The sequence below is a fragment of the Molothrus aeneus genome, unplaced genomic scaffold, assembly GCF_037042795.1.
Source record: "Molothrus aeneus isolate 106 unplaced genomic scaffold, BPBGC_Maene_1.0 scaffold_30, whole genome shotgun sequence".
NCBI classification, from domain to species: Eukaryota; Metazoa; Chordata; class Aves; order Passeriformes; family Icteridae; genus Molothrus; species Molothrus aeneus.
This window is the reverse complement of record NW_027098964.1, coordinates 495,540-564,413: the sequence shown is the minus strand read 5'-3', so window position 1 is coordinate 564,413 and position 68,874 is coordinate 495,540. Positions and strand designations below refer to the sequence as shown.

Here is a 68,874-nt window from a genome sequence, read left to right as displayed (position 1 = left end):
CTGGGAGGCCAAACTGGGAGCACTGGGAGCCCAAACTGGTTTTTACTGGTTTTTATTGGTTCCTTACTGGGAGGGCACTGAGACCACTGGGGGTTACTGGGAACCCAAACTGGTTTTCACTGGGAGCCCAAACTGGTTTTCACTGGTTTTTATTGGTTCCTTACTGGGAGGGGACTGGGAGCCCAAACTGGGAGCACTGGGAGCACTGGGGGGGGTTACTGGGGGTTACTGGGAACCCAAACTGGGAGTTCTGGGAGCCCAAACTGGGAGCACTGGGAGCCCTGGGAGCCCAAACTGGTTTTCACTGGGAGCCCAAACTGGTTTTCACTGGTTTTTATTGGTTCCTTACTGGGAGGGCACTGGGAGCACTGGGAGGGGACTGGGAGCCCAAACTGGGAGCACTGGGAGCCCAAACTGGTGTTACTGGTTTTTATTGGTTCCTTACTGGGAGGGCACTGGGAGCACTGGGAGGAACTGGGAGGCCAAACTGGGAGCACTGGGAGCCCAAACTGGGAGCCCAGACTGGGAGCCCAAACTGGTGTCACTGGTTTTTTTTGGGTTCCTTACTGGGAGGGCACTGGGAGCACTGGGAGGGGACTGGGAGCCCAAACTGGGAGCACTGGGAGCACTGGGAGCCCAAACTGGTTTTCACTGGTTTTTATTGGTTCCTTACTGGGAGGGCACTGGGAGTGCTGAGGGTTACTGGGGGTTACTGGGAGCCCAAACTGGTGTTACTGGGAGCACTGGGAGCCCAAACTGGTTTTCACTGGGAGCCCAAACTGGTTTGCACTGGTTTTTATTGGTTCCTTACTGGGAGGAGCCCCCGGACACCCCCGGAGTGGGGACGGGGGGAGCTGGGGGGGGAGTTTGGGGGAATTTGGGGAAATTTGGGATAAATTTGGGGAATTTTGGGGACATTTTGGAGAATTTGGGGAGGATTTGGGGGAATTTCGGGATCGTTTGGGGATTTTGAGGGACATTTGGGGGATTTTGGGGACATTTCGGGGACATTTTGGGGTCCATTTTGGGGTCCATTTTGGGGACATTTCGGGGTTCATTTTGGGGACATTTTGGGGATTTTTGGGGACATTTTGGGGATATTTTGGGGTTCATTTTGGGGACATTTCAGGGTTCATTTTGGGGATATTTTGGGGGGTTTTGGGGACATTTCGAGGACCATTTTGGGGGATTTTGGGGACATTTCGGGGTTCATTTTGGGGACATTTTGGGGTTCATTGTGGGGATATTTCGGGGTTCATTTTGGGGTTCATTTTGGGGATATTTTGGGGACATTTCCGGGGATATTTTGGGGCATTTTGGGGACATTTCAGGGCTCATTTTGGGGAAATTTTGGGGTTCATTTTGGGGTATTTTGGGGACATTTCAGGGTCCATTTTGGGGACATTTCGGGGTTCATTTTGGGGAAATTTCGGGGTTCATTTTGGGGGATTTTGGGGACATTTTGGGGTCCATTTTGGGGACATTTTGAGGGATTTTGGGGAGATTTTGGGGTTCATTTTGGGTTAATTCAGGAACATTTTGCGGGATAATTTTGGGATATTTTGGGAAGAATTTGGAGATAATTTGGGGATATTTGGGGTTGATTTCAGGGTATTTTGGGGTTCATTTCAGGGATATTTTGGGGGATACTTCGGGGTGTCTCAGGGTCCATTTTGGGGATATTTTGGGGACATTTTGGTGATAATTTCAGGGGTAATTTTGGGATATTTTTGGGGATATTTTGGGTCCATTTCGGGGTCTGTTCCGGGTCCATTTTGGGTCCATTTTGAGCGGTTTTGGGTCCATTTTAGGGGATAATTTCGGGATACTTTGGGGATATTTTGGGTTCATTTCCGGGGTCAATTTTGGGTCCATTTCTGGCCATTTCGGGGTTCAGTTTGGGGATATTATGGGATATTTTGGGGATAATGTCGGGACATTTTGGGGGATAATTTCGGGATAATTTCAGGGATATTTGGGGCCGTTTCGGGGATATTTTGGGAGATATTTTGGGTCCATTTTGGGCCATTTCAGAGTTCATTTTGAGGGATAATTTCGGGATATTTTGGGGATGTCTTCGTTTCGGGGCTCATTTTGGGGACATTTCAGGGATAATTTTGGGGATCCTTCGGGGATAATTTGGGGATATTTCGGGATAATTTCAGGTCGGTTTTGGGTCCATTTTAGGGGATAATTTCGGGATATTTTTGGGATATTTTGGGGAATATTTCACAATAATTTCGGGATACTTTGGGGATATTTTGGGGATATTTTGGGTTCATTTCCGGGGTTGATTTTGGGTCCATTTCTGGCCTTTTCGGGGTTCAGTTTGGGGATATTATGGGATATTTTGGGGGATAGTGTCGGGATATTTTGGGGACGTTTTGGGGCCATTTTGGGGCCTATTTCGGGATAATTTGGGGATGATTTCGGGTCCGTTCCGGGTCCGTTCGGGTCCCTCTCACACGTACTCGTTCCGCCCGTATTTGTCCCCCAGCGGCGGTGGGGGAGGGGCCGCGGCCGCGCGGGGCGGGGCGGGGCTGGGGGGAGGGGCGGATCAGGAGGGGGGGAGGGGCGAACCAGAGCCCCGCCCCCACCGCGAGACCCGCGACGGGGAGGGGCTTCAAGGAAGGGGAGGGGCTTGGGGAGAGGGGAGGGGGAGGGGCTTGAGGGGGTCCTGAGGGTGGGGGAGGGGCTTGAGGAAGGGTCAACAGGAGGTGGGAGGGGCTTAAGAGGGGGAGGGGTTTAAAGGGGAGGGGCTTAAAGAGGGGGAGGAGCTTGAAGGTGTCCCCAGGGTGGGGGAGGGGCCTCCAGGAGGGGCTCCCCAGAGGGGGGGAAGGGCTTAAATGGGGGTGGGGCTTAAGGAGGGCGAGCGGCTTAAGGAGGGGAGGGGCCAACAGGGTGGGGGAGGGGCTTAAGTGAGGAAGGGGAGGGGCTTGGGGAGGGGGCGGAGCTTTAAGGGGAGGGGTCTGGGGTGGGGGAGGGGCTTAAAGAGGGGGGAGGGGCGCGGTTCTCACCCGGCTCGCGCCATCCAGAGCAGCGCCCCTCCCCCCACGGCCTGCAGCGCCCCTCCCCCACCCGCCTGCATCACCGCGGGGCCGGGCTCGAACCTGGGGGGGGAGGGGAGGGGGGAGGGGAGGGGGCGTCACCACAAAACCCCCCCCAAAAAAAACCCCAAAAAACCAACCCAGGGACCCCCAAATCCTCCAAAATCCCCTCAAAAAATCATCCTCCCCAAAAAAAACCACCCCAAAATCACCCGAAACCCCCCCAAAAAATCCCCCCCAAAATCACCCCAAAATTACCCCCAAAATTCAACTCCAGGGACCCCCAAATTCTCTCCAAATCCCCCCAAGAATTCCCCCAAAACCAGCCCAGGGACCCCCAAACCCCCCCAAAATCTTCCCCAAATTTCCCCCAAAGCCCCCCCAAAATCCAGGGACCCTCAAATCCCCCAAAATCCCCCCCGGGATCCCCAAATCTCCCCCCAAAAAAATCCCAAATCCCCCCAAAATCCACCCCAAAAAATCCCAAATCCACCCCAAAATCCACCCCAAACTTCCCCTTCCCCACCCCCCCAAAAAACGCCCCCAGGACCCCCCAAATTCCCAAGAATTCCCCCCAAAATCCACCCCAGGGACCCCAAAATCTTCCCCAAATTCAACCCCAGACCCCCCCCCAAATGCCCCGCCCCCCAATGCCCCGCCCCCCAATGCCCCGCCCCCCAATGCCCCGCCCCCAATGCCCCGCCCCCAATGCCCCTCCCCCCAATGCCCCTCCCCCAATGCCCCTCCCCCCAATGCCCCGCCCCCCAATGCCCCGCCCCCCAATGCCCCGCCCCCCAATGCCCCGCCCCCAATGCCCCTCCCCCCAATGCCCCTCCCCCAATGCCCCTCCCCCCAATGCCCCGCCCCCCAATGCCCCTCCCCCACCTGGTTCCCAGCACGGAGGCGTCGAAAAATTCCTGAGCGGAGCCGAAGCCGAACCAGAGCGCGGAGCCCGCGGAGCACAGGCCTGGGAGGGGCAGGAACGGGAGAAAACCACCCGAAAATGGGAAAAATCCACCCAGAAATGGGAAAAAACCACCCGAAAATGGGAAAAATCCACCCAGAAATGGGAAAAAAACACCCGAAAATGGGGAAAATCCACCCAGAAATGGGAAAAAAACACCCGAAAATGGGGAAAATCCACCCAGAAATGGGAAAAAAACCCCCCGAAAATGGGAAAAATCCACCCAGAAATGGGAAAAATCCAACCGAAAATGGGAAAAATCCACCCAGAAATGGGAAAAAAAAACCCCGAAAATAGGAAAAATTCACCCAAAAATTGACCCGAAAATGGGAAAAATCCAACCGAAAATGGGAAAACTTCACCCGAAAATGGGGAAAAAACACCCGAAAATGGCAGAAATCCACACAAAAATGGGAAAAATCCACCCAGAAATGGGAAAAAAACCCCGAAAATGGAAAAAATCCACCCAAAAATCGACCTGAAAATGGGAAAAATCCAACCGAAAATGGGAAAACTTCACCCGAAAATGGGGAAAAAATACCCGAAAATGGCAGAAATCCACACAAAAATGGGAAAAATCCACCCGAAAATTGAAAAAAGACACCCAAAAATGGGAAAAATCCATCAAAAAATGGCAAAACCACACAGAAATGGCGGCAAAAAAACACACAAAAATGGGAAAAATCGACCCAAAAATGGCAGAAATCCACCCGAAAATGGGAAAAAAACACACAAAAATGGGAAAAATCGACCCGAAAATGGCAGAAATCGACACAAAAATGGAAAAAATCCACCCAGAAATGGCAAAAATCCACCCGAAAATGGGAACAATCGACCCGAAAATGGCAGAAATCCACACAAAAACGGCAACAATCGACCCAAAAGTGGCAGAAATCCACCCAAAAATGGAAAAAATCCAACCAGAAATGGGAAAAGTTCACCCGAAAATGGCAAAAGCCAACATAAAATTCACCCAAAAATGGCAAAAATCCACCCAATGAATGGCAAAAAACCACCCAAAAATGGGGAAAATCCACCCAAAAATTGGAAAAATCCACCCCAAAATGGGAAAAAACCACCCAAAAATGGCAGAAATCCACCCAAAAACGGGGAAAATCCACTCAAAAATGGAAAAAATCCACCCAGAAATCAGCCCCAAAATCCTCCCCGTTGCCCCTCCCCCACCCCCAAATCCCCCCAAATCGCCCCCTGCCCCTCCCCCAACCCCTAAAAATCCTCCCCACCCCCAAATCCCCCCAAATCCTCCCCCCTTTAGCCCCTCCCCCACCCCAAACCCCTCCCCCTTTTAGCCCCTCCCCCTTTAGCCCCGCCCCCTTTGGCCCCTCCCCCTTTAGCCCCTCCCCCACCCCTTTAACCCCTCCCCTTTATCCCCCCCTTTTAGCCCTCCATTAGCCCCCGTTAGCCCCTCCCCCTTTTAGCCCCGCCCCATTTAGCCCCGCCCCCTTAGGCCCCGCCCCCACCTGCCAGCAGCAGCAGCGCCCCCCCCGCTGCCCGGGGGCCCCTCCGGGGTCCCGCGAACGCCCCCAGGAGCCCCCCCAGGGCCCCCAGGGCCGCCCCCAGCACCGCCAGGGCCCGGCTGCCGTGCAGGTACCCTGGGGACAGCAGGAAAATGGGGTTAGGGGCACCAAAACCGCCCCAAATCACCCCAAAAACCGCCCCAAAACCGCCCCAAAACCGCCCCAAAACCGCCCCAAAATAGCCCTAAAAATAGACCTAAAATAACCTAAAATAATCCAAAATAATCCAAAATAATTCAAAATATCCCCAGGGCCCGGCTGCCGTGCAGGTACCCTGGGGACAGCAGGAAAATGGGGTTAGGGGCACCAAAACCGCCCCAAATCACCCCAAAAACCGCCCCAAAACCGCCCCAAAATAGCCCCAAAATATCCCTAAAAATAGACCTAAAATAATCCAAAATAATCCAAAATAATCCAAAATAATTCAAAATATCCCCAGGGCCCGGCTGCCGTGCAGGTACCCTGGGGAGAGCAGGGGAAAATGGGGTTAGGGGCACCAAAACCGCCCCAAATCACCCCAAAAACCGCCCCAAAATATCCCTAAAAATAGACCTAAGATATTCCTAAACCAGCCCCAAAATATCCCTAAAATTATCCATAAAATATCTCTAAACTATCCCAAAATTATCCCTAAATAGCCCTAAAAATATCCCCAAAATATCCTAAAAATCTGCCCAAAAGTATCCCCAAAATACCCTAAAAACAGCCCCCAGAATATCCCCAAAATATCCCAAAAATATCCCAAAAATCTGCTCCAAAATAACCCAAAATATCCCCAAAATATCCCAAAAAACAGCCCCAAAATTACTCAAAATAACCCAAAATAACCCCAAAAATAACCCCAAAAACCCCTAAAATATCCCAAAAATATCCCGAAAAACAGCCCCAAAATAACCCAAAATATCTCAAAATTATCCCAAAATTATCCCAAAAATCTGCTCCAAAATAACCCCAAAAATCCCCCCAAAAATCTCCCCCAAATCCCCCTAAAAATGCCCCAAATTCCCCCCAACCCCCCCCCCCCCAAGTCACCCCTCAATGTCACCCCAAGGTCACCCCAATGTCCCCAATGTCCCCCCCAGTGTCACCCCAATGTCCCCAATGTCCCCAAGGTCATCCCAAGGTCACCCCAATGTCCCCAATGTCCCACACCCCCCAATGTCCCCAATGTCCCCCAAGGTCACCCCAAGGTCACCCCAAGGTCACCCCAAGGTCACCCTGCAGTCCCCAATGTCCATCCAGTGTCCCCAATGTCCCCCAAGGTCACCTCAAGGTCACCCCCATGTCCCCAATGTCCCCCCAATGTCCCCAATGTCCCACACCCCCCAATGTCCCCCCAATGTCCCCAATGTCCCACACCCCCCAATGTCACCCCGATGTCCCCAATGTCCCCCCAAGGTCACCCCCATGTCCCCACTGTCCCCCATGCCCCCGTTGTCTCCAATGTCCCCAATGTCCCACCCCCTCTTTGTCCCCAATGTCCCCCCTTCAAGGTCACCCCAAGGTCACCTCAATGTCCCCAATGTCCCCCCTCCAATGTCACCCCCAAGGTCACCCCAAGGTCACCTCAGTGTCCCCAATGTCCCCCACGCCCCCCTTGTCTCTGATGTCCCCCCGATGTCCCCCCCCCGTCCCCAACGCCCCCAATGTCCCCCCAATGTCCCCCCTTGTCCCCAATGTCCCCCCACTGTCCCGAATGTCCCCAATGTCCCCGATGTCCCCCACTGTCCCCCCGAAGTCCCCCCTTGTCCCCAATGTCCCCGATGTCCCCGATGTCCCCCACTGTCCCCGATGTCCCCCACTGTCCCCAATGTCCCCCCACTGTCCCCCCGAAGTCCCCCCAATGTCCCCCCCCTGTGTCCCCCCTCCCCCCAATGTCCCCGTGTCCCTCGCTGTCCCCTCCCTGTCCCTTCCTGTCCCCATCCCTGTCCCCTCACTGACGTCCTGATGTCCCCAATGTCCCCCTGTCCTTCCTGTCCCCCCCGCTCCTGGCCCTGTCCCCATCCTGCTGCTGACGTCCCCTTGTCCCCAATGTCCCCAATGTCCCCAATGTCCCCTCCCCGTCCCGTCCTGGGCTCGGCTCTCTGCCCCCGCCTGATGTCCCCAATGTCCCCAATGTCCCCCCTGTCCTCCCCCCCGTCCCTTGCTCTCTGTCCCCTCCCTGATGTCCCAATGTCCCCAACCCCCTCAATGTCCCCGATGTCCCCAACCCCCCCAATGTCCCCAACCTCCCTAATCCCCCAATGTCCCCAATGTCCCCGACCCCATAATGTCCCCAATGTCACCGTGTCCCCTCCTGTCCTCTGCTCTTTGTCCCCTCCCTGATGTCCCCAATCCCCCCAATCCTCCCACTGTCCATAATGTCCCCAATCCCCCAATGTCCCCCCTGTCCCCAATGTCCCCAAATATCTTAATGTCCCCCCTGTCCTCCCCCCCGTCCCTTGCTCTCTGTCCCCTCCCTGATGTCCCAATGTCCCCAAACCCCCTCAATGTCCCCGATGTCCCCAACCTCCCCAATGTCCCCAATGTCCCCAAACCCCCCAATCCCCCCCAGTCCTCCCACTGTCCCCAATGTCCCCAATGTCCCCAACCTCCCCCAACCCCCCAATGTCCCCCACCCCCCCCAATGTCCCCAATGTCCCCAACCCCCCCAATGTCCCCAGTGTCCCCGTACCGGGCAGGGTGACCAGTGACAGCAGTGGCACGCAGGACATGACCCCCCTGTCCCCCATGTCCCCAGTGTCCCCAATGTCCCCAATCCCCCCCAACCCCCCCAATGTCCCCAACCCCCCCAATGTCCCCAATGTCCCCAACGTCCCCAATGTCCCCAATGCCCCCAGTCCTCCCACTGTCCCTAATGTCCCCAATGTCCCCAATGTCCCCAACCCCCCAACCTCCCCAACCCCCCCAATGTCCCCAATGTCCCCCGCTGTCCCCAGTGTCCCCGTACCGGGCAGGGTGACCAGTGACAGCAGTGGCACGCAGGACATGACCCCGCTGGCGTCGGTGCCGCAGTCGGCCCAGAGCCCGCGGGTGACGATGACAGCGGTGACAGCGCTGGTCTGGCCCCCGCCCATGCCCCACACCCCCGCGGCCACCGCGGCCACCAGGAGCCCCCAGCCGGCCACCGCCAGGGCCACCGCGGCCAGCGCGGCCACCGGGGCCTGGGGACAGCCCCCGGGTGCCATCGGGGACGCCGCGGACACCGGGGACACCGGGGACACCGGGGACACTGGTGGTGATGGTCACTGGTCACTGATGGTCACTGGTGGTCACTGGTGGTGATGAGCACTGGTGGTCACTGGGGGTCACTGGTCACTGATGGTGATGGTCACTGGTGGCACTGGTGGCACTGGTGGTGATGGTCACTGGTCACTGGTGGCGATGGTCACTGGTCACTGGTGGGCACTGGTGGCACTGATGGTCACTGGTGGCGATGGTCACTGGTGGTCACTGGTGGTGATGGTCACTGGGCACTGGTGGCACTGGTGGTCACTGGTGGTCACTGGTCAGTGGTGGCACTGGTGGTGATGGTCATTGGTGGTCACTGGGAGTCACTGGTGGCTCTGGTGGTCACTGGTGGTCACCGGTGGTCACTGGTGGTGATGGTCACTGAACACTGGTGGCACTGATGGCACTGGTGGCGATGGGCACTGGTGGTGATGGTCACTGATGGTCACTGGTGGCACTGGTGGCACTGGTCACCGGTTGTCACTGGTGGCACTGGTGGCACTGGTGGTGATGGTCACCGGTGGTCACTGGTCAGTGTTGGCAATGGGAACACTGGTCACCGGTGGTCACTGGGAGCACTGGTGGTCACTGGTCACTGGTGGCACTGGGAGTGCTGGGTGTGCTGGTCACTGGTGGTGATGGTTGCTGGTGGTCACTGGTGGCGCTGGTCACTGATGGTGACGGTCACTGCTGTCACAGGTGGTCACTGGGCACTGGTGGCACTGGTGGCACTGGTGGCACTGGTGGCGCTGGTCACCGCTTGTCACTGGTGTCCCCGCTGTCCAGCGCTGGTTTCACTGGTCTGTACTGGTCTGTACTGGTCTGTACTGGTCTGTACTGGTGTCCGGTGCTGGTTTAACTGGTCTGTACTGGTTTAACTGGTCTGTACTGGTTTCACTGGTCTGTACTGGTCTGTACTGGTTTCACTGGTCTGTACTGGTTTCACTGGTCTGGTTTAACTGGTCTGTACTGGTTTAACTGGTCTGTGCTGCTGTCCGGCGCTGGTCACTCGGGCCGGGGCGGGGCCGGGGTTTGGGGGCTGCCCCCTCCCCTCCCCCCCCGCCCCTCCCCCCCGGAAGGAACCAGGTGTGTCCGGGCCGCCCCTCCCCCCTTCCTGCCCCTCCCCCACACCCCCCCCGCGCCGCCCCTCCCCCACCCCCGGGCCCCTTCCTGTGACGCAAAACAGGGGGGGGGGGGGGGAAGGACCCCAAAAACCGCGGGGGGGCCCTGGGGGGGCTCTGGGGACACTGGGGGGGGCTCAAGTGACATTTGGGGACACTTGGGGGGGCCCTGAGGGGGCTCAGGTGACACTGGGGGGGCTCTGGGGACACTGGGGGGGCTCTGGGGACACTTGGAGGGGTCTAGGTGACATTTGGAGGGGCTCAAGTGACATTTGGGGACACTTGGGGGGCTCTGGGGACACTTGGGGACACTTAGGGGCGCTCTGGGGGGGCTCAGGTGGTATTTGGGGGGGTTCAAGTGACACTTGGGGACACTTGGAGGGGTCTCAGTGACATTTGGGGGGCCCAGGTGACACCTGGGGACACTTAGGGGGCTCAGGTGACATTGGGGGTGCCCAGGTGACATTGGGGGGGTTCAGGTGACATTGGGGGTGCCCAGGTGACACCTGGGGTCCCTCGGGGATCCCAGCCCCGCCCCCCTCAGTGACGTCACTCTCGGAGCCCAATCAGGTTTATTTACATCGGGGGGGGGGGGGGGGGGGAGGGGAGGGGTCGGTGCGGGGTGGGGGAGGGGCTGGGGGACACCCGGGGGGGTCCCCAAGGCACTGGGGGAGGGTGGGGGAGGGGGGGAAGGGGGGCGGTGTCTCTGACGTCACTGCGAGTCATGACGTCATCCCGCAGCACCCTGACGTAATCTCCGCGGCGTCACCGCGCAGGCCCCGCCCCTTCTCCCCGGGGGGGGGTGGGGGGTGGTGTGTGGGCGTGGTCAGTGCCGGGCGCGCGCGATGGCCACGCCCACCAGCCCGGCCACGCCCATGACCACGCCCCCAACGATGGCCGCGCCCACCAGCCCGTCTGGGAGGGGGGACAGAGGGGGGACCATGGGGACAATGGGGGGGGGGGACAGAGGGACAATGTCAGCACCTGGGGGGGCTTTGGCACCTCCCCAGTGTCCCCACAATGTCCCCAATGTCCCCAGTGTCCCCAGTGTCCCCACTCTCCCCTTGCTGTCCCTGCGGTCCCCAATGTCCTCCCCATGCCCCAAATGTCCCCAATGTCCCCCTGTCCCTCCCATGTCCTTGTGTCCCCAGAGCCTCCTACACCCCCAATGTCCCCAATGTCCCACCCATGCCCCCAGCGTCCCTCCATGACCCCCATCCCCCCCATTGACCCCAATGTCCCCCTGCTGTCCCCAATGTCCCCCCACGGACCTCCCACCCCCCCAACCCCCTCAATGTCCCCAGATGTGTCCCCAATACTCCCAATGTCCCCACAATGTCCCCACCACCCCCAATCCTCCCAATGTCCCCAACACCCCCAATCCTCCCAATGTCCCCAATGTCCCAAATCAGTCCAATGTCCACAATGTCCCACAATGTCCCCACAATGTCCCCAACACCCCCAATGTCCCCAATCCCCCCGTGTCCTCAATGTCCCCCCACTGTCCCCAATGTCCCCCACACCTCCCATGCCACCAATGTCCCCTCAATGTCCCAAACATCCCCAATGCCCCCAATGTCCCCCCAATGTCCCCAACCCCCCCAGTGTCCCCAATGCCCCCAATGTCCCCAACCCCCCCAATGTCCCCAGTGTCCCCCCTGTCCCCTCACCCCTCCTCAGGCGGCTCCGGACGCGGCTCCGCAGCCTCAGCACCTGCGCGTTCTGCGGCTCGGCCGCCAGGAGGCGCTCCAGGTGCTCCAGGGCGCGCTCGTACTCCTGGGGGGACACCTGAGGGTCACCTGTGCCACCTGTGTCACCTGGGTGTCACCTGTGTCACCTCCCTGTCCCCCCCCCTCCCATTCCAGGTGTGCCAGGAGCTCTCTCACCCCCGTGGGGACATTGGGGACAGACCCTGTGCCACCCCCCATGACCCATCTGTGTCCCCAGTGTCCCCAACGGACCCAAAATCCCCCAAAACCACCACAATGTTCCCCCAATGTCCCCTCAGTGTCCCAATGTCCCCAATCCCCCAATGTCTCCCCAATGTCCCCAATGTCCCCAATCCCCCCAATGTCCCCAATCCACCCAATGTCCCCAGCGTCCCCTCAGTGTCCCCAATGCCCCCAATGTCCCAATGTCCTCAATGTCCCCAATGTCCCCAATGTCCCCAGTCCCATTTTTCCCAATTTTTCCCATTGTTCCCCATTTTCCCCCAATGTCCCCTCAGTGTCCCCAATCCTCCCAGTGTCCCCTCAGTGTCGCCAATCCCCCCAATGTCCCCAAATCCCCCAAAATCCCCCAAAACCTCCCCAATGTTCCCCCAATGTCCCCAGTCCCATTTTTCCCAATTTCTCCCATTTTTCCCCAATCCCCCCAATGTCCCCTCAGTGTCCCCAATGTCCCCAGTCCCATTTTTCCCAATTTCTCCCATTGTTCCCCATTTTCCCCCAGTGTCCCCAATGTCCCCTCAGTGTCCCCGTGTCCCACCTTGAGCCGGTAGTAGCCCAGGGCCAGGTAGAAGAGGACGTCTCGCTGCTCCTCCGGGGGGGTCTCGGGCAGCAGCTCTGGGGACCCCAAAACCACAAAGAGTCACCCCAAAATTACAAAGAATCACCCCAAATCTGCCCCCAGGGACACCAAAATCACAAAGAGTCACCCCAAAACTGCCCCCAGGGACACCAAATCTGCCCCCAGGGACACCAAAATCACAAAGAGTCACCCCAAAACTGCCCCCAGGGACCCCGAAACCACAAAGAGTCACCCCAAAACTGCCCCCAGGGACACCAAAACTGCCCCAGGGACCCCCAAAAATTCCTCCCAGCCACAACCACGCCCCTTGCTTTAGCCACGCCCATAACCGCGCCCTCCAAAGCGGGTAAGCCCCGCCCACCCCGCGGGCCGTGTCCTCCCGGTACCGGAGCAGGCCCCGCCCCCTGTTTCAGGTCCCGCCCCTCACCGGAGAGCAGCGCCACCCCTCGGGCCGTGTCCCCCGGTACCGGAGCAGGCCCCGCCCCCTGTGTTGGCCCCGCCCCTCACCGGAGAGCAGCGCCACCCCTCGGGCCGTGTCCTCCCGGTACCGGAGCAGGCCCCGCCCCCTGTTTCAGGTCCCGCCCCTCACCGGAGAGCAGCGCCACCCCTCGGGCCGTGTCCCCCGGTACCGGAGCAGGCCCCGCCCCCTGTTTCAGGCCCCGCCCCTCACCGGAGAGCAGCGCCACCCCTCGGGCCGTGTCCCCCGGTACCGGAGCAGGCCCCGCCCCCTGTTTCAGGCCCCGCCCCTCACCGGAGAGCAGCGCCACCCCTCGGGCCGTGTCCTCCCGGTAGCGGCTCCGCACCAGGCCCCAGCCGTACTCGAAGCGGCACTGCCGGGACAGCGCCCCCTGCTGGCGCTCGGCCGCGTAGCGGCGCTCCAGAGCCTGCGCACAGGGCAAAGGGCAAAGGGCAAAGGGCAAAGGGCAAAGGGGGGCACTGGGAGCACTGGGAATACTGGGAGGGCACTGGACCCGTACTGGGAGCACTGGGTTGAGTCACTGAGGGTTACTGGGAGAGCACTGGGAATGGCACTGGAAGGGCACTGAGAGTGACTGGGAGGGTACTGGGAGAGCACTGGGAACACTGGGAGGGTACTGGGAGCACTGGGAACACTGGGAGGGTACTGGGAGCACTGAGAATACTGGGAATACTGGGAGGGTACTGGGCCCGTACTGGGAGCACTGGGTTGAGTCACTGGGGGTTACTGGGAGAGCACTGAGAGCACTGGGCCCTTACTGGGAGGGTATTGGGAGCACTGGGAATGGCACTGGAAGGGCACTGGGAGTGACTGGGAGGGTACTGGGAGAGCACTGGTAACACTGGTAGGGTACAGGGGGCACTGGGAGCACTGGGAATGGCACTGGGAAGGTACTGGGCCCTTACTGGGAGCACTGGGTTGATTCACTGGGGGTTACTGGGAGAGCACTGGGAAGGTACTGGGAGCACTGGGCCCTTACTGGGAGGGTACTGGGAGCACTGGGCCCTTACTGGGAGGGTACTGGGAAGGTACTGAGGGGTTACTGGGAGAGCACTGGGAACACTGGGAGGGTACTGGGAGCACTGGGAATGGCACTGGGAAGGTACTGGGCCCTTACTGGGAGCACTGGGTTGATTCACTGGGGGTTACTGGGAGAGCACTGGGAAGGTACTGGGAGCACTGGGCCCTTACTGGGAGGGTACTGGGAAGGTACTGAGGGGTTACTGGGAGGGTACTGGGAGCACTGGGATGAGTCACTGGGTGCTACTGGGAGCACTGGGAATGGCATTGCAAGGGCCCTGGGAGTACGGGGAGGATACTGGGAGGGGACTGGGAACATTGGGAGGGGACTGGGAGGGCACTGGGAGCATTGGGAGGGGACTGGGCCCTTACTGGAAGCACTGGGAGGGCACTGAGAGCACTGGGGAGGTACTGAGGGGTTACTGGGAGTGACTGGGAGAGCACTGGGAGGGCACTTGGAGGGTACTGGGAGCACTGGGAGGGTACTGGGTGATACTGGGAGCACTGGGATGAGTCACTGGGGGTTACTGGGAGCACTGGGATGAGTCACTGGGTGTTGCTGGGAGCACTGGTGGTTACTGGGAGCACTGGGATGAGTCACTGGGGGTTACTGGGAGCACTGGTGGTTACTGGGAGCACTGGGATAAGTCCCTGAGGCTTACTGGGAGCACTGGTGGTTACTGGGAAGGCACTGGGACGAGTCCCTAGGGGTTACTGGGAGCGGGCTCGTGGGCGTGGCTTATCAGAAGGGCGTGATCACAAATGGGCGTGGCCAAAAAGGGCGGAGTCCTCCAGCCAAGACCCCCGAGGGTCCCAGAGGGGGCGTGGCCAACCCAGATGGGGCGTGGCCACCCAGCCAAAAGGGGCGTGGTCACTCAGAGGGCATGGTACGTGAGGGCGAGTGGGCGTGGCCATCCCGGGCGGTTTCGGGGGCCTCAAAAGGGGCGTGGCCGGGGGGACTCGCGGCACTCGGGGGGTCCACAGGGAGTGGGCGCGGCTGCCAAAAAAGGGGGCGTGTCCATTCGCGGAGGGGGGCGTGGCCTCACCATCAGATCCTCCACCGCCACCACATCGTCGAACTCAGGGTCCATCGCACCCGGAAGCGCCGCCGGAAGTGAAGGCGGAAGTGACGCTTTGACCCCGCCCATTCCACCTGATCTTCGTCGCGATTGGCCGAGCTTCGACGCGCCGCGCCGCGATTGGCCGGGCGGTGCGTGAGCCCCGCCGCCATTGGCTCCGCCTCCCGTCAATCACCGTGAGGGGGCGAACCGCCACTACCATGGCCACGTACCGGGTGCGGGTCCGCACCGGGACCGCTCCCGGCGCCGGCACCAGCGACGCCATCGCCGTGACGCTGGTGGGGAGCCGCGGCAGCAGCGCCAGGACCGCGCTGGATCGCTGGGGACCCGACTTCCATTGCGGGGCGGTGAGAGACAGCGGAGGGGGCGGCTGAGGGCAGGGGGCGGCTGAGGGGAGGGGGGGGGTTTGGGGACATTTCGGGGGTTTGGGGACATTTCGGGGGTTGGGGGGCGATTTGGAGGGGATTTGAGGACATTTCGGGGGTGTTTGGGGACATTTGGGGGGGTTGGGGACATTTCGGGGGTGTTTGGGGACATTTCGGGGGTTTGGGGGGCGATTTGGAGGGGATTTGGGGACATTTCGGGGGTGTTTGGGGACATTTGGGGGGGTTGGGGACATTTCGGGGGTGTTTGGGGACATTTCGGGGGTTTGGGGGGCGATTTGGAGGGGATTTGGGGACATTTCGGGGGTGTTTGGGGACATTTGGGGGCGATTCAGGGACATTTTGGGGGGGTTGGGGGCGATTCGGGGGCACTTTGGAGGGTTTAGGGACATTTGGGGGGATTTGGGGACATTTGGGGGCGATTCAGGGACATTTTGGGGGGGGTGGGGACATTTGGGGGCGATTCAGAGACATTTGGGGGGATTTGGGGACATTTGGGGGGATTTGGGGACATTTTGGGGGGTTTGGGGACATTTGGGGGAGACTCGAGGGGAATTTATGGGGATTGGGGAGGATTTGGGGACCTTTTGGGGCGATTTGGGGACACTTGGGGGGAGTTGGGGACATTTTGTGGGTCTTGGGGACCTTTGGGGGGATTTGGGGAGGGGATTTGAGGTCGATTGGGAACATTTGAGGGGATTTGGGGACAATTTGGGACACTTGAGGGGGATTTGGGGACATTTGGGGTCCATTTGGGGACATTTGGGGGTGATTGGGGGGAATTTTGGGACATTTGAGGGCGTCTTGGGTCACATTTGGGGGGATCTGGGGACATTTGTGGGGGAGTTGGGGACATTTGGGGGGGGATTTGGGGACATTTGTGGGGGGCTGTGTGTCTCAACCTGGCCCCCAAGTCACCCAGGTGTCCCCAAATGTCCCCAAAAAGGGGCTGGGGGGGGGAAGGGGGCACTTGGTGACACAGCAGAGGTGGCACCTGGGCGTGGCCAGGCCAGGTGACACTGTGTGGGTGGCCCTGGGGACACGATGGGGACACACAGGATGGTGGCGCCATCGCTGGGCGGGGCAGGGGACAACGGGGACACGGCGGGGGTGGCAGCGGTGACGCAACGGAGGGGACAAAATGGTGACACAGTGACGGTGACAATGGGGACACGGTGACAATGGGGACACGGCAGGGGTGGCAGCGGTGACGCAACGGAGGGGACAAAATGGTGACACAGTGACGGTGACAATGGGGACACGGCAGGGGTGGCAGAGGTGACGCAATGGAGGGGACGATGGTGATACTGTGGTGGTGACAATGGTGGCACAATGGAGGGGACAATGGTGACACAATGGAGGGGACGTAATGGAGGTGACAATGGTGACAGTGGTGGCACAGTGGCAGTGACAATGGTGGCACGGTGGCAGTGGTGACACGATGGAGGTGACAATGGTGGCAATGGTGACACAGTTACGGTGACAATGGTGACAGAGGTTACACAGTTACGGTGACAATGGTGACACAATGGAGGTGACAGTGATGGTGACAACGGTGACACAATGGAGGTGACAACAGTGACGATGGTTACACGACAATGGTGACACAGTGAGGTGACAATGGTGACACGATGGTGACAATGGTGACACAGTGATGGTGACAATGGTGACACAATGGAGGTGACAGTGATGTGACAATGGTGACACAGTGATGATGACAATGGTGACACAATGGGGGTGACAATAGTGACAATGGTGACACAATGATGGTGACAATGGTGACACAGTGACAATGGTGACAATGGTGACACAGTGGAGGTGATAATGGTGACATTGCGATGGTGACAGTGGCGACACAAGGGAGGTGATAATGGTGACACGGTGGTGACAATGGAAGGGACACTGTGGAGGTGACAATGGTGACAATGGTGACAATGGAGAGGAGAGTGGTGACACAATGATGGTGACAATGGCGACAATGGTGACATAGTGGAGGTAACAATGGTGGCACAGTGATGGTGACAATGATGACACAGTGATGTGACAATGGTGACACAATGGAGAGGACAATGATGACACAGTGACAATGGTGGCACAGTGATGGTGACAATGGTGACAATGGTGACACAGCAATGGTGACAATGGTGGCACAGTGACAATGGTGACAATGGTGACAATGGTGACACAGTGACAATGGAGAGGACAATGGTGGCACAGTGATGGTGACAATGGTGACAATGGTGACAATGGTGCCGTTGTTCCCCAGAGGTGGCGGTGGTGGCAGTGGCACGGTGGTGGCGGTGGCACGGCGAGGTGACGGCGCTGGCGCAATGGTGACGGTGGCCCGGTGGTGGTGGCAGCGGTGGTGGCAGTGACACAGCGAAGGTGGCAGCGGTGACACTGCCGTGGTGGCACAGCCAGGGTGACAACAACGGCCTGGTGATGGTGACAGTGACGGTGACAACGGTGACACAGCCATGGTGACAACGGTGACCCAGCCATGGTGCCAATGGTGGCACAGCCACGGTGACAGCAGTGACACAGCCATGGTGACAGCGGTGACACAGCCACGGTGACAATGGTGGCACAGCCGTGGTGACAACTGTGGGACAATGGTGGTGGCAGAGGCGCGGTGACAATGGTGGCATTGTCATGGTGACAACAGCGACACAGCCACGGTGGCACAGCAGTGGTGACACAGCCATGGTGACAACGGTGGCACAGCCATGGTGACACAGCCATGGTGACACAGCCATGGTGGCAATGGTGACACTGCAGTGGCAGTGGCTGCACAGCAAGGTGACAGTGACACGGTGACAGTGACACGGTGACAGTGACACAGTGATGTCCCCAGCGTCCCCATACAGGTGACTGAGTTTGGTGACAATGTCCCCAATGCCCTCAGTGGTGTCCCACCATAGAGGTGACACAGCACAAGGTGTGACAGTGACACAGGTGACACAGTGACACAGATCACACAGTGACAGTGACATGGTGACACGGGTGACACAGGTGACACGGTGCCTCTGACAGTGTCCCTGTTGGTGTCCCCTCACAGGTGACAGTGACACAGGTGACACAGGTGACACACAGTGTCAGTGACAGTGACACAGGTGACACAGTGACAGTGTCCCCGTTGCTGTCCCCTCACCGGTGACAGTGACACAGGTGACACAGTGACAGTGACACAGGTGACACAGTGACACAGTGACACAGGTGACAGAGTGACACAGTGACAGTGTCCCCGTTGCTGTCCCCTCCCAGGTGACACAGGTGACACAGTGACACAGTGACAGTGACCGTGTCCCCGTTGTTGTCCCCTCCCAGGTGACACAGTGACAGTGACACAGGTGACACAGTGACACAATGACACAGTGACACAGGTGACACAGGTGTCACAGTGACCCTGTCCCCGTTGCTGTCCCCTCCCAGGTGACAGTGACATAGTGACACAATGACACAGTGACACAGGTGACACTGTGACCGTATCCCTGTTGCTGTCCCCTCCCAGGTGACAGTGACACAGGTGACAGTGACACAATGACACAGTGACACAGGTGACACAGTGACCGTGACCGTGTCCCCATTGCTATCCCCTCCAGGTGACACAGTGACAGTGACACAGGTGACACAGTGACAGTGACACAGTGACACAGGTGACACAGTGACACAGTGACCCTGTCCCCGTTGCTGTCCCCCGCAGGTGACAGTGACACAGTGACACAGTGACAGTGACACAGTGACACAGGTGACACAGTGACACAATGACACAGGTGACACAGGTGACCCTGTCCCCATTGCTGTGCCCCGCAGGTGACAGTGACACAGTGACAGTAATACAGTGACACAGGTGACACCGTGACCGTGTCCCCGTTGCTGTCCCCTCCCAGGTGACAGTGACACAGATGACAGTGACACAGTGACACAGTGACCGTGACCATGTCCCCGTTGCTGTCCCCTCCCAGGTGACACAGGTGACACAGGTGACACAGTGACACAGTGACTGTCCCCGTTGCTGTCCCCTCCCAGGTGACACAGGTGACACAGGTGACACAGTGACACAGTGACTGTCCCCGTTGCTGTCCCCTCCCAGGTGACACAGGTGACACAGGTGACACAGTGACACAGTGACTGTCCCCGTTGCTGTCCCCTCCCAGGTGACACAGGTGACACAGTGACACAGGTGACAATGTCCCCGTTGCTGTCCCCTCCCAGGTGACACGGGTGACACAGGTGACACAGTGACACAGGTGACAATGTCCCCGTTGCTGTCCCCGCAGGTCACCGAGTACCAGGTGCGCGTCCCCCGTCCCCTCGGGCGCCTCCTCCTGCTCCAGGTGCACAAGGGGCCCTGCGGGGGCCTCCCCGAGAGCTCCTGGTACCTGGAGAGCGTCAGCGTCTGGGGACAGCGCGGGGACATTGGGGACACACCCGGGGGGGACACATCCGGGGGGGACACACCTGGGGACATTGGGGACACACCTGGGGACACCTCGGACAGCGAGGACAGCGCTGGGGACAGCGAGGAGGAGGAGGAGGAGGAGGAGGAGGAGGATGAGGAAGGTGACAGCGAGGAGGAGGTGACAGACGAGGAGCAGGGGACAGGTGACAGTGAGGGCACAGGTGACAGCGAGGGGACAGGTGACAGCCAGGAGGAGGAGCCAGAGGAGGAGGAGCCAGAGGAGGAGGAGGAGCCGCTGGAGGATGGCGAAGGTGACGCAGGTGACATCGGCGCTGACAGCACAGGTGAGGGCACGGTGACACCTGTGACAGTGCAGGTGACACCTGTGGTGGCATGGGAGGTGTCACCCCTACAGGTGACACTGATGGTACAGGTGATGTCACCCCTACAGGTGACATTATGATGGCACAGGGGGTGTCACCCCTACAGGTGACACCTGTGATGGCACAGGGGGTGTCACCCCTACAGGTGACACTGATGGCACAGGTGATGTCACCCCTACAGGTGACACTGTGATGGCACAGGGGGTGTCACCCCTACAGGTGACACTGATGGCACAGGTGAGGTCACCGCTACAGGTGACACCTGTGACAGTGCAGGTGACACTGTGATGGCACGGGGGGTGTCACCCGTACAGGTGACACTGATGGTACAGGTGATGTCACCCCTACAGGTGACACTGTCATGGCACAGGGGGTGTCACCCCTACAGGTGACATTGTGACGGTACAGGTGATGTCACCTCTACAGGTGACACTGATGGCACAGGTGATGTCACCTCTACAGGTGACAGCTGTGATGGCACAGGTGATGTCACCTCTACAGGTGACACTGATGGCACAGGTGAGGTCACCCCTACAGGTGACACCTGTGACAGTGCAGGTGACACTGTGATGGCACAGGGGGTGTCACCCCTACAGGTGACACTGATGGTACAGGTGATGTCACCCCTACAGGTGACACTGTGATGGCACAGGGGGTGTCACCCCTACAGGTGACACCTGTGACAGTGCAGGTGACACTGTGATGCCATGGGGGGTGTCACCCGTACAGGTGACAGCTGTGATGGCACAGGTGATGTCACTCTTACAGGTGACACCTGTGACAGCACAGGTGACATCACCCCCAGGTGACACCTGTGCCTGTACAGGTGATGTCACCACCTGTGAAAGTGACACCTGTGCCAGTACAGGTGACTTTAGCCCCACAGGTGACACTGATGGCACAGTGACACTGTGATGGCACAGGTGACATCACCGCCAGGTGACAGCCGTGTCCCCGCAGGTGACCCCGATGACGTCGCTCACCTGGGCCCCTTCCACTTCCCGTGCTATCGCTGGCTGGAGGGGTTTGGGACCTGGGAGCTGCCCGAGGGCACAGGTGGGGACACCTGGGGACACACCTGGGGACACACCTGGGACATGTGGGACACACCTGGGGGCACACCTGGGGACACACCTGGGGACATTTGGGACACCTGGGACATACCTGGGGACAGCTGGGACATACCTGGAGACAGCTGGGACACACCTGGGGACACACCTGGGGACATTGGGGACACCTGGGGACAGCTGGGACACACCTGGGGACACACCTGGGGACATTGGGGACACCTGGGGACAGCTGGGACACACCTGGGGACACATCTGGGGACACACCTGGGGACACTGGGGGCATTGGGGACAGTTGGGCACACACCTGGGGACAGTTGGGCACACACCTGTGCCACACCGGGTGACACACCTATGGCACACCTGTGCCACACCTGTGACACCTGTGCCACACCTGTGCTGCGGTGTCCCCGCAGCCACCACGCCGGCCATGGAGCGACACCCGCGGCTGCAGAGACAGCGCCGGAGACACCTGGTGCAGCAACGGCGGCGCTACAGGTGAGGGACAGGTGACACTGCCACACCTGGAGTGTGTGACAGGTACAGGTGAGTGTGTGTGTGACAGGTACAGGTGTGTGTGTGTGTGTGACACCTGGTGCAGCAACGGCGGCGCTACAGGTGAGGGACAGGTGACACTGCCACACCTGGGGGGGTGTGACAGGTACAGGTGTGTGGGTGACACCCCCAGGTGTGTCCCAGGTGTGTCCCCACCTGTCCCAGGTGTGTCTGTGTGTCCCAGCTGTGTCCCAGCTGTGTCCAGGTGTGTCCCCAGATGTGTCCCAGGTGTGTCCCAGGTGTGTCCCAGGTGTGTCCCCAGGTGTGTCCCAGGTGTGTCCCAGGTGTGTCCCAGATGTGTCCCAGGTGTGTCCCAGGTGTGTCCCAGCTGTGTCCCAGCTGTGTCCAGGTGTGTCCCAGGTGTGTCCCAGGTGTGTCCCAGATGTGTCCCAGGTGTGTCCCAGGTGTGTCCCAGATGTGTCCCAGCTGTGTCCCAGCTGTGTCCAGGTGTGTCCCAGGTGTGTCCCAGGTGTGTCTCACCTGTGTCCCTGTCCCAGGCTGGCTCCCTTTGCCCCTGGCCTGCCCTGGGCGCTGCCCCTGGGGACGCCGCTGGACCCCGACCTGAGCTACAGCTGGGCCAAGGCCTCGGCCTTCTACCTGCGGGGGAGCGCGGCGTGAGTGACCCCTGACCCCTGAGTGACCCCGAGTGACCCCGAGTGACCACTGACCCCTGAGTGACCCCGAGTGACCACTGAGTGACCCGAGTGACCCCTGACCCCTGAGTGACCCCGAGTGACCCTGAGTGACCCCTGACCATCCCTGACCCCTGAGTGACCCCGAGTGACCCTGAGTGACCCCTGACCCCTGAGTGACCCCTGACCCCTGAGTGACCAGTGACCACCACTGACCATCCCTGACCATCCCTGACCATCCCTGACCCCTGAGTGACCCCTGACCCCTGAGTGACCCCTGACTGCTGACCCTCCCCTCACTGACCCCACACCCCAAACCTCGCCCTGCCCACACCGCACCCCAATCCCCCAATGTCCCCAATCCCCCAATGTCCCCAGTGTCCCCCAATGTCCCCAATGTCCCCAGTCCCTCCTTAGTCCCCAATGTCCCCAACCCCCCCAATGTCCCCAATCCCCCAATGTCCCCAATGTCCCCCAATGTCCCCAATGTCCCCAATCCCCTCAGTCCCCAATCCCCCAATGTCCCCAATGTCCCCAGTGTCCCCACTGTCCCCCACTGTCCCCCACTGTCCCCACAATGTCCCCAATGTCCCCAATGTCCCCAGGAACCCCCCCAATGTCCCCAATCCCCCAATGTCCCCAATCCCCCAATGTCCCCAATGTCCCCCAATGTCCCCAAATTCCCGCCAGTGTCCCCAGTGTCCCCCTTAGTCCCCAATGTCCCCAATGTCCCCAGTCCCTCCTTAGTCCCCAATGTCCCCAACCCCCCCAATGTCCCCAATGTCCCCAATCCCCTCAGTCCCCCCTCAGTCCCCCCAATGTCCCCAATGTCCCCAATGTCCCCAGGAACCTGGAGGCCAAGCTCCGGGGGTTCCTGGCCAGGCCCTGCTCGTGGCCCAGCGTGGAGGCCATGACCCGAGTGTTCCGCTGCTTCCACACGCCCGTCACCGGTGGGGACACTGGGGGGACATTGGGGACACCGGGGACACTGGGGACATTGGGGACATTGGGGACACTGAGGAACATTGGGGACATTGGGGACACTGAGGAACATTGGGGACATTGGGGAATGTGGGGACATTGGGGACATTGGGGACACTGAGGGACATTGGGGACATTGGTGGATTGAGGGAAATCAGGGACATCAGGGACACTGGGACATTGGGGGACATTGGGGACACTGAGGGGGTTGGGGACATTGGGGACACTGAGGACATCGGGGACAAGAGGTGGATTTGGGATATTGAGGGACATTGAGGGACATTGTAGGATTGGGGACGTTGGGGGTGTTGGGGACACTGGGGACGTTGGCGGGGATTTGGGGACATTGGGGAGACATTGGGGGCATGGGGGACATTGGGGGGACATTGGGGGGATTTGGGACACTGGGGACATTGGGGACATTGGGGACATTGGGGACATGGAAACAGGCGCATGGATGTGATTGGGGACATTGAGGAGATTGGGGACATTGGGGACATTGGGGACTTTGAGAGGACACAGGGACCCTGGGGGGACATCAAGGACACTGGGGGGACTGGGGACACCCCAATGGAATTGGGGACATCGGGGGGGGACACTTGGGACATTGTGGGGATTGGGAACATGGGAGGGCCAGGAGGTTTTGGGGACACTGGGGACATTGGGGGCAATTGGGGACACTGGGGACATTGTGGGGTGCACTGGGGACATGCAGGGGGGCTGGAGGTTTCGGGGATTCGAGGGACACGAGGGGGACATTGGGGGGCACGAGGGGGACATTGGGGGGCACGAGGGGGACATTGAAGGGACACTGGGGGTGACACAGGGGACAGTGATCTCAGGAATTTGGGGGGATCCCAGAGGGGCCACGAGGCCGTTTCAGGGATCCCAAACCTTTGGGGTTCCTGGGGGTGTCCCAGCAGCTGGGGGGGTGTCCCCAAGTGTCCCCAATGTCCCCAATGGTGTCCCCAGAGTACGTGGTGCGGCACTGGCAGTCGGACGCGTTTTTCGGGGAGCAGTTCCTGAGCGGGGTGAACCCCGTCCTGCTGCGCCGCTGCCCCCGCCTGCCCCCCAACTTCCCGGTGACCGAGGCCGTGGTGGCCCCGAGCCTGGGCACAGGGACCTCGCTGCAGCGGGAGATGGAGGTGAGGGACCCTACAAATACCCCAAAATACCCCAAAAACTGCCCCAAAAACTGCCCCAAAAACTGCCCCAAAACCCCAAACAAACAGCCCAAAATACCCCAAACAAACCCCGAGGCCGTGGTGGCCCCGAGCCTGGGCACAGGGACCTCGCTGCAGCGGGAGATGGAGGTGAGGGACCCTACAAATACCCCAAAATACCCCAAAAACTGCCCCAAAAACTGCCCCAAAATACCCCAAAAACTGCCCCAAAAACTGCCCCAAAAACTGCCCCAAAAACTGCCCCAAAACCCCAAACAAACAGCCCAAAATACCCCAAACAAACCCCGAGGCCGTGGTGGCCCCGAGCCTGGGCACAGGGACCTCGCTGCAGCGGGAGATGGAGGTGAGGGACCCTACAAATACCCCAAAATACCCCAAAAACTGCCCCAAAAACTGCCCCAAAATACCCCAAAACCCCCCAAAAAACCACCCCAAAATCAACAGAACCCCATAAACACCCCAAAAACCCCAAAACCACCCCAAACAAACCCCGAGGCCATGGTGGCCCCGAGCCTGGGGACAGGGACCTCGCTGCAGCGGGAGATGGAGGTGAGGGACCCTAAAAACACCCCAAAAACTGCCCCAAAATATCCCAAAAACTGCCCCAAAATCAACAAAACCCCATAAACACCCCAAACAAACCCCGAGGCCGTGGTGGCCCCGAGCCTGGGCACAGGGACCTCGCTGCAGCGGGAGATGGAGGTGAGGGACCCTAAAACACCCAGATATACCCCAAAATACCCCAAAAACTGCCCCAAAACCCCAAAAACTGCCCCAAAATCATCAAAACCCCATAAACACCCCAAAAACGCCCCAAACAAACACCCCAAAATACCCCAAAACCCCAAAAAACCACCCCAAAATCAACAAAACCCCATAAAAACCATAAAAAATGTTGGGGTGCCCCCCAGGCAGGGAACGTCCACCTGGCCGATTATGGGGTGCTGGGATTTGGGGTTTTCCCCCAGATTTTGGGATTTTTTCCCAGAATTTGGGTTTTTAATGGGATTTTTGGGATTTCCATGATTTTGGGGATCCGAGGCCCGGGGGTACCCCCGGGTTTTGGGGTCACCCAGATTTTGGGGTTCCCCCCAGGCAGGGAACATCCACCTGGCCGATTATGGGGTGCTGGGATTTGGGATTTTTTCCCAGATTTTGGGTTTTTTTTCTGAGATCTTTGGGATTTCCATGATTTGGAGGATCCCAGACCGGGGGTACCCCCGGATTTTGGGGTCCCCCTGATGTTGGGGTGCCCCCCAGGCAGGGAACATCTACCTGGCCGATTATGGGGTGCTGGGATTTGGGGTTTTTTCCCAGATTTTGGGATTTTTTTCTGGGATTTTTGGGTTTTTTGGGATTTGGGGGATCCCAGGCCGGGGGTACCCCCGGGTTTTGGGGTCCCCCTGATGTTGGGGTGCCCCCCAGGCAGGGAACATCTACCTGGCCGATTATGGGGTGCTGGGATTTGGGTTTTTTTCCCAGATTTTGGGTTTTTTTATGGGATTTTTGGGATTTCCATGATTTTGGGGATCCCAGGCCGGGGGTAGCCCCGGGTTTTGGGGTCCCCCTGATGTTGGGGTGCCCCCCCAGGCAGGGAACATCTACCTGGCCGATTATGGGGTGCTGCAGGGGCTCCCCACAGCCACCATCGACGGCCGCCCCACCTTCGTGGCCGCCCCCCTGTGCCTCCTGCACCAGCGCCCCGACGGGGAGATGCTGCCCCTCGCCATCCAGGTGAGCCCAAAACCCCAAAAACCACCCCAAAAACCCCAAAAACCACCCCAGAAACCCCAAAAACCACCCCAGAAACCCCCAAAACCCCAAAAACCCTGAAAAACCACCCCAGAAACCCAAAAAACCACCCCAAAAACCACCCCAGAAACCCCAAAAACCCCAAATTTGAAATGGGGGGGCTGGGAATGGGAGAATGGGGGAGATGCTGCCCCTCGCCATCCAGGTGAGCCCAAAACCCCAAAAATGACCCCAAAAACCCCAAAAACCACCCCAAAAACAACCCCAGAAACCCCAAAACCCAAAAAGGGACCTCAAAAATGGACCAGAACCCCAAAAACCGACCCCAAAACTTGGGGATTTGAAATGGGGGAGATGCTGCCCCTCGCCATCCAGGTGAGACCCCAAACCCCAAAAACCAACCCCAAAACCCCAAAACCGACCCCAAAAACCCAATGAGGGACCCCAAAAACCCCAAAAAGGAGCCTAAAAACCCAAAAAGAATCCCAAAAATGGATGAGGACCCCAATAAAGAAGCCCCTGACCTTTGGGATCCCCCGGACCCTTTTGGGGTTCCCCTTTTGGGGTTCCTCTGACCCTTTTGGGGTCCCTTTTGGGGTGTGAACATTTCGGGTTCCCCTGACCCTTTTGGGGTCCCTGTGATGGTTTTGGGGTGCCCCTTTTTTGGGGTTCCCTGACCCTTTTTGGGGTTCCCCTGACCCTTTTGGGATCCCTCTCATGGTTCAGCTTCCCCCTGACCCTTTTGGGCTTTGAACATTTCGGGTTCCCCTGCCCATTATGGGGTCCCTGTGAGGATTTTGGGGTGCCCCTTTTTGACCCTTTTTGGGTTCCCCCTGACCCTTTTGGGATCCCTTGGAGGTGCGAACATTTCGGGTTCTCACTGACAGATTTGGCGTCCCTGTGATGGTTTTGGGGTGCCCATTTTGGGGTTCCCTGACCCTTTTTAGGTTCCCCTGACCCTTTTTGGGGTTCCCCTGCCCCTTTTGGGATCCCTCTCATGGTTCAGCTTCCCCCTGACCCTTTTGGGTTCCCTTTGGGCTACGAACATTTCGGGTTCCCCTGCCCATTATGGGGTCCCTGTGAGGATTTTGGGGTGCCCCTTTTTGACCCTTTTGGGGTTCCCCTGACCCTTCTTGGGTTTCTCTTCCCTTTCAGTTTCCCCCTGACCCTTTTGGGGTCCCTGTGAGGGTTTTGGGGGTGCCCCTTTTGGGGTTCCCTGACCCTTTTGGGTTCCCTTTGACCCTTTTGGGCTTTGAACATTTCGGGTTCCCCTGCCCATTATGGGGTCCCTGTGACTGTTTTGGGGTGCCCCTTTTTGACCCTTTTTGGGTTCCCCCTGACCCTTTTGGGATCCCTTGGAGGTGCGAACATTTCGGGTTCTCACTGACAGATTTGGCGTCCCTGTGATGGTTTTGGGGTGCCCATTTTGGGGTTCCCTGACCATTTTTGGGTTCCCCTGACCCTTTTGGGATCCCTCTCATGGTTCAGCTTCCCCCTGACCCTTTTGGGTTCCCTTTGGGCTACGAACATTTCGGGTTCCCCTGCTCATTATGGGGTCCCTGTGATGGTTTTGGGGTGCCCCTTTTTGACCCTTTTTGGGGTCTCTGTGAGGGTTTTGGGGTGCCCATTTTGGGTTCCCCTGACCCTTTTGGGATCCCTGTGGGGATTTTGGGCTGCCCCTTTTTGACCCTTTTTGGGTTCCCCCTGACCCTTTTGGGTTCCCTTTTGGGCTTTGAACATTTCGGGTTCCCCTGCCCATTATGGGGTCCCTGTGACTGTTTTGGGGTGCCCCTTTTTGACCCTTTTTGGGTTCCCCCTGACCCTTTTGGGATCCCTTTGAGGTGCGAACATTTCGGGTTCTCACTGACAGATTTGGCGTCCCTGTGATGGTTTTGGGGTGCCCATTTTGGGGTTCCCTGACCATTTTTGGGTTCCCCTGACCCTTTTGGGATCCCTCTCATGGTTCAGCTTCCCCCTGACCCTTTTGGGTTCCCTTTGGGCTACGAACATTTCGGGTTCCCCTGCCCATTATGGGGTCCCTGGGATGGTTTTGGGGTGCCCTTTTTGACCCTTTTTGGGGTTCCCTGACCCTTTTTTGGGGTTCCCCCTGACCCTTTTGGGTTCCCTTTGGGGTGTGAACATTTCGGGTTCCCCTGCCCATTATGGGGTCCCTGGGATGGTTTTGGGGTGCCCTTTTTGACCCTTTTTGGGGTTCCCTGACCCTTTTTGGGGTTCCCCCTGACCCTTTTGGGTTCCCTTTGGGCTACGAACATTTCGGGTTCCCCTGACCCTTTTGGGTTCCCTTTGGGCTACGAACATTTCAGGTTCCCCTGACCCTTTTTGGGGTTCCCTGACCCTTTTGGGATCCCTCTCATGGTTCAGCTTCCCCCTGACCCTTTTGGGCTTTGAACATTTCGGGTTCCCCTGCCCATTATGGGGTCCCTGTGCAGGTTTCGGGGTGCCCATTTTGGGGTTCCCTGACCCTTTTTTGGGGTTCCCTGCCCCTTTTTGGGGTTCCCCAGCTGTCGCAGGAGCCCGGGCCCGGGTCCCCGCTGTTCGTGCCCCAGGACCCGCCCTGGCTCTGGGCCCTGGCCAAGGCCTGGGTGCGCAGCTCCGAGTTCCACGTGCACGAGGCCCTGACCCACCTGCTCCGGGCTCACCTGCTGGGCGAGGTCTTCGCCCTGGCCACGCTCAGGCAGCTGCCACCACAGCACCCCCTCTTCAAGGTAACCCCAAAACCCCGGAACCCCAAGAAATCCCGGTCTGAAAGGGCTAAAAATGAAAAAAATCTGGGTTTGAAAGGGCAAAAAATGAAAAAATCCGGGTTTGAAAGGGCAAAAAATGAAAAAAAATCCCAGTCTGAAAGGGCTAAAAAGCAAAAAAATCTGGGTTTGAAAGGGTAAAAAATGAAAAAATTCCACCCCCAAACCCCAAAAAACCTCACCCCAAAAAACCCCAAAAACCCCACCCCAAAAAAACCAAAAACCCCAAACCCCAAAAAATCCCGGTCTGAAAGGGCTAAAAAGCAAAAAAATCCCGGTCTGAAAGGGCAAAAAAATGAAAAAATTCCACCCCCAAACCCCAAAAAACCCCACCCCAAAAAACCCCAAAAACCCCACCCCAAAAAAACCAAAAACCCCAAAACCCAAAAACCCCAAACCCCAAAAAATCCCGGTCTGAAAGGCCAAAAAATGAAAAAAATCCCAGTCTGAAAGGGCAAAAAATGAAAAAATTCCTCCCCCAAACCCCAAAAAATCCCACTCTGAAAGGGCAAAAAATGAAAAATTCCTCCCCCAAATCCCAAAAAATCCCACTCTGAAAAACCCCAATCCTAAAAACCCCACCCCAAAAAACCCCGCTGCCCCCTCCCCATTAATTGCCCCATGTTTTGCCCCCCCATGCAGCTCCTGGTGCCCCACATGCGTTTCACGGTGCCCCATTAATTGCCCCATTAATTGCCCCCCGTTTATTGCCCCTGGTGCAACTCCTGGTGCCCCACACGTGTTTCATGGTGTCCCCAATGTTTTGCCCCATTCATTGCCCCATTTATTGCCCCCTCCCCGTTTATTGCCCCGTGCAGCTCCTGGTGCCCCACACCTGTTTCACGGTGCAGATCGGGGGTGACCCCCATTAATTGCCCCATTAATTGCCCCATTAATTGCCCCATTAATTACCCCATTAATTGCCCCGTTTATTGCCCCATTAATTGCCCCCCGTTTATTGCCCCGTGCAGCTCCTGGTGCCCCACACCCGTTTCACGGTACCCCCCATTAATTGCCCCATTAATTGCCCATTAATTGCCCCATTAATTGCCCCATTAATTACCCCGTGCAGCTCCTGGTGCCCCACACCCGTTTCACGGTGCAGATCGGGGGTGACCCCCATTAATTACCCCATTAATTACCCCATTAATTGCCCCATTAATTACCCCATTAATTGCCCCATTAATTGCCCCCCTGGTGCAGCTCCTGGTGCCCCACACCCGTTTCACGGTGCAGATCGGGGCCCTCGCCCGGCGCTTCCTGCTCAACCCCGGGGGGGTCTTTGACCGGGTGAGGGGGGGGGCACCAAGGGGGCACCTGGGGGGCACAGGGAGGGTCTGGGGGGGTCTGGGGGCTTCAATAGGGTCTGGGGGGCACAGGGGGTACCTGGGGGGGCACAGGGGGGTACCAGGGATATGGGGGGGGGGGTTCTGGGGGGCACAGGGTGGTACTGGGGGGGGCACAGGGGGGTCTGGGGGCTTCGATTGGGTCTGGGGGGCACTGGGGGGCACAGGGGGGTACTGGGGGGTCTGGGGGGCACAGGGTGGGCACTGGGGGGGGCACAGGGGGGTCTGGGGGCTTCGATTGGGTCTGGGGGGCACTGGGGGGCACAGGGGGGTACTGGGGGGTCTGGGGGCTTCGATTGGGTCTGGGGGGCACAGGGGGGTACTGGGGGGTCTGGGGGCTTCGATTGGGTCTGGGGGGCACAGGGGGGTACTGGGAGGGTCTGGGGGGGGTCTGGGGGGTCTGGGGGCTTCGATTGGGTCTGGGGGGGGCACAGGGGGGGCACCTGGGGGGGCACCGGGGGTCTGGGGGTGCACTGGGGATATGGGGGAGGTCTGGGGGCTTCAATAGGGTCTGGGGGGGGCACTGGGGGGTACCGAGGGGTCTGGGGGGGCACAGGGTGGGCACCGGGAGGGTCTGGGGGCTTCGATTGGATAAGGGGGGGGTACCACGGGGTCTGGGGGCTTCTATTGGGTCTGGGGGGGGCACCGGGAGCACCTGGGAGGGCACTGGGGGTGCACTGGGGATATGGGGGGGCACTGGGGGTCTGGGGGCTTCAATTGGGTCTGGGGGGCACTGGGGGGGCACGGGGTGGGCACTGGGGGGTCTGGGGGGGGTCTGGGGGGCACTGGGGGGGCACTGGGGGGGCACTGGGGGCTCCGATTGGGTCTGGGGGGCACTGGGGGGTCTGGGAGGGGTCTGGGGGCTCCGATTGGGTCTGGGGGGGGCACCTGGGGGGGCACAGGGGGCATTGGGGGGGGGTCTGGGGGCTTCAGTGGGGTCGGTAAAAGGGGGGGGGGCATTCCCAGAGGGGCTCGGGCATTTGGGACCGCGGGGTTTGGGCGGGAATTGGGCGGGAATTGCGGGAATTTGGTGAATTTGGGTGAGAATTGCGGGAATTTGGTGAATTTGGGCTGGAATTGCGGGAATTTTGGGCGGGAATTGCGGCGTTTTGGTGACATCGGGGCGGGATTTTGGTGTCCCCGCGATGTCCCCTCAGTGTCCCCAGGCGGTGGCGCTGGTGGCGCGGGGTTTGGGCTGGAATTGCGGGAATTTGGGCTGGAATTGCGGGAATTTGGGCTGGAATTGCGGGATTTTGGGCTGGAATTGCGGGGTTTTGGTGACACTGGGGTGTCCCCAGGCTGTCCCCTGAGTGTCCCCTCGGTGTCCCCAGGCGGTGGCGCTGGGCCCGGGGGGGCTGCTGGCACCGATGGGGCGGGGTTTGGGCTGGAATTGTGGGAATTTGGGCTGGAATTGTGGGGATTTTGGGCTGGAATTGCGGGATTTTGGGTGGGAATTGCGGGATTTGGGGTAGAATTACCGGGTTTTGGTGACACTGGGGTGGGATTTGGGTGTCCCCGCTCTGTCCCCTGAGTGTCCCCTCGGTGTCCCCAGGCGGTGGCGCTGGGCCGGCGGGGGCTGCTGGCGCTGGTGGCGCGGGGTTTGGGCTGGAATTGCGGGAATTTGGGCTGGAATTGCGGGAATTTGGGCTGGAATTGTGGGAGTTTGGGCTGGAATTGCGGGGTTTTGGTGACACTGGGGTGGCACTGCCGTGTCCCCGCGATGTCCCCTCAGTGTCCCCTCAGTGTCCCCTCGGTGTCCCCAGGCGGTGGCGCTGGGCCCGGGGGGGCTGCTGGCACCGATGGGGCGGGGTTTGGGCTGGAATTGTGGGAATTTGGGCTGGAATTGTGGGATTTTGGGCTGGAATTGCGGGATTTGGGGTAAAATTACCGGGTTTTGGTGACACCGGGGTGTCCCCGCTCTGTCCCCTGAGTGTCCCCTCGGTGTCCCCAGGCTGTGGCCCTGGGCCGGCGGGGGCTGCTGGCGCTGGTGGCGCGGGGTTTGGGCTGGAATTGTGGGAATTTGGGCTGGAATTGCGGGGTTTTTGGGCTGGAATTGCGGGATTTTGGGTGGGAATTGCGGGGATTTTGGGCTGGAATTGCGGGATTTTGGGTGGGAATTGCGGGATTTGGGGTAGAATTACCAGGTTTTGGTGACACCGGGGTGTCCCCCCGATGTCCCCTGAGTGTCCCCTCGGTGTCCCCAGGCGGTGGCGCTGGGCCGGCGGGGGCTGCTGGCGCTGGTGGCGCGGGGTTTGGGCTGGAATTGCGGGATTTTGGGTGGGAATTGCGGGATTTTGGGCTGGAATTGCGGGATTTTGGGTGGGAATTGCGGGATTTGGGGTAGAATTACCGGGTTTTGGTGACACTGGGGTGGGATTTGGGTGTCCCCGCTCTGTCCCCTGAGTGTCCCCTCGGTGTCCCCAGGCGGTGGCGCTGGGCCGGCGGGGGCTGCTGGCGCTGGTGGCGCGGGGTTTGGGCTGGAATTGCGGGAATTTGGGCTGGAATTGCGGGAATTTGGGCTGGAATTGTGGGAGTTTGGGCTGGAATTGCGGGGTTTTGGTGACACTGGGGTGGCACTGCCGTGTCCCCGCGATGTCCCCTCAGTGTCCCCTCAGTGTCCCCTCGGTGTCCCCAGGCGGTGGCGCTGGGCCCGGGGGGGCTGCTGGCACCGATGGGGCGGGGTTTGGGCTGGAATTGTGGGAATTTGGGCTGGAATTGTGGGATTTTGGGCTGGAATTGCGGGATTTGGGGTAAAATTACCGGGTTTTGGTGACACCGGGGTGTCCCCGCTCTGTCCCCTGAGTGTCCCCTCGGTGTCCCCAGGCTGTGGCCCTGGGCCGGCGGGGGCTGCTGGCGCTGGTGGCGCGGGGTTTGGGCTGGAATTGTGGGAATTTGGGCTGGAATTGCGGGGTTTTTGGGCTGGAATTGCGGGATTTTGGGTGGGAATTGCGGGGATTTTGGGCTGGAATTGCGGGATTTTGGGTGGGAATTGCGGGATTTGGGGTAGAATTACCAGGTTTTGGTGACACCGGGGTGTCCCCCCGATGTCCCCTGAGTGTCCCCTCGGTGTCCCCAGGCGGTGGCGCTGGGCCGGCGGGGGCTGCTGGCGCTGGTGGCGCGGGGTTTGGGCTGGAATTGCGGGATTTTGGGTGGGAATTGCGGGATTTTGGGCTGGAATTGCGGGATTTTGGGTGGGAATTGCGGGATTTGGGGTAGAATTACCGGGTTTTGGTGACACTGGGGTGGGATTTGGGTGTCCCCCCGATGTCCCCTGAGTGTCCCCTCGGTGTCCCCAGGCGGTGGCGCTGGGCCGGCGGGGGCTGCTGGCGCTGGTGGCGCGGGGGCTGCGGGCGCTGCGCTGGCGCTCGCTGGTGCTGCCCCGGGACCTGCGGCACCGCGGCGTGGCGGCCACCAAGCGCCACCACTTCGGCAGCGACGCCACCAAGGTGTGGCGGGCCATCCGCAGGTGGGGACACCTGGGGACACCCCCTGACACCCCCTATGAACCCATTCATGTCCCCAGTGTCCCCATTAATGTCCCCAATGTCCTCAATGTCCCCATTAATGTCCCCAGTGTCCCCACTAATGTCCCCAGGCCACCAAGGTGTGGCGGGCCATCCGCAGGTGGGGACACCTGGGGACACCCCCCGGACACCCCCGATGGCCCCAATGAACCCATTAATGTCTCCAGTGTCCCCAAATGTCCCCAATCCCCCAATGTCCCCTGGATGTCCCCAGGTTTGCACGGGGGTCCTGTCCCTCTATTACCTGTCTGTCCCCATTGATGTCCCCAATGTCCCCAGGTTTGTCACAGGTGTCCCCAATGTCCCCATTGCTGTCCCCAGGTTTGTCACAGGTGTCCCCATTGCTGTCCCCAGGTTTGTCACAGGGCTCCTGTCCCTCTATTACCTGTCTGTCCCCAATGTCCCCATTGATGTCCCCAGGTTTGTCACAGGTGTCCCCAATGTCCCCATTGCTGTCCCCAGGTTTGTCACAGGGGTCCTGTCCCTCTATTACCTGTCCCCAGGTTTGTCACAGGTGTCCCCAATGTCCCCAATGTCCCCAGGTTTGTCACAGGTGTCCTGTCCCTCTATTACCTGTCTGTCCCCAATGTCCCCAGGTTTGTCACAGGTGTCCCCAATGTCCCCAGGTTTGTCACAGGTGTCCCCAATGTCCCCAATGTCCCCAGGTTTGTCACAGGTGTCCCCAATGTCCCCAGGTTTGTCACAGGTGTCCTGTCCCTCTATTACCCCTCGGACGCCGCCGTCCAGGAGGACCCCGAGCTCCAGGCCTGGGTGGGCGAAATCTTCACCAGGGGCTTCCTGGGCAGGAGGAGCTCAGGTGGGCATGGGGGGGGCACACCTGGGCATGGGGGGCTGGGGGCAGGTGAGCCCTCAGGTGGGCACAGGTGAGCCCTCAGGTGCCCTCAGGTGGGCACAGGTGGGCACAGGTGGGTTCAGGTGATCCCTCAGGTGGGCACAGGTGGGTTCAGGTGATCCCTCAGGTGGGCACAGGTGGGTTCAGGTGCTCTCAGGTGAGCACAGGTGGGCACGGGTGACCCCTCAGGTGGGCACAGATGGGCTCAGGTGGGTTCAGGTGACCCCTCAGGTGGGCACAGGGGGGTGCTCAGGGGGCACAAATGGGCACAGGTGGGCACAGATGGGTTCAGGTGACCCCTCAGGTGGGTTCAGGTGGGCACAGGTGGGTTCAGAGGGTTCAGGTGAGCTCTCAGGTGAGCACAGGTGGGTTCAGGTGGGCTCAGGTGTGCACGGGTGGGTTCAGGTGAGCTCTCAGGTGGGCACAGGTGGGTTCAGGTGAGCTCTCAGGTGAGCACAGGTGGGTTCAGGTGGGCACAGGTGCCCTCAGGTGGGTTCAGGTGAGCTCTCAGGTGGGCACAGGTGGGTTCAGGTGGGCTCAGGTGGGCACAGGTGCCCTCAGGTGGGTTCAGGTGTCCTCAGGTGGGCACAGGTAGGCACGGGTGACCCCTCAGATGTGCACAGGTGGGCTCAGGTGGGCACAGGTGTCCTCAGGTGTCCTCAGGTGTCCTCAGGTGCCCTCAGGTGCCCTCAGGTGCCCTCAGGTGCCCCTGGCTGCCCTGTCCCAGGTGTCCCCTCCCGTCTGGACTCCGTGCGTGGCCTCGTCACCTTCGTCACCACCGTGATCTACACCTGCTCTGCGCACCACGCGGCCACCAACAGCGGCCAGGTACTGACCAGAGTGACCAGAGTGACCACTGACCATTGACCTGAGTGACCACTGACCATTGACCACTGACCAGAGTGACCACACACTGACCACTGACACTGACCACAGTGACCACACACTGACCACAGTGACCACACACTGACCACAGTGACCACACACTGACCACTGACACTGCCCCACCGTGATCTACACCTGCTCTGCGCACCACGCGGCCACCAACAGCGGCCAGGTACTGACCACAGTGACCACTGACCATTGACCAGAGTGACCACACACTGACCACTGACACTGACCACAGTGACCACACACTGACCACAGTGACCACACACTGACCACTGACACTGCCCCACACGGGTCACACCTGCTCTGCGCACCACGCGGCCACCAACAGCGGCCAGGTGACCACTGACCAGAGTGACCAGAGTGACCACTGACCATTGACCTGAGTGACCACACTGACCACACACTGACCACTGACCATTGACCACTGACCACTGACCATTGACCAGAGTGACCACGCTGACCCCTGACCCCCACAGTGACCACAGTGACCACTGACCACTGACCACACTGAGCATTGACCAGAGTGACCACAGTGACCCCTGACCCCCACAGTGACCCCTGACCCCCTCAGTGACCCCTGACCCCTGTCCCTGTCCCCACCCCCTCTGGGGCAGTTTTGGGGCTCTGGGAAGGTTTGGGGGGGCTCTGGGGGGGGCTCTGGGGCATTTTTGGGCTCTCCGGGGCATTTTCGGGGTCCCTCTCCCCCATTTTTGGGGCCCCTCTCTCCCATTTTTGGGGTCCCTCTCACACGTTTTTGGGTCTCTTTTCCCGTTTTTGGCCAGTTTGAGCTGTCTAACATTGGGGTCTCTCTCACACATTTTGGGGTCTCTCACTCCCATTTTGGGTCATCTTGAGCTCTCTAACATTGGGGTCCCTCTCCCCCCATTTTTGGGGTCTCTCTCAGGTTTTTGGGGTCACTTTGAGCTCTCTCACATTGGGGTCTCTGTGACAATTTTGAGGTCTCTCTCCCCATTTTTGGGGTCTCTCTCTCCCATTTTTGGGGTCCTTCTCACACATTTTTGGGTCTCTTTTCCCGTTTTTGGCCAGTTTGAGCTGTGTAACATTGGGGTCCCTCTCACACGTTTTTGGGGTCTCTTTTCCCGTTTTTGGTCATTTTGAGCTTTGTAACATTGGGGTCCCCCTCTCACACATTTTGGGGTCCCTCCCACACATTTTGGGGTCTCTCACTCCCATTTTTGGGGTCCCTCTCACACATTTTGGGGTCTCTTTTCCCATTTTTGGGTCAGTTTGAGCTCTCTAACATTGGGGTCCCTCTCCCCCATTTTTGGGGTCCCTCTCACACGTTTTTGGGTCTCTTTTCCCGTTTTTGGCCAGTTTGAGCTCTCTGCCTTCCCCCCGAACGCCCCGGCCGCCATGCGGGCGCCCCCGCCCCGCTCCAAGGCCGCCCTGTCCGAGCGGGAATTCCTGGAGGCTCTGCCGGCCATGAACACCACGGCCACGGTGCTGGCCGTGCTCTGGGTGCTCAGGAACGAGCCCATGGACCTGGTGAGACCCCAGCCCAAATTAATGAACCCCTGTGGGACCCCTCCCCAAAATAACCCAACCCAAAACCCCAAAATAACCCACCCAAAACTGACCCAAAACTGACCCAAAACTGACCCAAAACCGACCCAAACCAAGCCCTGGCCGTGCTCTGGGTGCTCAGGAACGAGCCCATGGACCTGGTGAGACCCCAGCCCAAATTAATGAACCCCTGTGGGACCCCTCCCCAAAATAACCCAACCCAAACCCACCCAAACCCACCCAAACCCACCCAAACCCACCCAAAACTGACCCAAACCCACCCAAAACTGACCCAAACCAAGCCCTGGCCGTGCTCTGGGTGCTCAGGACTGAGCCCATGGACCTGGTGAGACCCCAGCCCACCTTGCTGAGACCCCTCCCCAAATTCTCTCCCCCAGCGCCCCCTGGGCCATTATCCCATCACTCCCAGTGCTCCCATCACTCCCAGTGCTCCCAGTCCCTCCCAGTGCTCCCAGTCCCTCCCAGTGCTCCCAGTAACCCCAGTTTGTCCCTCCCATCGCTCCCAGTCCCTCCCATCACTCCCAGTAACCCCAGTCTGTGCCCCCAGCGCCCCCTGGGCCATTATCCCATCACTCCCAGTCCCTCCCAGTGCTCCCAGTAACCCCAGTTTGTCCCTCCCATCGCTCCCATCACTCCCAGTAACCCCAGTTTGTCCCTCCCATTATCCCAGTGCTCCCAGTAACCCCAGTTTGCCATTATCCCATCACTCCCATCACTCCCAGTAACCCCAGTTTGTCCCTCCCATCACTCCCAGTAACCCCAGTTTGTCCCTCCCATCGCTCCCATCACTCCCAGTGCTCCCAGTAACCCCAGTTTGTCCCTCCCAGTGCTCCCATCACTCCCAGTGCTCCCAGTCCCTCCCATCACTCCCAGTAACCCCAGTTTGTCCCTCCCATCGCTCCCATCGCTCCCATCACTCCCAGTAACCCCAGTTTGTGCCCCCAGCGCCCCCTGGGCCATTACCCCGAGCGCCATTTCACCGAGGCCGCCCCCCGGCGCCTGATCCGGCGTTTCCGGCGCCGCCTGCGCCGAATCTCCCGCGAGATCCGGGCCAGGAACGCGGGGCTGGAGCGGCCCTACCCCTACCTGGACCCCGAGAACATCGAGAACAGCGTGGCCATCTGAGACAGCCCGAAATACCCCAAAATCACCCCAAAAAATATCCCAAAACACACCCCAAAATCACCCCAAAATCACCCCAAAAATATCCAAAAATAACTCAGAAATATCCCAAAATACACCCCCAAATATATCCCAAAATCACCCCCAAAATATCCCAAAATATCCCAAAATACACCCCCAAAATATCCCAGAAATACCCCAAAATACACCCCAAAATATCCCCAAATCACCCCAAAACAGCCCTACCCCTACCTGGACCCCGAGAACATCAAGAACAGCGTGGCCATCTGAGACAGCCCGAAATACCCCAAAATCACCCCAAAAAAATATCCCAAAAATATCCCAGAAATATCACAAAATACACCCCGAAATACACCCCAAAAACATCCCAGAAATATCACAAAATACACCCCCAAAATATCCCAGAAATACCCCAAAATACACCCCAAAAATATCCCAGAAATATCCCAAAATACACCCAAAAATATCCCAAAATCACCCCAAAATATCCCAGAAATATCCCAAAACACACCCCCAAATATATCCCAAAATCACCCCAAAATCCACCCAAAAAATATCCCAAAATATCCCAGAAATATCCCAAAATACCCCCAAAAATATCCCAGAAATATCCCAAAATACACCCCCAAAATATCCCAAAATCATGCAAAATACACCCCAAAAATATCCCAGAAATACCCCAAAATACACCCAAAATATCCCAAAATCACCCCAAAATACCACAGAAATATCCCAAAACACACCCCCAAATATATCCCAAAATCACCCCAAAATCCACCCAAAAATATCCCAGAAATATCCCAAAATACACCCCAAAAAATATCCCCGAAATATCACAAAATACACCCCAAAAATGCCCCAAAATTCCCCAAAATTCCCCCAAAATTCCCCCAAACCCAGCCCCAAGCATCGAGGGCGGCGTGGCCAATGCGGAATCTCCTGAAATGCCCCAAAATGCCCCAAAATGCCCCAAAATGCCCCAAAATAGCCCAAAGTTACCCCGGGATCGAGAGCAGCGTCGCCCCGGGGGGGGTGGGTTCCCAGTATGGCACTGGTGTGTACTGGTTTGTACTGGGAGCCGCGAGTGGGCTGTACTGGTCTGTACTGGTCTGTACTGGGAGCCACAAGTGGGCTGTACTGGTTTGTACTGGTTTGTACTGGGAGCCGCGAGTGGGCTGTACTGGTGTGTACTGGGAGCTGTTACTGGGCCATACTGGGGGCTGTTACTGGTCTGTACTGGGAGCTGTTACTGGGCCATACTGGGGGCTGTTACTGGTTTGTACTGGGAGCTGTTACTGGGCCATACTGGGGGCTGTTACTGGTCTGTACTGGGAGCTCGTACTGGTCTATACTGGGAGCTGTTACTGGTGTCTGTACTGGTCTGTACTGGGAGCTCTTACTGGTCTGTACTGGGAGCTCTTACTGGTTTGTACTGGTCTGTACTGGGGGCTGTTACTGGGCTGTACTGGGAGCTGTTACTGGTTTGTACTGGGAATGTTATTCTGTATTGGAAGCTGTTGCTGGTCTATACTGGGAGCTGGTACTGGTCTGTACTGGAGCGTTACTGGTCTATACTGGGAGCTGTTACTGGTTTATACTGGGAGCTCTTACTGGTCTGTACTGGGAGCCGTTACTGGTCTGTACTGGGAGCCGTTACTGGTGTCAATAAAGGTGTTGGTGGAGCGGTACTGGGCATACTGGTCTGTACTGGTCTGTACTGGTCTGTACTGGGCGGAGGTGGGACACACCCAGGGAAAGAACTGGGATGGAACTGGGATGGACTGGGATGAACTGGGAGGGACTGGGAGGGACTGGGATGGAACTGGGATGGAACTGGGATGAACTGGGATGGACTGGGGTAGAGGGCAGCCCCAGTGTCGCAACTGGGATGAACTGGGATGAACTGGGATGGACTGGGATGGACTGGGATGGACTGGGAGGGACTGGGATAGACTGGGATGGAACTGGGGTAGAGGGCAGCCCCAGTGTCGCAACTGGGATGAACTGGGATGGACTGGGATGAACTGGGATGGACTGGGATGAACTGGGATGAACTGGGATGAACTGGGAGGAACTGGGATGGACTGGGAGGGACTGGGATAGACTGGGATGGAACTGGGGTAGAGGGCAGCCCCAGTGTCGCAACTGGGATGGACTGGGATGGACTGGGATGAACTGGGGCGTGACTGGTGCGGGGGTGGCTGAGGCCGGCAGGGCTGGAACTGGTCAGACTGGGATCAGTGGTGAAACTGGGATGGAACTGGGAGGGACTGGGAGGGACTGGGAGGGACTGGGAGGGACTGGGACATTCCTGGGGCCGGGAGTGCCCTGACCGGCTGGACTGGGAGCGCTGGGATGGACTGGGAGGGACTGGGACAAACTGGGAGGGGACTGGGATAGAACTGGGCGGGAACTGGGAGGGGACTGGGGGGAAACTGGGGGGAAACTGGGCGGGAACTGGGAGGGAACTGGGACAAACTGGGAGGGACTGGGTGGGACTGGGAGGGGATTGGGGGAAACTGGGAGGGGACTGGGAGGGACTGGGACAAACTGGGAGGGGCTGGGATGGAACTGGGATGGATTGGGCGGGAACTGGGCGGGAACTGGGCCGGACTGGGAGCACTGGGAGCTGATACTGGGAGCACTGGGAGCAGCCGCGCCCGAGGGACTCCGGAGCCGCCGAGGGACCCCCAGGGACCCCCCCAGGACCGGGAGACCCCCAGGGACCCCCCCCAAAAACCCCCGGGGACCCCAAAAACCCCACAGGGACCCCCCCAAAAACCCCCGGGGACCCCAAAAACCCCAAAAACCCCAAAAACCCCACAGGGACCCCCCTAAACCCCCCCAGGCATCCCCAGGGATCCCTGGGGAGCCCCAAAATCCCTAAAAGGACCCCAAAAACCCCCTTAGGGACCCCCTGAGTGACCCCCAGGGACCCCAAAAACCCCCAGGGACTCCCCCAGGGACCCCCAAAAACCTCAAGGACCCCAAAAACCCCCAGGGACTCCCCCCAAAACCCTCAGGGACCCCCCCAGGGGACCCCCCCCAAGGACACCCAGGGACCCCAAAAAGTTCAGGGAACCCCGGGAGACCCTCAGGGACTCCCAAGGAACTCCCAGGGACCCCCGGGGACCCCCCCCAAAACCCCCCAGGGACCCCCCAGGATTGGGAGACCCCCAGGGACCCCCCCAAGGACCCCCAAAACCCCTCAAGGACCCCCCCAAAGACCCCAAGGGACCCCCTCAAATCCCCAGGGGACCCCAAAATCCCCCCAAGGAGCCCTGAGTGACCCCTGAGTGACCCTGAGTGACCCCGGGTGACCCCTGGGTGACCCCTGAGTGACCCCTGGGTGACCCCTGGGTGACCCCTGGGTGACCCCTGGGTGACCCTGAGTTACCCCAGGACCCCTAAAGACCTTTCAGGACCCCTGCGTGACCCCTGGGTGACCCCTGGGTGACCCCTGCGTGACCCTGGCGTCGCAGGCGGTTTCCGGTTCCGGTGGGGGAGGGGCGCGGTACCGGCTGGGGGTGGCCACGGGCGCGCAGTGCGGGGGGGGCACCCTGGGCGGGGTCACCCTGGGCCTGGTGGGGACCCGGGGGGAGAGCCCGCGCTGGCTGCTGGGGTGGCCCCGGCACCGCCTGCGGCCCGGACACGTGAGGAACTGGGGGGGACTGGGGGGGACTGGGGGGGACTGGGGGGGACTGGGGGGGACTGGGAGGGACTGGGAGGGAACTGGTTTATACTGGGATGGGACTGGGATGGACTGGGAGGGACTGGGTTATACTGGGATGGGACTGGGAGGGACTGGGAGGGACTGGGTTATACTGGGATGGGACTGGGTTATACTGGGATGGGACTGGGGGGAACTGGGGGGGACTGGGAGGGACTGGGGGGGACTGGGGGGGACTGGGAGGGACTGGGAGGAACTGGGATGGGACTGGGATGGACTGGGAGGGACTAGGTTATACTGGGATGGGACTAGGTTATACTGGGAGGGACTGGGGGGGACTGGGGGGGACTGGGTTATACTGGGATGGGACTGGGATAGACTGGGAGGGACTGGGTTATACTGGGATGGGACTGGGGGGGACTGGGGGGGACTGGGAGGGAACTGGGATGGACTGGGAGGGACTGGGAGGGACTGGGTTATACTGGGATGGGACTGGGGGGGACTGGGATGGGGACTGGGTTATACTGGGATGGGACTGGGGGGGACTGGGAGGGACTGGGAGGGGACTGGGAGGGACTGGGTTATACTGGGATGGGACTGGGAGGGAACTGGTTTATACTGGGATGGGACTGGGGGGGACTGGGAGGGAACTGGGAGGGACTGGGGGGGACTGGGTTATACTGGGATGGGACTGGGATGGGACTGGGTTATACTGGGATGGGACTGGGTTATACTGGGATGGGACTGGGAGGGAACTGGTTTATACTGGGATGGGACTGGGGGGGACTGGGAGGGAACTGGGAGGGACTGGGGGGGACTGGGTTATACTGGGATGGGACTGGGATGGACTGGGAGGGACTGGGGTGGACTGGGGGGGACTGGGTTATACTGGGATGGGACTGGGATGGGACTGGGTTATACTGGGATGGGACTGGGTTATACTGGGATGGGACTGGGGGGGACTGGGTTATACTGGGAGGGACTGGGGGGGACTGGGAGGGACTGGGATGGGACTGGGAGGGACTGGGAGGGGACTGGGAGGGGATTGGGGGGGACTGGTTTATACTGGGAGGCACTGGGAGCTATGGGAACGACAAACTGGGGCACTGGGAGGGACTGGTTTATACTGGGAGGGACTGGGAGGGACTGGAGGGGACTGGGAATCACAAACTGGGAGCACTGGGCCGGAACTGGGGGCACTGGGAGCACTGGTGAGGATGAGAGGGGACAGGGGGGTGACACAAGAGGTGACCCAGGAGGTGACACAGGGGACACACAGGTGGCACAGGTGTGACAGGACAGGTGACACACAGGTGACACAGGTGACATGGCTGTCCCTGTCACAGACACTGTGGGTGACACAGGGGGCACACAGGTGACACAGGTGTGACAAGACAGGTGACACACAGGTGTGCCCCAGGTGTGACCCAGGTGTCCCTGTCCCAGATGCTGTGGCTGGAGGTGACCTGTCCCCGGCCCTTGGGGGGTGACACAGGTGTGACAGGACAGGTGACACAGGTGTGACAGGACAGGTGTGACAGGACAGGTGACACAGGTGACACAGGTGTGACCCAGGTGTGACCCAGGTGTGTCCCTGTCCCAGACCCTGTGGCTGGAGGTCACCTGTCCCCAGCCCCTGGGGACGCTGCTGTGCCTGTCACAGACACTGTGGGTGACACAGGTGACACACAGGTGTGACCCAGGTGACTCAGGTGACACACAGGTGTGACCCAGGTGTGACCCAGGTGACACACAGGTGACACTCAGGTGTGCCCCAGATGTGACCCAGATGTGACCCAGGTGTGTCCCTGTCCCAGACGCTGTGGCTGGAGGTCACCTGTCCCCGGCCCCTGGGGACGCTGCTGTCCCTGCGCCTGCACAAGGAGCCGCTGCTGTCCCTGGTCCCCGACCGCTGGTTCTGCGCCAGCGTCACCGTGACCGGGCCCCTGCCCGGGGACAGCGCCGGGGACGCCCCCGGGGACATCCGGGACATCTCGGGGGACGTCGGGGACGCGGCCGGGGACGATGGGGACGTCCCCACGGCCACCTTCCCCTGCCACCGCTGGCTGGAGAGCGGCGACCTGGAGCTGCGCGAGGGGACAGGTACGGGGACAGAGGGGGGACACTGGGGACATTGGGGACATTGAGGGGATTGGGGACATTGGGGACATTGGGGACACTGGGGACACTGAGGGGATTGGGGACATTGGGGACATTGAGGGTGTTGGAGACATTGGGGACGCTGGGGACATTGGGGGGGATTGGGGGCATTTGGGGACATTGGGGGGGATTTGGGGATGTTTGGGGACACTTTGGGGACGTTGGGGGGACATTGAGCAAAGAAAAGGGAAAAACGGGGAAAAAGGGGGAAAACTGAGAAAATGGGGTTGGGGACATTGGGGACATTGGAAAAAATGGGGGAAATTAGGGAGACAAAGGGACTGGGGACATTGGGGGCATTGGGGGGATTGTGAAGGAACCCAGTGTCCCCTCATTGTCCCCAATGTCCCCTCAGTGTCCCCAATGTCCCCTCTGTCCCCAATCCCCCCAATGTCCCCAATGTCCCCTCATTGTCCCCAATGTGTCCCCTCATTGTCCCCTCTCTGTCCCCAGCCCGCACTCCCCGTGACGCCGCCCGGGTGCCGGAGCTGCTGCAGCAGCGCCAGGAGGAGCGGAGAGAGCGGCGGGAGAGCTTCGAGTGCGGACTGGGACCAACTGGGACCAACTGGGACAAACTGGGAGGGGCTGGGAGGGACTGGGGGGGACTGGGAGGGACTGGGAGGAACTGGGAGGAACTGGGACAAACTGGGGGGGACTGGGGGGGACTGGTGGTCACTGGTGGTCACTGGGCAGTCACTGGTGGTTACTGGTGAGCACTGGGAGGTTTACTGGTGGTGGTCACTCATGGTCACTGCTGGTCACTGCTGGTCACTCATGGTCTCTCATGGTCACTCATGGTCACTGATGGTCACTGCTGGTCTCTCCTGGTCTCTCATGGTCACTCCTGGTCTCTCGTGGTCACTCCTGGTCACTCCTGGTCACTCATGGTCTCTCATGGTCACTCCTGGTCTCTCGTGGTCTCTCCTGGTCACTCCTGGTCACTCCTGGTCACTCCTGGTCTCTCGTGGTCTCTCCTGGTCACTCCTGGTCACTCCTGGTCACTCCTGGTCACTCATGGTCTCTCATGGTCACTCCTGGTCACTCCTGGTCTCTCGTGGTCACTCCTGGTCACTCGTGGTCACTCCTGGTCACTCCTGGTCTCTCGTGGTCACTCCTGGTCACTCCTGGTCTCTCATGGTCACTCCTGGTCTCTCGTGGTCACTCCTGGTCTCTCGTGGTCTCTCATGGTCACTCCTGGTCACTCCTGGTCTCTCATGGTCACTCCTGGTCTCTCGTGGTCACTCCTGGTCTCTCGTGGTCACTCATGGTCACTCCTGGTCTCTCATGGTCTCTCATGGTCACTCCTGGTCACTCCTGGTCTCTCGTGGTCACTCATGGTCACTCCTGGTCTCTCATGGTCACTCCTGCTCACTCGTGGTCACTCGTGGTCTCTCATGGTCACTCGTGGTCACTCCTGGTCACTGTGTCCAGGTGGGCTCCCTACGCCCCGGGCTGGCCCTGGTGTCTCCGGGCGCTGCCCCCGGCCCTGTGCCCGTGGCCACCCCCGCCGGCCACGCCCCCAGAGATGACATCAGAGGGGCAGTCGGTGACGTCACAGGCCCCGCCCCCGGAGCTGTCGCCCGCGCTGAGCTTCCCCCTGGGGCACCGCGCCCAATTGGCCGCGCGCGCCGCCGCCGCGTCAGTGACACCAACGGGGCCAACGGGGTCAACGGGGGTCAATGGGAGTCAACGGGGGTCAACGGGGGTCAACGGGGGTCAATGGGGGTCAATGGGAGTCAACGGGGGTCAACGGGGGTCAATGGGGGTCAATGGGGGTCAACGGGGGTCAATGGGGGTCAACGGGGGCCAATGGGGGTCATTGGGGATCAGTTGGGGTCAATGGGGGTCAACGGGGCCAACGGGGCCAACGGGGGTCAACGGGGGTCAATGGGGATCAATTGGGGTCAATGGGGGTCAACGGGGGTCAATGGAGGTCAGTGGGGGTCATTGGGGATCAATGGGGTCAATGGGGGTCAACGGGGGGCAACAGGGGTCAATGAGGGTCAATGGGGTCAACGGGGGTCAATGGGGGTCAACGGGGGGCAACAGGGGTCAATGAGGGTCAATGGGGTCAACGGGGGGCAACAGGGGTCAATGAGGGTCAATGGGGTCAACGGGGGTCAATGGGGGACATTGGGGGTCAATGGGGGTCAATGGGGGTCAACAGGGGCCAATGGGGGTCATTGGGGATCAATTGGGGTCAATGGGGGTCATTGGGGATCAATTTGGGTCAATGGGGGTCAATGGGGGTCAACGGGGGCCAACGGGGGTCAACGGGGGGTCAATGGAGGACAACACAGTCAATGGGAGCCAACGGGGGTCAATGGGGATCATTGGGGATCAATTGGGGTCATTGGGGGTCAATTGGGGTCATTGGGGGTCAATGGGGGGCAATGGGGGTCAACGGGGTCAATGGGGGCCAACGGGGGTCAATGAGGGTCATTGGGGGTCAATGGGGTCAATGAGGGTCAATGGGGTCAATGAGGCAATGGGGGTCACTGGGGTCAATGGGGGTCAACGGGGGCACTGGGGGTCACCAGGGGTCATCAAGGGTCACCAGGGGTCATTGGGGGTCAATGGGGTCATCGAGGGTCCCAGCCACCCCCACCCATCTCTTTGTCCTTGGGTGTCCCCAATGTCCCCAATGTCCCCTCAATGTCCCCAATGTCCCCTCAGTGTCCCCAGTGTCCCCAATGTCCCCTCAATGTCCCCAATGTCCCCTCAGTGTCCCCAGTGTCCCCCAATGTCCCCATTGTCCCCCCAATGTCCCCCTGTCCCCTCAGGCAGATCCGGATCCGGCTCCGGGGGCTCCGTTCCGGGGGTTCCTGGCGCAGCTTTGGGGACGTTCGGGCGGCGCTCGAGGGTCCCGGGACCCCCATCAGCGGTGGGTGCCCCTCCCCCGGTGTCCCCTGGTGTCCCCAAATGTCCCCAAGTGTCCCAAAATGTCCCAAAGTGTCCCCAAGGTGCCCCAGGTGTCCCCAGGTGTCCCCAAGGTGTCCAAGAATTGTCCCTAAGGTGTCCCCGAGGTCTCCTCAAGGTGTCCCTGGATGTCTCCAAGTGTCCCCAAAGGTGTCCCCCAAAGGTGTCCTCGGGTGTCCCCAAGGGTCATCCAAGGTCATCAAGAGGCTTCAGCCATCCCCGGGTGTCCCCAGGTGTCCCCAGGTGCCCAAGAAGTGTCCCCAGGTGTCCCCAAGGTATCCCCAAGGTGTTCCAAGGTGTCCCCAGATGCCCTAGAGGCGTCCCAGAAGTGTCCCCAAGGTGTCCCCAGGGTGTCCCCAATGTCCCCAAGGTGTTCCTGAGATCTCCCCACGATGTTCTCAGGTGTCCCCAGATGCCCTGGAGGTGTCTCAGAAGTGTCCCCAAGGTGTCCCCAATGTCCCCAAGGTGTTCCTGAGGTCTCCCCATGATGTCCTCAGGTGTCCCCAGGTGTCCCCAAAGTGTCCCCAATGTACCCAATGATGTCCCCAGTGATGTCCCCAATATCCCCAATGTCCTCAATGTCCCCAAGGTGTTCCTGAGGTCTCCCCACGATGTCCCCAGGTGTCCCCAGGTGTCACCAAGCTGTCTCCAAATGCCCTGGAGGTGTCCCCAGATGTCCCCAAGGTGTCCCCAGTGTCCCCAATGCTGTCCCCAATGCTGTCCCCAAGTGTCCCCAATGTCCCCAATGGTGTCCCCAGAGTACGTGGTGCGGCACTGGCAGTCGGACGCGTTTTTCGGGGAGCAGTTCCTGAGCGGGGTGAACCCCGTCCTGCTGCGCCGCTGCCCCCGCCTGCCCCCCAACTTCCCGGTGACCGAGGCCGTGGTGGCCCCGAGCCTGGGCACAGGGACCTCGCTGCAGCGGGAGATGGAGGTGAGGGACCCTACAAATACCCCAAAATACCCCAAAATATCCCCAAAACCACCCCAAAATCAACAAAACCCCAAAACCACCCCAAAAATCATCAAAACCCCAAAACCACCCCAAACAAACCCCGAGGCCATGGTGGCCCCGAGCCTGGGCACAGGGACCTCGCTGCAGCGGGAGATGGAGGTGAGGGACCCTACAAATACCCCAAAAACTGCCCCAAAATATCCCCAAAACCACCCCAAAATCAACAAAACCCCAAAACCACCCCAAAAATCATCAAAACCCCAAAACCACCCCAAACAAACCCCGAGGCCATGGTGGCCCCGAGCCTGGGCACAGGGACCTCGCTGCAGCGGGAGATGGAGGTGAGGGACCCTAAAACACCCAGAAATACCCCAAAATACCCCAAAACCCCCCAAAAAACCACCCCAAAATCAACAAAACCCCATAAACACCCCAAAAACCCCAAAACCACCCCAAACAAACCCCGAGGCCATGGTGGCTCCGAGCCTGGGGACAGGGACCTCGCTGCAGCGGGAGATGGAGGTGAGGGACCCCAGAATTTTTTGGGGTCCCCATTTTCGGGGTGTCTGACCTTTCCCATTCCCATGTCCCATTTTCGGGGTGCCTGACGTTTCCCATTTCCGTGTCCCTGTTTCCAGGTGTCCCCGTTTCCGGGTGTCCCCATTTTTGGGTGTCTGACGTTTCCCATTCCCGTGTCCCCATTTATGGGTGTCCCCATTTCCGGGTGTCCCCATTTCCGGGGTGTCTGACATTTCCCATTTCCGTGTCCCGTTTTCGGGTGTCCCCGTTTCCGGGTGTCCCCATTTTCGGGGTGTCTGACGTTTCCCATTCCCATTCCCGTGTCCCCATTCCTGTGTCCCATTTTCGGGGTGTCTGACGTTTCCCATTTCCGTGTCCCGTTTCCGGGGTGTCTGACGTTTCCCATTTCCGTGTCCCCGTTTTTGGGGTGTCTGACGTTTCCCATTCCCGTGTCCCCATTTTCGGGTGTCCCCATTTCCGGGGTGTCTGACGTTTCCCATTTCCGTGTCCCCGTTTTTGGGGTGTCTGACGTTTCCCATTTCCGTGTCCCCATTTCCGGGGTGTCCCCATTTCCGGGGTGTCTGACATTTCCCATTTCCGTGTCCCTGTTTCCGGGGTGTCTGACGTTTCCCATTCTCATTCCTGTGTCCCCATTTTTGGGTGTTCCCATTTCCGTGTCCCCATTTCTGGGTGTCCCCATTTCCGGGGTGTCTGACGTTTCCCATTTCCGTGTCCCATTTTCGGGGTGTCTGACGTTTCCCATTTCCGTATCCCGTTTTTGGGGTGTCTGACGTTTCCCATTTCCGTATCCCGTTTTTGGGGTGTCTGACGTTTCCCATTTCCGTGTCCCCATTTTCGGGGTGTCCCCGTTTCCGGGGTGTCTGACGTTTCCCATTCCCGTGTCCCCATTTTCGGGTGTCCCCGTTTCCGGGGTGTCTGACGTTTCCCATTTCCGTGTCCCGTTTTTGGGGTGTCTGACGTTTCCCATTTCCGTGTCCCCATTTTCGGGGTGTCCCCGTTTCCGGGGTGTCTGACGTTTCCCATTTCCGTGTCCCGTTTTTGGGGTGTCTGACGTTTCCCATTTCCGTGTCCCCATTTTCGGGGTGTCCCCGTTTCGGGGCGCAGGCCGGCCGTCTCTTCCTGGCCGATTACGCGCTGCTCGAGGGGCTCCCCACGGGCACCATCGGGGGCCGCCCCCAGTTCGTGGCCGCCCCCCTGTGCCTGCTCTGGCTCAGCCCCCACGGCCGCCTCCTGCCCGTGGCCATCCAGGTACGGCCCCCAGGTGTCCCCACGTGTCCCCAAGTGTCCCCACGTGTCCCCAAGTGTCCCCAAATGTCCTCTCAGTCTCCCCAAATGTCCTTCATGCCTCACCCGTTGGCCCCAAATGGCCCCAAATGGCCCCAAATCCCTCTCGGTGTCCCTAAATATCCTCTGTGTCCCCAGATGTCCCCAAATGTCCCCTCCGTGTCCCCAGGTGTCCTCTTTGTTTCCTTTGAGTCCCCAAATGTCCCTTTGGGTTCCCCTTGTGTCCCCTAATATTCCCCTCATGTCCCCAAGTGTCCCCAAGTGTCCTTCACGTCTCACCCGTGTCCCCAAATCTCCCCAAATGTCTCACCCTTGTCCCAAATGTCCCCCAACTGTCCCCAAGTGTCCCTAAATGTCCCCAAATGTCCTTCATGTCTCACCCGTGTCCCCAAATGTCCCCACGCGTCCTTTTGGGATCTCGCCGTACGCCCAGATGTCCCCAAACATCCCCAAACGTCCTTTTGGGATCCCTCAGTGTCCCCAGATACCCTCTGTGTCCCCTCCATGTCCCCAATGTCCCCAATGTCCCCAAATGTCCTTTTGGGATCTCTCTGTGTCCCCTCCATGTCCCCAATATCCCCAGTGTCCCCAATGTCCCCAGTGTCTCCCCAGTGTCCCCCTGATGTCCCCAATGTCCCCAGTGTCCCCAGTGTCCCCAATGTCACCGTGATGTCCCCAATGCCCCCGATGTCCCCTCTGTCCCCCCTGCAGCTGTCCCAGCACCCTAGGATGGGGTCCCCTGTCCCCAGTGTCCCCCCAGTGTCCCCAGTGTCCCCTGCTGACCCCAATGTCCCCCGGTCACCCCCGTGATGTCCCCAGTTTCCCCCTGATGTCCCCCCGATGTCCCCAATGTCCCCCGGATGTTGCCAATGTCCCCCGGATGTCGCCAATGTCCCCAGTGTCCCCTCAGTGTCCCCACTGTCCCCAATGTCCCCAATGTCCCCCTGCTGCCCCCAATGTCCCTGTGATATCCCCAGTGTCCCCAATGTCCCCCTGTCATCCCCCTGATGTCCCCAGTGTCCCCAATGTCCCCCTGCTGACCCCAATGTCCCCCTGTCATCTCCCTGATGTCCCCAATGTCCCCCTGATGTCCCCAAAGTCCCCAAAGTCCCCAATGTCCCCAGTGTCCCCAGTGTCCCCAATGTCCCCCTGTCACCCCCCTGATGTCCCCAATGCCCCCGTGATGTCCCCGTGATGTCCCCAATGTTCCCAATGTCCCCAATGTCCCCTCAGTGTCCCCAATGTCCCCCTGCTGACCCCAATGTCCCCCTGTCACCCCTCTGATGCCCCAATGTCCCTCTGTCATCCCCCTGATGTCCCCCTCCTGTCCCCAATGTCCCCCTGATGTCCCTCTGATGTCCCCAGTGTCCCCAATGTCCCCCTGCTGACCCCAATGTCCCCCTGTCACCCCCCTGATGTCCCCAATGTCCCTGTGATATCCCCAGTGTCCCCAATGTCCCCCTGTCACCCCCCTGATGTCCCCAATGTCCCCTCTGTCCCCCCCAGCTGTCCCAGCGCCCCGGGCCGGGGTCCCCGATCTTCGTCCCGGGGGGCTCGGGGTGGGCTCTGGCCAAGCTGTGGGTGAGGGGCGCCCACTTTGTGCTGCACGAGATGGTGACGCACCTGCTGCACGGCCACTTCCTGGCCGAGGCCTTCGCCGTGGCCACCCAGCGCCTGCCGGCCGCACACCCCGTGCACCAGGTACCCCAAAAAATGAACCCTGAGCCCAAAAAATGCACCCCGAAATCCCCGTCCCGAAATCCCAACCCTGACCCCGGAAACTGCACCCCGACCTCAGAAACTGCACCCCGAAATCCCCGTCCCGAAATCCCAACCCTGACCCCAGAAACTGCACCCCAAAATCCCTGTCCCAAAAATCCCAACCCTGACCCCAGAAACTGCACCCCGACCCCAGAAACTGCACCCCGAAATCCCCGTCCCGAAATCCCAACCCTGACCCTGGAAACTGCACCCCGAAATCCCTGTCCCAAAAATCCCAACCCTGACCCTGGAAACTGCACCCCGACCTCAGAAACTGCACCCCGAAATCCCCGTCCTGAAATCCCAACCCTGAGCCCAGAAACTGCACCCCAAAATCCCTGTCCCAAAAATCCCAACCCTGACCCCAGAAACGGCACCCCGACCCCAGAAACTGCACCCCGAAATCTCCGTCCCGAAATCCCCAACCCTGACCCCAAAAACTGCACCCAAAATCAACTCGATCCCTTCACCTGCCCGCTGCGCACCCCATGCACCAGGTACCCCAAAAAATGAACCCTGAGCCCAAAAACTGCACCCCGAAATCCCCGTCCCGAAATCCCAACCCTGACCCCAAAAAACTGCACCCCGAAATCCCCGTCCCCAAATCCCCAACCCTGACCCCAAAATCCCAACCCTGAGCCCAAAAACTGCACCCCGAAATCCCCGTCCCGAAATCCCCAATCCTGACCCCAAAAAACTGCACCAAATACCCCAAATCCACCCAAAATACCCTCCCCAGTGTCCCCAATGTCCCCAAATATCCCAAAAATCCCCAAATTTCCCAAATCCCCCCAATGTCCCCCCAATGTCCTCAATGTCCCCAATGTCCCCTCACTGTCCCCGATGTCCCCGATGTCCCCTCAGTGTCCCCAATGTCCCCAATGTCCCCGATGTCCCCCCTGTCCCCAGCTGCTCCTCCCCCACCTGCGTTTCACCTTCCACATCAACATCCTGGCCCGGGAGACGCTGCTGAACCCCGGGGGCATCATCGACCAGGTGAGGGGACACACCTGGCACCTGAGGGGACACACCTGGCACCTGAGGGGACACACCTGGCACCTGGGGCACCTGAGTGTCACCTGGTTGTCACCTGTGTCCCCTCTGGTGTCACCAGGGCATGTTGGTCCCTCTCGGTGTCACCTGGACACCTGGGTTCCCCCTGGGGACAACCTGGGGGACACTGAGGGGTGGCACTGAGGGGTGGCACTGTCCCCAGGCCAGGCCAGTGGGACACTGAGGGGTGGCACTGTCCGGGAGGGGACGCTGGGGATACTGAGGGTGACACTGAGAGGTGTTGCTGTCCCCAGGCCACCTCAGTGGTCAGGAGGTGACACTGAGGGTGACACTGAGGGTGACACCAATGGGTGTCGCTGTCCCCAGGCCACCTCGGTGGGCCGGGAGGGGACACTGGGGACACTGAGGGTGACACTGAGGGGTGGCACTGAGTGATGTCGCTGTCCCCAGGCCACCTCGGTGGGCCGGGAGGGGACACTGAGGGTGACACTGAGGGTGACACTGAGGGTAGCACTGATGGGTGTCACCGTCCCCAGGCCACCTCGGTGGGCCGGGAGGGGATGCTGGTGACACTGAGGGTGACACTGAGGGTGACACCAATGGGTGTCGCTGTCCCCAGGCCACCTCGGTGGGCCGGGAGGGGACGCTGGCGCTGGTGGCCCGGGGCACGGCGGCGCTGACGCTCCGCGAGCTCTGCGTCCCCGACGACGTGGCCGAGCGCGGGGTTGGGGACATCCCCGGCTACCACTACAGGGACGACGCGCTGGACATCTGGGGCGCCATCCACAGGTGGGGACAATGGGGGGACAATGGGGACATCTGGGGCGCCATCCACAGGTGGGGACAATGGGGGGACACTGAGGGGACAGGGAGGGGACACGGAGGGGACATCTGGGGCACCATCCACAGGTGGGGACAATGGGGGGACACTGAGGGGACAGGGAGGGGACACGGAGGGGACATCTGGGGCACCATCCACAGGTGGGGACAATGGGGGGACACTGAGGGGACAATGGGGACAGGGGACATCTGGGGCACCATCCACAGGTGGGGACAATGGGGGGACAATGGGGACATCTGGGGCGCCATCCACAGGTGGGGACACTGAGGGGACACTGAGGGGACAGGGAGGGGACAGGGGACAGCTGGGGACACTGAGGGGACACTGAGGGGACAATGGGGACAGGGGACATCTGGGGCGCCATCCACAGGTGGGGACACTGAGGGCACACTGAGGGGACAGGGAGGGGACAGGGGACAGCTGGGGACACTGAGGGGACACTGAGGGGACATCTGGGGCGCCATCCACAGGTGGGGACACTGAGGGGACAATGGGGACACTGAGGGGACATCTGGGGACACTGAGGGGACAGGGGACAGCAGGGGACACTGAGGGGACATCTGGGGCGCCATCCACAGGTGGGGACACTGAGGGGACACTGAGGGGACAGGGAGGGGACACGGAGGGGACATCTGGGGGGCCATCCACAGGTGGGGACAGCTGAGGAGACTGAGGGGACAGCAGGACAGGGAGGTGGCAGTGGTGGGGATGATGGGGACAATGGGGACAATGGGGACAATGAGATGGGGACAGTGGGGACATGGAGGTGGCAGTGGTGGGGACAATGGGATGGGGACAGTGGGGACAGTGGGGACAATGGGATGGGGACAGCGGGACGGGGAGGTGGCAGTGGTGGGAATGATGGGGACACGGAGATGGGGACAGTGGGGACAATGGGGACAATGGGAGGGGGACAATGGGGACACGGAGATGGCAGCGGTGGGGACAATGGGGACAGTGGGGACAGTGGGGACAGTGGGGACAACGGGGACAGTAGGGACATGGGGCTGGGATCGACGCGGGTGGGGACAAAAGGGACAGCGAGGATGGGGACAAGGACCCCAGGGAGGTGACAACGGGAACAGGGCCACGGGGATGGGGACATCAGCGATGGTGGGGACACGGGGACAGGGCCATGGGGCGGGCGGTCACCTGCGTGTCACCGGTGTCCCCTCGTGTCACCGGTGTCCCCTCGTGTCCCCGCGGTGTCCCAGCTACGTGGAGGGGATCGTGGCGCTCTTCTACGCCGAGGACCAGGAGGTGGCCGAGGATGAGGAGCTGCAGGAGTGGGTGGGCGAGATCTTCACCTACGGCGTCCTCGGCAACGAGAAGAGCGGTAGGGGACACCGGGGGGTGACAGGGACAGCTGGGGGGACACGGGGGTGTGGCGGTCATGGGTGATGGGCATGGTCAAGTCATGGTCATGGTCAGGTCATGATGATGGTGATGGTGACGGTCAAATCATGGTCATGGCATGGTCGTGGTCATGGTCATGGTCATGGTCAAGTCATGGTTGTGGTGATGGTCGTGGTCATGGACGTGGTTGTGGTCATGGTCATGGTCATGGTCAAGTCATGGTCGTGGTCATGGACGTGGTTGTGGTCATGGTCATGGCATGGTGGTCAAGACACGGTTATGGTCATGGTCATGGACGTGGTCAAAACATGGTCATGGCATTGGGATGGTCATGGTTGTGGTCATGGTCATGGTCATGGCATGGCACCGTCACGGTGATGGTCACGTCATGGTGATGGTGATGGTCATGGATGTGGTTGTGGTCATGGATGTGGTCGTGGTCATAGGCATGGACATGGTCATGGACACGGTTGTGGTCATGGTCAGGGTCACGGCTTGGACATGGTGATGGTCATGGTCATGGTCATGGCACAGTCATGGTGGTGGCCTTGGCATGGTCATGGTCATGGCCATAGTAATGGTTGTGGTCATGGCATGGTCATGGCATGGTCATGGACGTGGTCATGGTCATGGTCACGGCATGGTCAAGATCAAGTCATGGTCATGGTCATGGTCATGGTCATGGTCATGGTCACGGTCATGGCATGGTCATCGTCAAAACATGGTCAAATCATGGTCATGGTCATCATCATCATCAAATCATGGTCATGGTCATGGTCAAGTCACGGTCACGGTCAAGTCATGGTGATGGTCATGGTCATGGTTAAGTCGTGGTCATGGCGTGGTCATGGTCAAATCATGGTCACGGTCACGGTCACGGTCATGGGGTGGCCCTGCTCACGTCCATGTCCAGGGCCTGGGTGGTGACGTGGTGGGGTGGCCTGGGGGGGGTGATGTCCCCATGGGGGGGGGGTGACATCACTGTGATGGGTGACGTCACCATGGTGGGTGACACCCACGTCCAGTGACGTCCCCACCATGGTGACATCGCCACATTCGGTGACACCTCCACAGTGTGTGACATCACCTGGGGCGTGCCACCCCCCATTGGGTGAGGTCACCTGTGTCCCCCAATGTCCCCAATGTCCCCAATCCCCCCAGTGTCCCCAATGTCCCCCCAATGTCCCCAGTGTCCCCAGTGTCCCCTCAGTGTCCCCTCTGTCCCCAGGGTTCCCGTCCAAGCTCTGCAACCGCCCTGAGCTGGTCAAGTTCCTGACCATGATCATCTTCTGCTGCTCCGCCCGGCACGCGGCCGTCAACAGCGGCCAGGTGACACTGGGGACACTGGGGGGACACTGGGGGGACACCTGGGGGGACACTGGGGACACTGGGGGGACACTGGGGACACTGGGGACATTGGGGACACCGTGGGCAGGGACACACCCGAGCGTGGCCACCAAGGACAGGGACGTGTGGCACCCCCAGGTGGCCCCGTGGGATCTGAGTGACCCCTGTGACCTCCAGGTGACCCCAGGTGACCCAAGGGCAGTTTAGGGTGGGTGACCCTCCCCAGATGAGCCCAGGTGACCCCAGGTGACCCCCAAGTGACCCCAGGTGACCCCAGGTCAGTTTTGGGGACAATGACCCCCAGGTGACACCCAGGTGACCCCCAGGACAGTTTAGGGATTGGTGACCCCCAGGTGACTGCGGGTGACCCCAGGTGACCCCAGGTCAGTTTTGGGGACAATGACCCCCAGGTAACCCCCAGGACGGTTTAAGAATTGGTGACCCCCGGGTGACCCCAGGTAACCCCTAGGACAGTTTAGGGATTGGTGACCCCCAGGTGACCCCCGGGTGACCCCGGGTGACCCCGCCGTCCCCTCCCCCAGTACGACTACGCGGCCTGGATGCCCAACACGCCGGGGACGCTGCAGCGGCCGCCGCCGGCCAGCGCGGCCGAGGCCACCGAGGAGCTGCTGGTGGCCACCCTGCCCTGCCCCGAGGCCACCGGGGCCCTGCTGGCCCTGCTGAGCGTGGTCAGCTACGAGGGCGGGGAGATGGTGAGACACCCCTGGGGACAGCACCGGGGACAGCACTGGGGACAGCACTGGGGACAGCACTGGGGGGACTGGGGACACTGGGGGGACTGGGGGGACTGGGGACACTGGGGGGATTGGGGGGATTGGGGACATTGGGGGGATTGGGGACATTGGGGACATTGGGGGGATTTGGGACACTGGGGGGATTGGGGGGATTGGGGGGATTGGGGACACTGGGGATGTTGGGGGCATTGGGGACACTGGGGACACTGGGGGGATTGGGGGAATTTGGGATATTGGGGACACCATTGGGGACAGCATTGGGGACAATACTGGGGACACCACTGGGGACACCAATGGGGACATTGGGGACAGCATTGGGGACATTGGGGACACCAGGGACACTGGGGACACCATTGGGGACACCATTGGGGACACGGGAGACATTGGGGGGATTGGGGACACTGGGGACATTAATGGGGACACTGGGGACATTGGGGACACTGGGGACATTGGGGACACTAGGGGAAAATGGGGAACAATGGGAAAAAATGGGAAAATGGCACTGGGGACACTGGGGACATTGGGGACATTGAGGAGGGGACAGGGTCACTGGGGGCTTGTAACACCCACAGTGACCCCAGGCTTTGATGTCCCCTCTGATGTCCCCAACATCCCCAGTGTCCCCAATCCCCCCAATGTCCCCAATCCCCTCAAGGTCCCCAATGTCCCCAATGTCCCCAATCCCCCCAATGTCCCCAATCCCCTCAAGGTCCCCAGTGTCCCCAGTGTCCCCAATCCCCCCAATGTCCCCAATGTCCCCCCTGCCCCTCTGGTGTCCCCAATGTCCCTTTGGTGTCCCCAGCGTCCCCTGGGTTCCCGGGCCCAGGATCTCCTCTCTGGCCCCGCCCCCCGCGCTCTCCTGGCCTCGTTCCGGTCCCGCCTGGCCGAGATCTCGGAGCGGATCCGGGCCCGGAACGCGGAGCTGGAGCTGCCCTACCCCTACCTGGAGCCCACCTGCGTCACCGAGAGCATCTCCATCTGAGCTGGGTGTCACCTGTGTCACCTGAGTGTCACTGTGTCACCTGTGTCACCTGAGTGTCACCTGAGTGTCACCTGTGTCACCGAGAGCATCTCCATCTGAGCTGGGTGTCACCTGAGTGTCACCTGAGTGTCACCTGTGTCATCAACCACCACCTGCGTCACCGAGAGCATCTCCATCTGAGCTGGCTGTCACCTGAGTGTCACCTGAGTGTCACCTGTGTCATCAACCACCACCTGCGTCACCGAGAGCATCTCCATCTGAGCTGGCTGTCACCTGAGTGTCACCTGAGTGTCACCTGCGTCACCGAGAGCATCTCCATCTGATGGACCTGTGTCACCTGAGTGTCACCTGTGTCACCTGTGTCACCTGTGTCACCTGAGTGTCACCTGTGTGCCACCTGTGTCATCAACCACCACCTGCGTCACCGAGAGCATCTCCATCTGAGCTGGCTGTCACCTGTGTCACCTGTGTGCCACCTGTGTCACCGAGAGCATCTCCATCTGAGCTGGGTGTCACCTGCGTCACCTGAGTGTCACCTGAGTGTCACCTGTGTCATCAACCACCACCTGTGTCACCAAGAGCATCTCCATCTGAGCTGGGTGTCACCTGTGTCACCTGAGTGTCACTGTGTCACCTGTGTCACCTGAGTGTCACCTGAGTGTCACCTGTGTCATCAACCACCACCTGTGTCACCAAGAGCATCTCCATCTGAGCTGGGTGTCACCTGTGTCACCTGTGTGTCACCTGAGTCACCTGTGTCACCTGTGTCACCTGTGTGTCACCTGAGTGTCACCTGTGTCACCGAGAGCATCTCCATCTGAGCTGGGTGTCACCTCTGTGTCACCTGAGTGTCACCTGTGTCACTGAGAGCATCTCCATCTGATGGCACCTGTGTCACCTGAGTGTCACCTGTGTCACCTGTGTGTCACCTGTGTCACCTGAGTGTCACCTGAGTATCACCTGTGTGTCACCTGTGTCACCTGTGTCACTGAGAGCATCTCCATCTGATGGACCTGTGTCACCTGTGTCACCTGAGTGTCACCTGAGTGTCACCTGAGTGTCACCTGTGTCACCTGAGTGTCACAATCGCTGCCAAGGCTCATGGTGACCTTTGCTGCAACGTGAAGATGGGGGAGAGAATCTTTTGCCAGAAAAACGAAGATGGCCCAGGTAGAACAGCCACAGGAATGTAAACGTAGAACCAAAATAATCATTAGATTATTTATTACTCATTATTATAGCTTATTTATAGATGTGGGCGTGGTTGATTCACGTGTGTTTAACCAATCACGAGCTCAGCTTTGTAATATGTAAAAGCTTCATTAACACCAATAGAAATGTGTGTGAGTTATCAATGAACTTTGGGATTTGCTGTTCATTCATATTGAGAGCTGCTCTTCCTCTGCCGACCCGACGTCGCGGGTTCGAATCCCGCCGGTGCCTTTTACCGGGGCACCCCAATTTTTGGGGGGAATACCCCCAATTTCATGCTGGATATTCTATTTGGGGGGAAAACAACGAGTTTTGGGGAAAAAAAACCCGGATTTTGGGTGAAAAACCGCGATTTTTAGGGGTTTATTTGGTTAAAATACCTGATTGATGTAAACGGGAGGTTGTGGGTTCGAATCCCGCCGGCGCCCTTTAACCCCGCACCCCATTTTTGGGAGGGACACCCCCAGTTTAGCGAGGGACACTCAATTTCGGGAGAAAATCCTGAATTTTGGACCAAAACACCCGGATTTTGGGTGAAAAAACCCCTGAATTTTGGGTGAAAAAACCCAGATTTTGGGTGAAAAAAACCGGATTTTGGGGTTTATTTGGTTAAAGCACCTGAGATGGGACACGGGGACACGGGGACGCCATTGGAGCTGCGATCCCAGTTCCTCCCAGTTCCTCCCAGTATCCCCAGATTGAGTTTGCACAAACCCCGCCTCTTTTACACAAGCCCCGCCCATTCTCACGTGGGCATAATGAGCCACGCCCACTCTCCCACGTGATCCCATAAATCCCGCCCCTCTTTGCGTAGCCCCGCCCCCTCCCTCACCTTTCACCTCCCTCCCGCCCCTTTCACAACCCCAAAATCGCCCAAAATTGCCCAAAAAATTCCCCCTGGGAGGGGGCGGGGCCGCCCCAGTTCAACCCAGTGGCTCCCAGTGACCCCTCCCCCATCCCCCCAGTAACCTTTGCCCCATTCCCAGTTCAAACCAGTGGCTCCCAGTAACTCTCACCCTGCGCTCCCAGTAACTCCCTCCCGCTCCCAGTAACCCCCCAGCGCTCCCAGTAACCCCCCCAAAATCATCCCAGTGCTCCCAGTAACCCCCCCAGTGCTCCCAGTAACCCCCCCAAATCATCCCAGTGCTCCCAGTAACCTCTCCTGCGATCCCGGACCCCCCCAAACCTCCTCGGGACCCCCCTAAATCCCCCCCAAACCCCCTCGGGAACCCCTAAATCCCCCCCGGATCTCCCCTAAACCCCCTCGGGACCCCCCAAAATCCCCCCTAAATCCCCTTTAAACCTCCCCAAATCCCCCCCAAACCCCCTCAGGACCCCCTAAACCCCCTCAGATCCCCCCTAAATTCCCCCAAATCCCCTCACGACCCTCTAAATCCCCTCGGGACCCCCCCAAAATCCCCCCCTAAATCCCCTCGGGACCCCCTAAACCCCCTCGGATCCCCCCTAAATCTCCTCGGGACCCCCCTAAATCCTCTCGGAACTCCCCAAAATCCCCCCCAAATCCCCTTTAAACCTCCCCAAACCCCCTCAGATCCCCCCTAAATCCCCCCCCAAAATCCCCCCAGGACCCCCCCAAATCCCCTCAGGACCCCCCCAAATCCCCCCGGATCCCCCCTAAATCCGCCCCAAATCCCCTTGGGACCCCCCTAAATCCTCCCTGAACCCCCTCAGGATCCCCTCAGATCCCCCCCAAATCTCCCCTAAACCCCCTCAGGACCCCTCAAATCCCCTCGGGACCCCCTAAACCCCCCCGGATCCCCCCTTAAATCCCCCCAAACCCCCTCAGATCCTCCCTAAATCCCCCCTAAACCCCCTCGGAACTCCCCAAAATTCCCCCCAGATCTCCCCTAAACCCCCTCGGCACCCCCTAAATCCCCTCGGGACTCCCCCAAACCTCCTCAGGACCCCCCAAACCCCCTCGGGACCCCCCCAAATCCCCCCTAAACCCTCTCGGAACTCCCCAAACCCCCTCGGGACCCCCCGAATCCTCCCCAAATCCCCTTTAAACCTCCCCAAACCCCCTCGGGACCCCCTAAATCCCCCTAAACCCCCCCAGATCCCCCCTAAATCCCCCCCAATCCCCTCGGGACCCCCCCAAACCCCCTCGGGACCCCCCAAATCCCCCCAGGACCCCCCCAAAATCCCCTTTAAACCTCCCCTAAACCCCCTCAGATCCCCCCCAAATCTCCCCTAAACCCCCTCGGCACCCCCTAAATCCCCTCGGGACCCCCCCAAACCTCCTCAGGACCCCCCAAACCCCCTCGGGACCCCCCAAATCCCCCCCATGCCCCTGCTGGAGTTCGCCCCCCTGCGCCTGCCCCTGCGGCGCCGCCTGCAGACCCTGGCCGTGCTGCAGTGGGTCTGCTCCTTCCTCCTGCTCGGTGAGCCCCCAAAACCCTCACAGGGCTCCCCAAAATCCCCCCGGGGTCCCCGAAATCCGGCCGGGGCTCCCCAGAATCCCCCAGCCCTCCTTTGACCCCCCATTTTTACCCCAAATTTCTTCAGGGCAGCCCTGAGAGTTCCCACCCTGAAATTTGGGGTTTTTGGGATTCCTGGAGTGGAATTGTGAGGGGGGGGTCCCCAAAATTCGGCCGGGGGTCCCCAAAATCCCCCCGCCCCACTTTGACCCCCACTTTTTATCTCAAAGTTCTTCAGGGCAGCCCTGAGAGTTCCCACCCTGAAATTTGGGATTTTTGGGGTTCCTGGGGTGGAAATTTGGGGTGATCGGGGTGGAATTTTAAGGGGGGGTCCCCGAAATTCGGGTGGGGATCCCCAAAATCCCCCAGCCCCACTTTGACCCCCACTTTTTACCTCAAATTCTTTAGGGCGGCGCTGAGAGTTCCCACCCTGAAATTTGGGATTTTTGGGGTTTTGGGGGGGTCGGAAAATTTGAGGTTTTGGGGTTCTGGGAGGATTCGGGGTGCTCTGAAGATTTGGGGGTTTTTGGGGTCTGAATTTGGGGTTTTTTTGTGTCTGGAGTTGGGGGCATTTGGGGGAAAAATCCCAGAATTAAAGAGAGAAAAATCCCAGAATATGGGGTAAAAAAAATCCCAGAATTTGGGGCAAAAAAATCCCAGAATTTGGAGAATAAAATCCCAGAATTGGACGGGGAAAATTCCAGAATTTGGGACAAAAAAATCCCAAAATTTGGAGAATAAAATCCCAGAATTGGACATGGAAAATTCCAGAATTTGGGGCAAAAAATCCCAAAATTTGGGACAAAAAAATCCCAGAATTGGACGGGGAAAATCCCAGAATTGGACGGGGAAAATTCCAGAATATGGGAAATAAAATCCCAGAATTTGGGAAATAAAATCCCAGAATTGGACGGGGAAAATTCCAGAATTAGGGAAATAAAATCCCAGAATTAAAGAGAGAAATATCCCAGAATTTGGGGAATAAAATCCCAGAATTTAAAACAAAAAATCCCAGAATTAGAGGGGGAAAAGTCCCAGAATTTGGGACATAAAATTCCAGAATTAGGGGGGAAAAAAATCCCATAATATGGGGAATAAAATCCCAGAGGAATATTTTATATATTTTTATATATATATATATATATATATATATATATATATATAAAGCACATATTATTGTATTATATGCATTTATTGATATTTCTAACCCAATAACGATAACCAATAGATAATTTTCAATATAAATAATTATTAATGATTATTGGTGCTAAATATTTATTATAAATATAAATATAAATATTAACATATATAAAAATATAAATAAGTATAAATAAAATATATATAATATATAATAGGTATATATATTTATATATATTTTTATATCTTTATAAATTTAAATATTCCCGATAACCAATATCTAATTATTAATAACTATCGATATCCTATCAATAACTATCGATCCCCAGGCCAGCTCTGCACAGTGCTATTCCTGCTGGTAGTTATATTTATATTTATATTTATATTTATATTTATATTTATATTTATATTTATATTTATATTTATATTTATATTTATATACATACAGCCACAAAAATATTTACATATCCCTATCTATAACCCGATAACGGATCCCAATAGCTGATAATCGATAACCAATCGATAACTATTGATTACCCAGGCCAGCTGTGCACGGTGCTGTTCCTGCTAATATACATATATATACATATATATACATATATATACATCTATATATTCACATTTCTAACCCGATAACGGACCCCAATAGCTGCTAATCGATAACCAATCGATGACTATCGATCCCCAGGCCAGCTGTGCACGGTGCTGTTCGTGCTGATAGTTAAATATACATATATATATACATATATAAACATATATATACATTTATATATTCACATTTCTAACCCGATAACGGACCCCAATAGCTGCTAATCGATAACCAATCGATGACTATCGATCCCCAGGCCAGCTGTGCACGGTGCTGTTCGTGCTGGCGCTCCGCGGGCCGCTCTGGCTGCCGGCGCTGCTCTATGGGCTGTGGCTGCTGGCGGACCGGGACACGCCCCGCCGCGGGGGGCGCCCTTGCGCCTGGGTGCGCGCGTGGCCCGTCTGGAACCACTTCCGGGACTACTTCCCCATCTCGGTGATCCTGAGGGGAAAATGGCCGGAAATGGGGTTGTGAGGGGATTTTGGGGGTCACTGGGTGCGGTTTAGAAGGGTCTTGGGGTCCCTAAATGTAGTTTTGGGGGGCGTTTGGGGTCCCTGGATGGGTTTTGAGGGGGTTTGGGGGTCTCTGGAGGACCGGCACATGCCCGGCCGCTAGAGGGCGCCCTTGGGCCTGGCCCGTCTGGAACCACTTCCGGGACTACTTCCCCATCTCGGTAATCCTGGAGGGAAAATGGCGGGAAATGGGGTTTTGAGGGGATTTTGGGGGCTTTTGGGGGTCACTGGGTGGGGTTTAGAGGGATCCGGGGTGGGGTTGGGGAGGTGTTTGGGGTTCCTTTAGTGGAATTTTAGGGGTTTCAGGGGGAATTTTGGGGTCCTTGGATGGGTTTTGGGGGGATTTGGGGGGGGGAGGTCTCTGGAGGATCGCCACTAAGGGGAGCGCCCGTGCGCCTGGGTGCGCGGCTGGCCCGTCTGGAACCACTTCCGGGACTACTTCCCCATCTCGGTGATCCTGAGGGGAAAATGGCCGGAAATGGGGTTGTGAGGGGATTTGGGGTGTTTTGGAGTCCCTGGATGGGGTTTGGGGGATTTGGGGTTCCTGAGGGGAGTTTTGAGGGGATTTTGGGAGGTTTTGGGTTCTCTGGAGGACCGGCACATGCCCGGCCGCCAGGGGCGCCCTTGGGCCTGGCCCGTCTGGAACCACTTCCGGGACTACTTCCCCATCTCGGTGATCCTGAGGGGAAAATGGGGGGAAAAATGGGGATTTTGGGGGGATTCTGAAGGTTTTGGGGTTCTGGGCTGCCTGAGTGGAGTTTTGGAGGATTTTGGGGCTCCTGGATGAGAATTCCTGGGGTAATTTTGAGGGGATTTTTTGGGTCTCTGGAGGATCTCTCCACGCCTCGCCGTATACCCATATACGGCTCAACCGTATAAATTCCCAACCCATAAATTCCCAAAAAATAAAAAAAAAAAATCAACCCAAAAAAACCCCCAAACCTCCAATTCCCAAAGCCTCCCAGTAATGAAAACTAAAACTCCAAAATTTAAAAAAAAAAAAAAAAATCCCTAATTACCCTCCAAAAATCCCCTAAAAAATCCTAAAAATACCCCAAAAATAAATAAATAAATCCCGAAAATTCGCAAAAATCCCCGAAATAAATTGATTTTTCCAGCTGATCCGGACGGTGCCGCTGGATCCAGGCCGCAATTACGTGTTCGGGTTCCACCCTCACGGGGTTTTGGCCGCCGGCGCCTTCGGGAATTTCTGCACCGAGGCCACCGGGTTCGGGCGCCTCTTCCCGGGGCTGCAGCCGCGGCTGCTGACGCTGCCCTGCTGGTTCCGGCTGCCGCTCTTCAGGGACTACGCCATGGCCGGCGGTGAGGAAAGGGTTAACAAGGGCCGAAATAGCCGGCAGGGAGTTGGGGAAATAATTAAAATTAAAAAATTAAAATTTGTTTTGAATTTTTTTAATTAAAAAAAAAAAGAAAATGTTCTTTTAATGTCTTTTTTTTTAAGAGGAAATCATTTAAAATTTCAAAGTGAAAAACTTTCCAAGTTCGAATGAAAACCAATTTAAAACGATTTTGAAATAAAACAAAATTTAAAAATGTAAATATACTTCAATTTACGTTAATATTCAATTGAATGAATACTAAATTCATAGTTAAATTTAAATTCAATTTAAAGATTTCAATAAAACAGAAAATGTCTTGGGTGGCGGTGAGGAAAGGGTTAAAAAAGAGCCGAAATATCCATCAAGGACTTGGGGAAATAATAAAAAAAAAAATTAAAATTTCCCCTTTAATTCCGATTTTTTTTTTCCCTTTAATTCTGATTTTTTTTTTCTTTATTTTTGATTCATTTTCCCCTTTAATTCTGAATTTTCGAGGCCTGGTTTCCTCGGAGGCCTCGAGCCTGGAGCAGCCCTGGCGGGGCCGGCCTGGGGTTCTGAATAATTCAGAATTTTTTTTCCCCTTTAATTCCGATTTTTTTCCCCTTTAATACTGAAATTTTTTTCTGTTTGATTCCGATTTTTTTTCCTCTTTATTTTTAATTTATTTCCCCTTTCATTCTGCATTTTCCAGGCCTGGTTTCCTCAGAGGCCTCAAGCCTGGAGCACCCCCTGGCGGGGCCGGCCTGGGGTTCTGAATAATTCTCAATTTTTTCCCCTTTAATTCCGATTTTTTTCCCCTTTATTACTGAAATTTTTTCCTCTTTGATTCCGATTTTTTTCCCTTTAATTCTGAATTTTTTCCCCTTTAATTCTGAATTTTCCAGGCCTGGTCTCATCAGAGGCCTCGAGCCTGTAGCACCGCCTGGCCTGGCCTGGCCTGGCCTGGCCTGGGGTTCTGAATAATTCTGAATTTTTTTTTCCACTTTAATTCTGAATTTTTTCCTTTTAAATTCTGAAGTTTTTTTCCTCTTTAATTCTGAATATTTTTTTTCTTTTATTTTTGATTTATTTCCCCTTTCATTCTGCATTTTCCAGGCCTGGTTTCCTCAGAGGCCTCGAGCCTGGAGCACCTCCTGGCCCAGCCTGGGGTTATGAATAATTCTGAATTTTTTTCCCCTTTAATTCCGATTTTTTTCCCCTTTAATACTGACATTTTTTCCTCTTTGATTCCGATTTTTTTTCCCTTTAGTTTTAATTTTTTTCCTCTTTAATTCTGAATTTTCCAGGCCTGGTTTCCTCAGAGGCCTTGAGCCTGGAGCACCTCCTGGCCTGGCCTGGCCCGGGGTTCTGAATAATTCTGAAATTTTTTTTCCACTTTAATTCTGAATTTTTTCCCCTTTAATTCTGAATTCTTTTCCCTTTTAATTCTGAAATTTTTTCCCCTTTATTTTTGATTATTTTCCCATTTAATTCTGAATTGTTCCAGGTCTGGTCTCGTCTGAGGCCTCAAGCCTTGAGCACCTCCTGGCCTGGCCTGGGGTTCTGAATAATTCTCAATTTTTTTTTCCACTTTAATTCTGAAGTTTTTTCCACTTTAATTCTGAATATTTTTTTTCTTTTATTTTTAATTTTTTCCCCTTTAATTCTGAATTTTCCAGGCCTGGTTTCCTTGGAGGCCTCAAGCCTTGAGCACCTCCTGGCGGGGCCTGGCCTGGAGTTCTGAATAATTCCGAATTTTTTCCCCTGTAATTCCAAATTTTTTCCCCTTTAATTTTGAATTTTTTTCCTTTTATTTTTAATTTTTTTCCCCTTAAATTCTGCATTTTCCAGGCCTGGTTTCCTCAGAGGCCTCGAGCACCCCCTAGCGGGGCCTGTCTGGGGTTCTGAATAATTCCGAACTTTTTCCCCTTTAATTCCGAATTTTTTCCCCCTTAATTCTGAATTTTTTCCCCTTTATTTTTGATTTATTTCCCCTTTCATTCTGAATTTTCCAGGCCTGGTTTCCTCGGAGGCCTCGAGCCTTGAGCACCTCCTGGCGGGGCCCGGCGGCCTCGTGGCCGTGATCGCCCTTGGGGGGCCCCCGGAGGCTCTCGAGGCTCGGCCGGGGGCGCTGCGGCTGCAGCTGCTGCGCAGGACGGGCTTCGTCAGGATCGCCCTCAAATACGGGTGGGGATTTTGGGGAAAAAAATCGGAATTTGGGGAGAGAAATGGGGATTTTGGGGAGAGAAATGGGGATTTTGGGGAGAGAAATGGGGATTTTGAGGGGGTCCCTGGAGGCTCGGCCGGGGCCGCTGCAGCCGCTGGGCAGGACGGGCTTCGTCAGGATCGGCCTCAAATACGGGTGGTGATTTTGGGGAAAAAAATCGGAATTTTGGGGCAGAAATGAGGATTTTGGGGAAAAATGGGGATTTTGGGGAGAGAAATGGGGATTTTGAGGGGGTCCCTGGAGGCTCGGCCGGGGCCGCTGCAGCTGCTGCGCAGGACGGGCTTCGTCAGGATCGGCCTCAAATACGGCTGGGGATTTTTGGGGAAATATCGGAATTCTGGGGGGGAAAAATCGGAATTTTGGGGGGGAAAAATGGGGATTTTGGGGTCCCTGAGGGGATTTTGGGGAGAGAAATGGGGATTCTGGGGAGAGAAATGGGGATTTTGAGGGGGTCCCTGGAGGCTCGGCCGGGGCCGCTGCAGCCGCTGGGCAGGACGGGCTTCGTCAGGATCGGCCTCAAATACGGGTGGGGATTTGGGGGAAAAAAATCGGAATTTTGGGGAAAAATGGGGATTTTGGGGTTCCTGAGGGGATTTTGGGGAGAGAAATGGGGATTCTGGGGAGAGAAATGGGGATTTTGGGGTCCCTGAGGGGATTTTGGGGAGAGAAATAGGGATTTTGGGGCCTTTTGGGGTCGTTTTTGGGGTGGTAAATGGGGATTTTGGGGTCTTATTTGGGGGTTTTGGGTCGGTTTCGGGAGGATAAATGGGGATTTTGGGGGGCATAAATGGGGGTTTTGGGTCGGTTTCGGGAGGATAAATGGGGATTTTGGGGGGCATAAATGGGGGTTTTGAGGTGATAAATGGGGATTTTGGGGTCTTATTTAGGGGAATTCGGGGATAAATCGGGATTTTGGGGTATTTTGGGAGGAGAAATTGGGGTTTTGGGGGGATAAATCGGGAATTTGGGGTCTAAAGTGGGAGATTTTGGGGATTTTGAGGTGATTTTGGGGGTTTTGGGAAGGGATAAATGGGGGATTTGGGGGAGGGATTTGGTGTTCCCAAAGTGGAATTTTGGGAAGAGATTTGGGGTTTCCAGGGGGATTTTTAGGCTCCCAAAGTGGAATTTTGGGAAGGGATTTGAGGTTTCCAATGGAGATTTTGGGGAAGGGATTTGGGGTTTCCAGGAGGGATTTTTAGGGATATTTGAGGAAGGGATTTGGGGTTTCCTGTGGAGATTTTGGGGTTCTTAAAGGGCGATTTGGGGACAGGATTTTTAGGCTCCCGAAGTGCAATTTTGGGAAGGGATTTGGGTTTCCAGAGTGGAATTTCGGGACGGGATTTGGGATTTCCCGGGGGGATTTTTAGGGATATTTGAGGAAGGGATTTGGGGTTTCCAGAGTGGAATTTTGGGAAGGGATTTGGGATTTCCCAAGGGATATTTGAGGAA

General features: G+C 58.2%; 5 protein-coding genes across 5 annotated transcripts in view; 4 read left to right on the top strand and 1 right to left on the bottom strand.

Annotated features, from left to right (window-relative positions):
* LOC136570312 (uncharacterized) overlaps positions 1 to 8,834 on the top strand; it is a 10,201-nt gene extending 1,367 nt beyond the window's left edge. Inside the window, 6 exon segments of the mRNA XM_066570815.1 lie at positions 3,595 to 3,684; positions 5,451 to 5,619; positions 6,729 to 6,811; positions 7,717 to 7,829; positions 8,060 to 8,213; positions 8,246 to 8,834. Coding sequence (XP_066426912.1) covers positions 3,595 to 3,684; positions 5,451 to 5,619; positions 6,729 to 6,811; positions 7,717 to 7,829; positions 8,060 to 8,213; positions 8,246 to 8,834 — 1,198 coding nt within the window.
* A 1,750-nt stretch (positions 8,835 to 10,584) lies between these two features.
* On the bottom strand, positions 10,585 to 15,042 carry FIS1 (fission, mitochondrial 1). Its single transcript, XM_066570757.1, has 5 exons — positions 14,975 to 15,042; positions 13,182 to 13,314; positions 12,389 to 12,465; positions 11,572 to 11,677; positions 10,585 to 10,816 (listed from the first exon to the last, which is right to left on the bottom strand). The coding sequence occupies exons 1-5, from the start codon at positions 15,017 to 15,019 to the stop codon at positions 10,728 to 10,730; spliced, it is 450 nt and encodes a 149-aa protein (XP_066426854.1). The 5' UTR covers positions 15,020 to 15,042; the 3' UTR covers positions 10,585 to 10,727.
* Positions 15,043 to 15,207: 165 nt separating this feature from the next.
* LOC136570269 (polyunsaturated fatty acid lipoxygenase ALOX15B-like) lies at positions 15,208 to 38,506 on the top strand. Its single transcript, XM_066570781.1, has 16 exons — positions 15,208 to 15,354; positions 19,671 to 19,808; positions 19,899 to 20,136; positions 21,136 to 21,231; positions 21,659 to 21,740; positions 22,295 to 22,411; positions 23,276 to 23,379; positions 24,383 to 24,555; positions 26,185 to 26,328; positions 28,869 to 29,072; positions 30,312 to 30,398; positions 33,751 to 33,920; positions 34,674 to 34,795; positions 35,559 to 35,659; positions 37,058 to 37,228; positions 38,213 to 38,506. Exons 1-16 carry the CDS (start codon positions 15,208 to 15,210, stop codon positions 38,390 to 38,392), a joined length of 2,274 nt encoding a protein of 757 aa, XP_066426878.1. The 3' UTR covers positions 38,393 to 38,506.
* Positions 38,507 to 39,337: 831 nt separating this feature from the next.
* LOC136570311 (polyunsaturated fatty acid lipoxygenase ALOX15B-like) lies at positions 39,338 to 59,350 on the top strand. Its single transcript, XM_066570814.1, has 16 exons — positions 39,338 to 39,442; positions 41,893 to 42,063; positions 43,898 to 44,183; positions 44,694 to 44,778; positions 45,672 to 45,878; positions 47,024 to 47,124; positions 47,918 to 48,090; positions 49,756 to 49,899; positions 51,442 to 51,636; positions 52,606 to 52,692; positions 53,330 to 53,499; positions 54,766 to 54,887; positions 56,136 to 56,236; positions 56,797 to 56,967; positions 57,812 to 58,003; positions 58,041 to 59,350. Exons 1-15 carry the CDS (start codon positions 39,338 to 39,340, stop codon positions 57,989 to 57,991), a joined length of 2,298 nt encoding a protein of 765 aa, XP_066426911.1. The 3' UTR covers positions 57,992 to 58,003; positions 58,041 to 59,350.
* Positions 59,351 to 61,508: 2,158 nt separating this feature from the next.
* LOC136570273 (2-acylglycerol O-acyltransferase 2-B-like) overlaps positions 61,509 to 68,874 on the top strand; it is a 17,120-nt gene continuing 9,754 nt past the window's right edge. Inside the window, exons 1-4 of the mRNA XM_066570784.1 lie at positions 61,509 to 61,605; positions 63,624 to 63,802; positions 64,998 to 65,202; positions 67,214 to 67,385. Of these exons, the coding sequence (XP_066426881.1) occupies positions 61,509 to 61,605; positions 63,624 to 63,802; positions 64,998 to 65,202; positions 67,214 to 67,385 (653 nt within the window). The remainder of the gene's footprint in view (positions 61,606 to 63,623; positions 63,803 to 64,997; positions 65,203 to 67,213; positions 67,386 to 68,874) is intronic.

Bases quoted from the DNA above. Each gene is read 5' to 3' on its own strand.
- LOC136570269 (XM_066570781.1), top strand. From the start codon at position 15,208: ATGGCCACGTACCGGGTGCGGGTCCGCACCGGGACCGCTCCCGGCGCC. The intron at 24,556-26,184 runs GTGAGGGACCCT...GTGCCCCCCCAG, and splicing joins CGCTGCAGCGGGAGATGGAG to GCAGGGAACATCTACCTGGC. The intron at 30,399-33,750 runs GTGAGGGGGGGG...CGGTGTCCCCAG, and splicing joins CCGGGGGGGTCTTTGACCGG to GCGGTGGCGCTGGGCCGGCG.
- FIS1 (XM_066570757.1), bottom strand. From the start codon at position 15,019: ATGGACCCTGAGTTCGACGATGTGGTGGCGGTGGAGGATCTGATG. The intron at 13,315-14,974 runs GTGAGGCCACGC...CCCTGTGCGCAG, and splicing joins TGGCGGTGGAGGATCTGATG to GCTCTGGAGCGCCGCTACGC. The intron at 12,466-13,181 runs GTGAGGGGCGGG...TGGGGTCCCCAG, and splicing joins AGGGGTGGCGCTGCTCTCCG to AGCTGCTGCCCGAGACCCCC.
- LOC136570311 (XM_066570814.1), top strand. From the start codon at position 39,338: ATGCGGAATCTCCTGAAATGCCCCAAAATGCCCCAAAATGCCCCAAAA. The intron at 42,064-43,897 runs GTGAGGAACTGG...TCCCTGTCCCAG, and splicing joins ACCGCCTGCGGCCCGGACAC to ACGCTGTGGCTGGAGGTCAC. The intron at 48,091-49,755 runs GTGAGGGACCCT...TTCGGGGCGCAG, and splicing joins CGCTGCAGCGGGAGATGGAG to GCCGGCCGTCTCTTCCTGGC.